The sequence below is a fragment of the Danio rerio genome, chromosome 1 (assembly GCF_052040795.2).
Source record: "Danio rerio strain M-AB ecotype USA chromosome 1, GRCz13ab, whole genome shotgun sequence".
NCBI lineage: Eukaryota > Metazoa > Chordata > Actinopteri > Cypriniformes > Danionidae > Danio > Danio rerio.
In genome coordinates, this window is record NC_141021.1 from 54,730,227 (window position 1) to 54,793,864 (window position 63,638).

Here is a 63,638-nt window from a genome sequence, read left to right on the forward strand (position 1 = left end):
TTAATTTATTCTGTTGGGTAGAGGAAGATCTCCACTTAAGTATCATTCCTAGAGGGAAAATGTGGTTTATGGATTATAAAGCTTGAAGCATTACTCGGTATCACCAATCGCCATGACAAGGAATCGGTACTCGGTATCAGCTGCAAAAATCCTGATTGGAGCATCCCTAGTTTGAGATAAAATAAGAAATAATATAGAAAGAAATCTGTACAAGTCTGTAAAATAACAGGAAATGTGCTGGCAGTTTATTACAAGGATTTTGTAGCATAATATACAACACCAAGTCAGACACTGTATCACTTTAAACCAAAAATGTTCACAAAAGTCACTTTTTTGAAGTTTTCTAGGTTAAAAGTTGTTGGAAGAAAGTTCAAGCTCCCATAAAGCAATTCAAAAGCATAAATAAACTGCATTAATAAGAAAAACTGCTAATTTACAGATATTTTTTACAGTGTAGTTTTAAAAAACAACCCAGACTCATTCTGAAAACGTAGACCCGCGGACGTTTCTGGAGACCGCAAATTATGTAGCCAGAGGTACGTATGGCTGCATTTTATTTTTTAAGCGAACGCTACGGGGCAGTATGACGCCGTTCCTTTTTGTGCTTACCAGCTGACCGCTTACCTCCCTGTGGGGGGCTTTCCCGCCGCAACCAGTTTGTCCAGTTAGCCCGTCAAGTATGCCACCGGACTTGAGACACAGAGAGGAGCTGACCACAGCGACGAGTCCAGGAAAGATCGGTTCCAGAATTCAGGTAAGACAAAAACAGAATCTAAAAATAAAGGGAACGATCAGATGAGGGCTTTACATTTTCTGGACGACTTTTGTAAATTGTTGGTTGGGTTTAGGGAAGTAAGCGAGTGGGTGGGTCAATCGGTAAAATTGGTTTCGTTCAGGGAAGAAGAAGGATGGGTCGGCCGATTGGCCGGTCGCCCAGTCAATCATTCAGCCAGTCGGACAGACGGTCATTCGACAGTGACCTCTGGTGAAAACAAAAACTGCAAAATTACCTACCTCCCAGGACATATTTAGCTGTCTCCAGAAACGTCCACAGGACAACGTTTTCAGAATGAGCCTGGGTTGTTTAAAAATGTACAGTTTTATACAAATGAAATCATGATTTTGTACAAAGTATATAAAATATCATTTCCTTATAGCAAACTAGCGGTTAGAGCGGGTATTAATAGTTGACATCAACAGAAGGACCACAACTCCAAACATGGAAGCAAATGGTCAGACTTTGATTGAAGATTATCAAAAAAACAAAAACAAAACAGTGCGTTAACTTGCAGGAATTATTATTCACATTAAGAAGAACAATGTGAGCTGGCAAAACAAACATTGTCAATTTTGATTCCAACAGACTTCAAGCCCAGAATCCCAGCAAACACTGATCATTCCCCTTATGTTTCCATATGGTTTCTGTTGGGTTCTCAACATGTTTAGAAATAGATATTTTTGGAACAACCTAAAAAGACCTGAAAGAGAACATTCCAGGAATGGTCCTAACCTGTTTACGTAGACAGTGTGCGTATGAAAGTGCAGGCCCGAGGTGAATGTGTGAATGTTGAGACAGTGAGTCCACTAGGTCACATTACAAATTTGTCAAACTCATCCATCCAACCTCATCCAACCCAGGCTCATTCTGATTACGTACCCCTATATACATTTCTGGAGAGAGCAAAATACATCCCAGGAGCTACGTTTTATTTCCCAGTTTTGGTTTTCGTGAATCCACCAGAGGCCGCTGTGTAAGCTTTTTGAGATCTCACATATCACTCGCGAGTGCCATTCATGCCTGCTGTTCTCACGCAAATCCACAAGAGGTGTTCCAGCCATGTCCCATAAGCTGGCCTTGGAACATCTAGGGATCCCCCCGGAGGAACTGGAGGAAGTGTCTGAGGAGAGGGACGTCTGGGGTTCTCTTCTAAGACTGCTGACCTCATGACCCGTCCAAGGAAAAGCGGGCAGAAAATGAATGAATAAATGAAAAAATGAATGAATAATTGGTCACACACACACACACACACACACACACACACACACACACACACACACACACACACACTATACAACAAATGCTTTTCTTACTTTAAAGGGCACCTATGGTAAAAAATTTACTTTTCAAGCTGTTTGGACAGATCTGTGTGTTGGTATAGTGTATAGACCGTCATACTGGGGTGATATGAACACACCCAGTCCTTTTTTTTTTTTCAATTTAACTACAAAAAAAAAAGGGTCGGCCAATTGGAGCTGTTTTCAAATCGATCGCACCATTACGTAGGTGTGCGATCCCCCCGCCCACCGAATTGATTGACAGCTGCGCGCATTAACATGTTCTGGTAGTCGCGTGTATATGTCAACAAGACCAGGCAGACATACGCAAAGCAACCGGGAATAAAAGGTCTGTTCTGTTCGCTAGGATCAGCAATCATCATCAAGTGTGATTCAGAGTAAGTTTCACATGTTTAAAGTGTTTTAAAACAGAGTATGTGTGTAATTAATTACAGCGTTTTACTTCAGCTTTACTTCATCAGCACAGCCGCGTGTCAGAACAATTATAAAAGAAGACGCTTCAATCCCGGTTTGTGGAAGTTAAACCAGGTTTATTTTGTACATTAGCATAACAGATATCCACACAGTACTTGAGGTTAGCCTTAACTAAGCTAAGCGCGCTCTGTCTGCCTGCCTGTGTGTGTGTGTCATTTGTGGTGTGTGTGTGTGTGTGTGTGTGTGTGTGTGTGTGTGTGTGTGCGTGCGTGTGTGCGTGTGTGCGTGCGCGCGTTAACGATATTGTGTGTGACTCATCAATGCAACTTCACAATACTGATTAGTAAAGCTTAGTTCTTACTGTAGTATCTCACAAACGCTATGTGAGACCTTCTTCCTTTAAGTCTGTCTGTTGTCTGACGCAGCTGAGGGAGGAGGCATGTAGTGGGCGGGAAAGAATCATCTTAAAGCCGCAGTACGACAAAACCACCCCCTGCTGGAAATCAGTATAAAACAGCATCTTGTAAAAGGTATAATGAAAAATCTGATGGGTATTTTAATCTGAAACTTTATATACACATTCTAGAGACGCAAAAGACTTATATTAAATCTGAAAAAAGGGGTAACCTAGGTGCCCTTTAAACTTTCGCCTTGTTTCTAGTCCAAAAATGTACAACTGAATGGGGTTATAAATGGGGTTAATAAAATAATCTTGTTTATTTGATTATTTGTTTATTATCCTAACATTATTTTCACTAAATTACCTTTTCTCACTTAGTCTTGGTTAAATAAGTTTTTTGCAGTGCGGGCACACACACACACACACACACACACACACACACACACACACACACACACACACACACACACACACACACACACACACACACACACTCACACACACAGCCTCCATCCCTCCAGACCTCACATAAAAGCCATCAATACATTTTCACCTGTTCTGCCGGTTCAATATTGATCTGATTCCTCCATCTCTTCTCATCTATTGCATCTCTTCCAGCCGTACCACATAAAATCCTGACAGCGGAGTTTCATTGATTTCTCTGCTGCTCGTTGAGTGTGTTCTTCTGGATATTAAGTGGCCGTTAGACACCGGACTATAAATGTGTGCGGCAGAATATATCGCATCATAACAGTTTATCTTCATGTATATGTATCCAGGTACTCGCATACAGATTTAATGGGACAGGTCTGATAGATGAACCGTCGTGTCGGTAATAAAAAAAGTGTATGCGATGACAGATGAGGCGGTTTTGACTGTAAAGTCTTGTTATTTGTAGCATGCATTAATTCAGGTTGGATCTTTTGTTGAAGGTTTGTGGTTTTTATTTCGGAGGCAAGTCTTTCAATGCGTCTAGTTCATTTAAAAGGATAGTTGAAAGAGGATGTTTTAAAGAATGTTGAAAACCTGTAACCATTGACTTCCAATGTCGGAAAACAAATACTATGTAAGCCAATGGAATGAAGTCAACATTCTTCAAAATATCTTCTTTTGTGTTTGATAGAAATTCATAAAGAATTAAAATGATTAAATAGACAAAAACATATTGTATTTAGTCGAAATGATTGACTTTATTTTATGCCAGAAATTATTTGATAATTGAATATGTATGATGTTTAAAATTCCACAAAGGCATTTTGTAAATTTTCCTATTGTAAATAAACCAAAACTCAAGTTTTATTAGTAATAATTATGGCTAAGAACTTAACTTGTTGAGAGGGAGAACATGCAAACTCCACACAGAAATGCCAACTGGCCCAGCCGGGACTTAAACCAGCAACCTTCTAGCTGTGACAGTGAGTCACCATGCCGCCCACTTGTCTAGCAGTGTATTTTGTATATATATATATATATATATGCACCATTAAAACAGTGTAAGAAAACCAAAGAAGCATGTTAAAAGTGACTCTTTTTACACGTCCTCAGGGAGCCAGTCTAAAATGTGACTATCCTATTACCTTTTCTTGATCAGAGCGAAACAGGTGGCTTTTCATTTGAGACACACACACACAACGACACAGAAACACACATTCATAAGGCCGAAGCCCACCATAAAACACCTGGTGGAGGAGGGAGAGCAGAGAATCCACAGCACCATCTATTAACTGAGGAGGAGAAACGACAAATGCTAATCAGCTTTTGTTTGAAGCGCAGCCGGAGTTTCTGAGCCAGTCCATTCATTGTGCTTCAAGCCAGAACTCACTGCTGTTACTCGTGTTTCCTCTGCATACTCATTATCTGCTCTGTCATGTTCACAAGGGATTAAAAAGCTCCTATTTAAAGTGGCTTTTAGGACACATTTGCACCTCGTCTTTATTCACAGTGCATGTAAAATGGGGTCTGCTTCTTAAAAAATACACTTTTTTTAGTCTGAAACACACTTTAAACTAGTAATCTTGGTATCTTGAAATAATATTTGTGCTGCTTTTTTAAACTAATCATTTAAAATGAGCTGAATCTACAGTTCTTTTTTGTTTAATCAACTTAAGTTAAATTAATTGATTTGTGTAGGCATGAGATGAAGGGTCTGTGTGGAACCCAGCTTTTGTTACAGTGTTTTGATATTTTTTGTTTACTGTAGTTGTTGTAACATAGGCTCAATCTGAAAACGTAGCCCTTATTCCGGCGATCGCAAATTATGTAGCCAGAGCTACGTATGGCTGCATTTTGTCTTTAAAACAAACACTATGGGGCAGTATGACAGCGTTCCTTTAAGCTCTTACCAGCTGACCGCTTACTTCCGTATGGACGGCTGTTCCCCTGTTTGTCCAGTAGCTTGCCATGTACTGTACGTCGGTAGACTTGTGATGTGGAGTGGAGTTGTCAGCGATGACGAGGTTTGAGTCTGGCGAAGATCGGTTACATAAAGCAGGTAAGACGAAAACAAAAGGCAAAAAATGAAAAGAACAAGTAAATAACAGGGTGAGATCGGTGCTTTTGAAAACACTGTTGGTTGGGTCTAAGGAAGTGGGTGGACGCTGGTCAATCTGTGCTTTTAAAAACACTGTCAGTTGGGTTTAGAGAAGTGGGTGGGCAATGGTCTATCGGTCCTTTTAAAAACACTGCCGGTTGGGCTGAGGGAAGTGGGTGGGCGCTGGTCAAGCGGTGCTTTTTTAAAACACTATCGGTTGGGTTTAAGGAAGTGGGTGGGCGCTGGTCAATTGGTGCTTTTTAAAACACTATCGGTTGGGTTTAAGGAAGTGTGTGGGCGCTGGTCAATCGGTCCTTTTGAAAACACTGCTGGTTGGATTGAAGGCAGTGGGTGGGAGCTGGTCAATTGGTGTTTTTGAAAACACAGTCAGTTGAGTTTAGGGAAGTGGGTGGGCGCCAGTCAATCCGTGCTTTTAAAAACACTGTCGGTTGGGTTTACGTAAGGGGTTGATCGGGTCAATCAGTGCTTTTGAAAACACTAACGGTTGGGTTAAGCGAAGTAGGTGATCAGGAATGGAACTTGTGAAAGAAATTTGAGATGTAAAAAAGCGTACATTTGCAAAAACTGCAAAAAAAAAGCTCCTGGGATGTATTTGGCGCTCTCCAGATATGTATATAGAGGTACATTCGGTAAGTAATAAGGGTGGGTAGACGGCAGGCCAGAGTTACTGTGGCAGGCCAGATTGACCGTCAGGCCACAGGGAAAAGTCCAGATGCTCCCTATAACCAGTTCGCCCCTGCATGGCTTTGCAATCAAAAAATGTCGTTATAATGCAAGTCAATGGGGCAAAAAGAGCCACCAACATAACAAATTTGCCCAGAGGGTATTGTTGAGTTTTTGAAAAATTCCAAAGCATTTTCCCAAAATATGTATCAAAATAAGATTTGAGACCAAAAATCATTCCATTTGCTAAAACAGAGAGATATTTGTGGCAAATATCACCCCAGACTGGATGAAAACATCCCCAACAGCATACAAGGGTTAATATTTATGACCATTCAAAATGTTTTATAAAATCATTTGAAAATTTGGATGTTTCAGACGACATAAAAATCCATGTTCACTGTAAACCCACTACTGTAAGCTGGGCAGATTCTGGGCGGCTGTCTCACACTATACTAATGACTCAAAAGCGAGTATGATGGCAAACATCTGAGAACAGGCACTGGAATGGAAAAAAAAGGACGGAAAAATCGTGACTCTGTTCACGTCCATCATGTCATTTCACTGAACTCATATGACGCACGAGACATTACTGTATTTAAACATTCATGCACGTGCTTCTGAGACGCTCACTTGTTTTTTCTATTCACAGGAAAAACCCAGCATAATTCACTCTGGGTGGACTAAAGGAGTGAAAATACATGAATCTGAAAACCAAATGACGTTTGAGCTTCTGATGGTGAGACGCTGTGTACCAATTGATGGATGTGCCTAAAAGCCCATCAGACAGTTGGAGACGCATATCCAAAAAGCTTCAGGTTTTCTTACTATTATTTCATTAATTTTTCCATCGGCTTAGTCCCTTATTTATTAAGAGTCGCCACAGCGGAATGAACCGCCAACTATTCCAGCATATGTTTTACAGAGTAGATGCCCTTCCAGCCACAACCAAGTACTGGGAAACACCCATACACTCCCACATTCACACACACACACATACTTTACACTACGGCTAATTTAGTTTATTCAATTCACCTATAGCACATGTCTTTGGACTGTGGGGGAAACCGGAGCATGCAAACTCCACACAGAAATGCCAACTGGCAGCCGAGACTCAAGCCAGCAACCTTCTTGCTGTGAGGCAACAGTGCTAACCACTGAGCCACCATTCTGTCCCATTCTTGTTATTATGTCTGTTGAAATGTTTTTGGTATCTCTGAAAGAAGTCTCTTCTGCTCATCAAGGCTATATTTATGTTCTCTAAAATACATTAAGTGGACATAAATGTAGATAAATGTTATGTTTAAAAAAATGTAAATGTGTAAAATAATATTTTCCTTATATCTGTTTTCAATTTTAAGATATTTTCAAATGCAATTTATTCTTGTAGTACAAAGCTGATCATTTTAGCATCATTACTCCAGTCTACAGTGCCACATGATCTTTTAAAAAGCATGCTAATTGGCTAATTTGTTGCTCATGAAACATTTATTATCATTATTCATAATTATAAAAACATCATAATTATTTTTATTATTATTATTGTTAATACACTCAAAAATAATGTTTGCTGCTTCTTTAAACCACTTAATTAAAATGAGCTGAATTCTTGAGTTTTTGTTGGGATAACTTAATTGTTTAATGTTCAATCCACTTAAATTTAAGTTAACTTAATTATTTGTGTTGAGACAATTTTTAGCATTTTTTAAAAAGTGTAGCAGTACAAAAATGCAGGGTTTTACACAATTCATTGAGGTTGTCCCAACACCAATAGATTAATGGTGCTTTTTCACCTGCCTTTGGTTGAATCGCACTAGAGTCCGTTTTCCCCTTTGGTGTGGTTCGATTGGACAGGTGTGAATGTAGCATAAGTCAACCTAACACATTTAAGTGGACTGAACAAAAAACAAAAAAACTGTTCCAAAAAAATCTTAGTAATTGTGGTATTTCATTCATTCATTCATTCATTCATTCATTCATTCATTCATTTTCTTTTCAGCTTAGTCCCTTTATTAATCCAGGGTTACCACAACGGAATGAACTGCCAACTTATCTGGCATATGTTTTACACAGCGGATGCCCTTCCAGCTGCAAACCATCCCTGGGAAACATCCATACACACTTATTCACACACATACACTACGGAGGGACCTGGAGGAAACACATGCTAACACAGGTAGAACATGCAAACTCCATACAGAAACGCCAACTGACCCAGTTGAGGTTCAAACCAGCAACCTACTTGCTGTGAGGTGAACGTTCTACCCACTGCGCCACTGTGTCACCCTGTGGTATTCCAGCTTATTTCAAATTAGTAGTTTGAACAAAATGCAAATTTCTTAATTTTGGAGTGTAGTAGTAATCGTAGGATTAGTGTTTGCATTATCAAGATTAAAAACAATCATTAATTTACTTTTGGCTTAGTCCTTTTATTCATCAGGGATCGCCACGTTGGAATGAACCGCCAACTTTAAAAAAATTTTTTAACTGAAATACTGAAATAGTGCTAGGACCGCTACTTATATACACAAGTGAAAATTGGCTGACCCACCTGACTTATCAAGCTCCTCCCGAACTTACGTTAGGAACTTCATAAAATAAAAACTTCTCGAGGAGGCTAATAATATTGACCTTAATATATGTATATATATATATACACATATATATATACATATATATATATATACATATATATATATATATATATATATATATATATATATATATATATATATATATATATATATATATATATATATATATATATGTATGTATGTATGTATGTATGTATGTATGTATGTATATATATATATATATATATATATATATATATACATATATATATATATGTGTGTGTGTGTGTGTGTGTGTGTGTGTGTGTGTGTGTGTGTGTGTGTGTGTGTGTGTGTGAAAAAAATACAAAATTAATAATACTTTCTCCAGAAGAAGAAAAAATAAATGTTCACAGTTTGGTAATATATAAAAAATAATAAAAAATGTCTATTTTTTTCTAACTGTTCTCACTATGGCTGATATTGCTCATGCAATGCCCATTTTGCACATAAAACATTTACATCTATCTATACATAAAACAACATAATTTTTATTGTTTATGTTATACTTATTTAAATGTCCTTTCAAGAGTTCACACTTAGATATGCTTGACGATATTATCATGTTGTTTCGCATGCTGTCCCGGGAGAGAACCCTGAGCTCAGAGATAAATGAGCCCAAGGCTCATGCCTGGTAAATAAGCATATAAGGGAAGTCCGAGATCAGGTAGGTCTCGAGAGCTTCCCCTAGTAAAGAAGGAAAAGGAGGAGATGGGGTGGAAGGGGGGATTCTTCCAAAATGAAGATAAAGCAGTAGGGTGAAATCGGTCTGTTTATTGAAAGCTTGGATCAATCTGATTGGATTATTACTGATTACGGATGGGAGACCAGGCGCGATCAATCATATCACATGCTCCTCTCAGAATCACTTTGTGTTCTTGTGTTGATATGTGTGTATGTGTACCCTGAGCTTCTGAAAGTTTGTGTAGTTTTGTAGTTTGTGTAGTAATGCTCAAGATGTGTGTGGTAAAAGAGGTTAACAGGCAGACAGATAAGATACAGACGGCCAGCGAGAAGTACTGCTCCTTAATTCAACACACACTCACACACACACACACACACACACACACACACACACACACACACACACACACACACACACACACACACACACTGACCACAGGGAACTGAGCGTCTTCGGGGAACTGAACTACTCACTCGTGACCGCAGAAAAACTGTCCTTCTGGCTTCTGAATGAGTCTGAATCTCTTGTTATCAGGCCCGCCACTGCTTCCAGGACAGAAAGAGCTTTTGATAAGGGGTCAGAGGTCAGAGGAGAGCAGACAGAAGCTGGTTTTGGGTCACTTCACATTAACAGAATCAGCGGATACAGCGTGTCTGGCTGGAGAATCTGTTGGCTTCAGTTTAATGTCTTTTCCGTCATAGCTGACTTGCTGAAGGAAACTCATTCTCATTGAGCTGGAGTATTAATCTTTATAAAGTCTTGTATACTTTTCTAGCTAGAATATACTTTTTTTTAATTCAAGTTTTTTTTTATTGTTTTCTTCTGGTTCATGACAAAATAATACAAACACATATTACAAGTGATCACTTGTGGCCTACTAAATGTAAAGCCAGAATGAATACAGTGGTTACTAGGACAGAGGTACAATATTATTAGGAAAACCTGGTGAATAGTTTTAAATTGTATTACAAGACTTTAGCCCCTTTCACATTGCCGGCAATTTTCCGGAAAGGTCTGTATGTGTGAACAGGTCATTTGTCATTTTTGAAAATACCGGTAAATTCGTTCCGGCTATTTTCCGGAAAGAGAAGTTGTAACATTACCGGTAATTTGCCGGAATGCTGCGCTGTGTGAATGCAGAAGGAAGATTCCCATAATAAGCGCGTGCACGTCTAGAACGTGCTGACGTGAGACGTCTGCTTTAGCCAATCACAACAGTCAGACGCATTTACGTCCGCGTGGTTTGTGAGGATAAAAGCCTTTGAATATTTTTCCAGACACGTTTAGCTGCTAGAAGTTAGTCAGATCACGTTTGTATGTTCTTCTTAATGCCAACTGTGTAAATAATCATCGATGAGATGCTTATGATAAGCCGTTGTTTGTTTACCTTCAAGCTTTGCGTGCGCCTATGAGCGCCTGCACACGCACATATTATGAACATCTCGACATGCGAAAGTGATCCTGCGAAAGTTGTTCACAATATTGATCATCCACAGAGTTTGTAATTTAGTCAAATGTTTACAAATACAAGCGCAGCCGTTTAAAGCTCATTTGTGGTGAATGATGTCAGAATTTACCGGTATTTTGGAATGGATGTGTGAATGCTCTTTTCCGGAAAATTTCCGTAACGTCCTCGCCTGTGTGCACAGCGCTTTTTTCAATATACCGGTAAAGTCTTTCCGGAAATTTTCCAGATATTTACCGGTATCACTGTGTGAATAAGACCAAAAGTCTTCCCATACTGGGATACATACAGGGACCCCTGCTTTGTCCTTATTATGTAATTCGTAAAGTAAATGTTCATACGAGGCTGTTTTAGTCATTATATTGGCCCATTCTTTTAACTCTGGAATTTTGGGAGTTTTCCAGTGTTTTAAGATGACTCTAGCTGTCACTGTGATCCCCACCATGATGACTGTGAACTCTCCTTTTGTAGTATTTGGCATCTGTTCCCTATCTCCCAGTAAGCATGACCTTGGTGACAGTGGTATTAATGTTCCAAGCCATTTACTCAAAATGTTTAGGGTTTGGCGCCAAAAAGGCTGAACTAGTGAACAGTCAATGAATAAATGTGCCTCTCTCTTTTTGACATTTCCAACAAATATTATTATTTGCCAAACCCATTCTTGCTAGAATATACTTTAAATGCATCTGTTAATTAACAGTTTCCGTATTTTGTTATTCACATGTTTTCCATTTAGTTACTGTCATTACTGTTAATTTACTTGCATTATGAGAGCTTGATCTCTTCTCTGTGGATTTTTGATTTAAAAAAAAGGTGAATCCTTAAAAGTCTCTTGAAGTGCTTTGAAAAGTGCATATTTATTTATATTTGCCGTAATCTCATCTGCAACATGTAAAGAACACATAGTGTAGCTCCTCCCCTTTTTATAAACAGCCAATAGTTTTTGGTTTTTCTCTCAGCTCTGCCAGTGAGAGGGGTTGAGCTCAATTGCATCAAATGAAAGGCAAATTAGAAGCCTCTTGAAGGGGCGGGGCTTGTCAGACACTAGAGAGTATTTGATTGGTCAGAAGGTTTGATGAGAAACTGAAGGCATTAGATGAGGTGAATAAAACCATTTAGGCATAAGTGACAAACTACAAGCTTTACATGTTTATTTCAGGTTTATAACGTAAATTTTGTCCCCTTTTTTGGAGCACACTAGCTTATAGATGTCTTAAAACTATTAATACTAAAACTATCATCTAAAAAAATTTTTTAATGGGACATTAAATCTATTTAACTGACTATATTTTAATTAAATTACATTATCAATGACGTACTAGGAACTTTAAATTATTAAATTCATAATAAATCACATCAACCTTTCACTGGAAGTTTATCAGTGGCTGAAAAATACTTGCCATATATATAGTGCACTGAAATGAAATATAATTTACCCACTTTTTTAAAGTATAGTGATTTAATCGCTTTATAAAACTCCTTTAATTGGCATTTGATCAATAGCATTGGCTTTGATCTTCCAAATTTTTGTTCATTCATCTACCTTCGACTTAGTCCCATATATATCAGGGGTACCCACAGCAGAATGAACCGCAAACTATTCCAGCATACATTTTACGCAGCGGATGCCCTTCCAGCTGCAACCCGGTACTGGGAAACACCCATACAATCTCATTCATTTACCATTCACCATTTTAGTTAATTTAATTCACCATAGCACATGTCTTTTGACTGTGGAGAGAAGCAGCTGGAGGAAACCCACGCTAACACAGGGAGAAAATGCAAGCTCCACACAGAAATGCCAATTGGCCTAGCCCGGACTCGAACCAGCAACCTTCTTGCTGTGAGGCGACAGTGCTAACCACTGAGCCACCATGCTGTCCCTTCCAATTTTTTTTACTTAAAAAAAAAATGTCTTTTGTAAGCTAGTTCTCTTCTTCACAAAGCTGTTAGTCAAGTTATTTACAAACCAACCAGACTGAGCTCACTTTTCACTGAAGCTCAGCAAAACCAACAAAAGTCAAGATCACCTAAATTGATAACCACTTGTGTATAAAGCTTTAATAGGGTCATGTAGAAAATTAGGGTGGGCAAAAATACTTGAGCTTCTGAGTTTTTGTTAAAACAATATAGGTGTTTAAGGAGATTTACTGTAACAAAGAATTAGTTACTTGAATCATTCCTAAACCCTTTGTAACTTGTTACCGTTGAATTGACTTTACTCAATTTTAATTATGCACATTATTAATTTATGTAGTCATTTTAGGTTTAAATTCTCTTTTTTTTAATTAAAGTAAACAAATTGCTTTTTACATAATTCTAAAGAAGCATCTTATAATGAAATTGGCCCACAGGTGGCGCTATAACTCCGATAATACTCAACAATGGTAAGAATGTTGTTTTTTATGAAAAATGACCTGAAACGGCTAAAAATATAGCGCTTTTCTTGCCTAATTTAGGTGCTTATAGGATTAGTTAATAATAGATATGTGTTTACCTACAGGCTTTAAAGCACTTTACAGCCTGTTAATTGCCACTTGCAGCGATATTGCAGTAAACAAATACAGTCTCGGTGAGCTTAAGAGATTTTACAAATCTTTCTCACAAGACTCTTCATTCGGTGTGATTTATGAGCCGTTTTCCTAATGGGAACCCTAAAATTAATTTCCCCATAGGTCAACATTGACTTTTTTTTTAAATGCAAGGAATATAACACACACTGCAAAAAAGCTGTTATTTATTATAGTGTGTGTTTTTTGTAGTTCAAATATCTGAAAAAATCTTAAATCGAGAAGCATTTTTAGATAAGCTAAAATTATTATTATTTTTTTTAAATAACATGCAAAAATGAAGTGAGTTTTTCTTTAAAACAATTTAAATATTCTGCCAATGCAGTAAGCAAAATATTCTTATGTTGAAATCAAAAACAAGATTATTTGCCTTCCCCCATTGGCAGATTATTTTGCCTATATTAAGCAAAAACTCACTTAATTTTGGCGTATTATTGCTTTAAACAAGACAATTTGTTTTGCTTGTAATTTAGACTACAAACGAGACTAAAAAACCAAATAAGAAAAGCCTTTTTTTGCAGTGTATGATGAAAATCAACCTTTGTAAGCTGTTTGGACAGAACTGATGTTAAAATAGACCCAAACCCCAGTGATTTTGAGGTTCACCGCAACGTGACGTGAAGTGCGGTTTTCCCCGCCCACTGAATTGATTGACAGGCAACATGCTTCTATAATAACATGTACACACATGTCCACACAACATTATTTTGCAAATAAACTGGGATTAAAATATTCGTTACAATTATTTTTAAAACAAAGCATGTTTGTAATAAAGATTATAAAATTGTAAGTAAAAAAAAAGTAAAAAGTAAAATTGCTAATTCTTAACAGCAATAATCACCACAGTTGCATGGTGTCAGTAAAGGCTAATACAGTATGTGTGTGTACGTCAAATGGCATTTGTTTCATGAGACTCATCATTTCAGAAAGGCTTGAATTAACTCTACCACAAATAGATCAAATAAACTTACTTGGTATTTTTGACTGAGCTGTATTTCAGCTTCATCCGAGTCTGTCTCTGTCACTAGCTATGTTTCGATCCAGCTATTTTTCCACACATTTTTAGATATTCGCATAAAAACGGTTCATGGAAACGCCATGATGCGCATACGTTTTGAAAATGGTCATAAAAATGTATTCGCATAACAGAGTAAGATAAACGATTTATTCGATAAGAAAAGATGCGCATAAACTACGATGGGAACACTTTAACCGAACAAATTCCAGTATGTGCATTAAAAAAGTAATGTGGTTTTGTTATAAGTGATCACGTGATGATAAAAATGTGTGTGAATAGACAAACCAAAGCCTTAACCATTTCAGTGTTAGTGTTATTATATAAATAATGACCTTCAGAATTAGGAGTGTCTGTGCCCTGCATTTTGTGCCTTCAAATGTCACCACACGCTTATTGCATGTCGGCATTTGTCTCCTGAGCCGCCAGTCATTTATTAAATAAGGAAAAGATTCACACAGCTTCTCAACCCCAGTAAATTCCATTTTATGTTTGATATTGGCAACAAAGTGGCACAGTAGGTAGTGCTGTCACCTCACAGCAACAAGGTCTCTGGTCCGAGCCTCAGCTGGGTCAGTTGGCGTTTCTGTGTAGAGTTTGAATGTTCTCCCTGTGTTCGCGTGGGTTTCCTCCACAGTCCAAAGACATGCGGTACAGGTGAATTGGGTTAGCTAAATTGTTCGTTGTGTATGTGTGTGAATGAGAGTATGGATGTTTCCCAGAGATGGGTTGCAGCTGGAAGGGCATCTGCTGCGTAAAACATATGCTAGATAAGTTGGTTGTTCATTCCGCTGTGGCGACCCCAGATTAATAAAGGGACTAAGCCGAAAAGAAAAATGAATGAATGAATGTTTGATATTTGGCGCCAGTTAATCAGGACGTGACGATTTTGTTTGCTTTGACTCTCACGGCAATTCTTAACTTTGATTTAGTGGCTAATTCGTATGAATTCGTACGATCTACGTCATACAATTTAGTACGATTTGTTTTACTTGATGACGTTTAGGTTTCGGGGTGGGGTTGGGTGCCACGCCTCCTTTTTAAAATCGTGCATTTTTGTACGACGGAACTACGATTTCGCACAAATTAGCCATTAAACTAACAAAACGTAAAATACTTACGTTTCCTCATGAAATCAGACTTGTTATTCCAGTTTTGTACATAAAGTTACAGTAATTAGCATCTTTGGATGGAAACATAGTTACAGACTGCTGTTTATCTGATCTAACGTCTGATGAGAATCAGGCATGCATGTGGGAACGGTGGGCGGGTAAAAGCAGGTCATTTGCATTTAAAGCCACAAGCTACAAAAACACCTACTATTCAGACACCAAAATCGGCAGATTCTGGAGGCAATAATAAATAATCCGATGGGTATTTTGAGCTGAAACTTTACAGACACACTCTGGAGACACCAAAGGCTTCTTACAGCTTGTAAAGGGGTAAAATAGGTGCCATTTAAAACAAGCAAAATATTCTGTCAAAACGAAAAACCTCATTGGTAGATTATTTTGCATGTTTAAAGGAAAAACTGGCACATTATTCCTTAAAACAAGACAATATTTTGTCTTGTCTAGAAAATGCATCTTGATTTAAAATTTTTTATTACATATTTGGACTAGTAAGGAAAGCATTTTTGCAGTGCACTCACACACAGACACACACACACACACACACACACACACACACACACACACACACACACACGCACACACACACACACACACACACACACACACACACACACACACTGGTAAAAGAGAAGTCATATAAACAAAAAATGAAAAAAACGTGGCCTTTTCTTTAACAGAAATGGATCTGCTGGGTTTAATTATGGTGCAGCGAGTGAATAAAACAAAACCATTGCGTTTTGTTGAATGTGGGCTCCAACACATGGCCCATATGAAAAGACGACATAAAACGCAGCCGGTTCTGGATCATCAAAAGTTCCCAATTCTATTCTCAGCCACAGTTTTGGTCACATTCTAGAGGGTTCTGCAGGGTTGATCATAATGGAGCTGGAAGCTTTATTGGGTGATGAGGGGGGGAAAAAAGAAAAGGGGGTGTTGTTCAGAGATCTTGGAAACACTTTGGTGCTTGTGTCAGAAACAGCTACTACATATCTGCTCTCCTGCCAGATCCACCAAGTGGCTAAAGCTAATGGGGTTTTATGGTTATTAGAGGTACACTGTAAAAATATCCATAAATTAGCAGTTTTTGTTTATTCTCCCCCCATTTACTTTTGCATTTGAGTTGCATGGTGAGCACTTGATCTTTCTTCCAACAACTTTCAACCTTGGAAAGTTTGAAAAAGTGACTATTATTAACGTTTTAATACTTTAAAGTGATTTATTGTCTGTGCTGGTGTTGTATATTAAGCTCCAATGACTTTGTAATAAACTGCCAGCACATTTCCTGTTACTTTACACCCTTACTTCTCTATATATTATTTCTTAGACATTGTATTATTTCAAACTACTAAAATGCTAATGAAAGTCACTTTGTTAAACTGTAGAGTTGAATTTTCAACATCAAAAGTCGACAGCAGAAATCAAGGTCCCATAATGCAATTCACCATTGTAATGAAATGGAAAGCACTTGTGAATACATCAAAATACATTCACTGTGTTAAAACATCAAAACAAGTCTTGCGCCGAGCTGAAACTACGCACCTTGCACCGCATTGCGCCGGGTGTATGTTATACTTGAGCTCAACTTCTCTCCCTGGAAGAGCTGTGATGAAGCAAAACGCTATTGGCTGTTATTATTTTTGTTTGTTTTAAAGGGGAAGAGCTATTCTGTATGTGTTTTGGTTGAGATTACGTCAAACATCGAATAAAAGTGCACATTAGAAAGCACTTCACCAAGCCTTTAAAACTTGTTTAAATCTAAAAACTGCAGGCAAATTACAAACTAACCATCCTAAACAGTCTGAACAATAATAATACAAGTACAATGTAATATTGTGTATATTATTATTATTAATAATAATGTGCTTTACAAAACAAATCATTTTTCCATCTTCTCTTGTGAAAAGTACATTTAAAAATTCATGGTCAACAAAAACGGCCTAATTGTTTATTAGTGTAAAATAGGTCACTTTGGGGACTTTTTTAATGCCAACTACCAGCATTCTTCAAAATAACTTCTTTTGTGTTGCTTGAGTGTTGATTTTGTGTTCGCACGAATGATGATTTTGAACACTGTACAAAATGCTGTTCTGCACAATTGATTTGTGTTGGGAGAACATGAAGGAAGAGAGTTAACCTTCAGTTGAAGTCAGAATTATTAGCCCACCTTTGATTTTTTTTTTTTTTTTTTTTCATTTTTAAATATTTCCCAAATGATGATAAACAGATTTAGGAAATGTTCACAGTATGTCTGATAATATTATTTCTTCTGGAGAAAGTCTTACTTGTTGTATTGGCTAGAATAAAAGCAGTTTTTAATTTTTTTACCATTATAAGGTCAAAATTATGTTGTTATATTTCCAATATTATGTTTAGAAATGTGTTGAAAAAATCTTCCCTCCGTTAATTCAATTCAATTCAATTCAGCTTTATTTGTACAGCGCTTTTACAATGTAGATTGTGTCAAAGCAGCTTCACATAAATGGTCATAGTAACTGGAACAGTGTGGTTCAGATTTTAGTGTTTAAGTTCAGTTCAGTTCAGTTTAGCTCAGTTCAGTGTGATTTAATCATTACTGAGAGTTCAAACACTGAAGAGCAAATTCATCGATGCGTAGCTCTACCAATCCTGAACCATGCGAGGCAGTGGCGACAGCGGAGAGGGAAAAAAAACTTCACCTGATGGGAGTGAAGAAAAAAAACCTTGAGAGAACCAGACTCAGTTGGGCACGACCATTTTAATTTCTCGGCTGGCCAAAAGTTTTGTGCAGAGCTTTATTCGCCTTGGTTGAGGCTGGAAGATGGCCTCAGCGAAGACTCGTCTGTCCCTGGAGCGTCGCTGGAATCAGACACATGTTCTCCACTCCCCACGACCATCAGCGCAGCAGCAGCTCAGGATATGGCCTGGTCCCGGATATGGAATACGTTATACGTTATTATACGTATATACGTATAATAACGTATATACGTATATACGTATACGTTAAACAGACATTGTGGAAAAATATAAACAGGGGGGCTAATAATTCAGGGGGGCTAATAATTCTGACTTCAACTGTATTAGTTTTTACAAATGAAACATAACAATTGTGTTGTTTAGGCTCATTTAAAGAAGTAGTTTAAACAAACATCAAACATCACTTTGTATTTAAGTGAACTTTCATTTTTAGGTGAACTGCCCCTTTAAATTGGTTTTGGAAATTCTTTTAAAAAAAGTGTGGCGCCCCTCTCAAACCTGCTGTCGTGTGGCCAACAGCATACAGCGTGTGTATTTGAGAAAGCAGCAGCTGATCTAATCTGACACCAGCTCAAGATGTGAGTGGAGGTGAGGAAAGGACGTTGACCTCTGATCCCGGAGGTCAGGTGTTGCTCTCAGACCCCCGTGAAGAGCTGCACTGGGTGGTGTCTTAATACTCGGTGCATGGCATATGCTTAAAGCAACAGCGCTGCCAGTATTTACTCTCCCTCATTCAGCCCGCATGCACATGTATGCTGGAGATCCTTTCTTGTAACATTCAACTTTTTATTTAACTTTCAAGATTCACAATCTGCGATGAGCTCATTTATAAAGCATGCGCAATGATTTACATTTAAGTTTATGTCAAGACAAATAATGTAAACAGTGTAAACCACTTTTAATGAAATATAAATACTCTTGCATCTTTATTCATTCATTCATTTTCTTTTTGGCTTAGTCCCTTTATTAATCGGGTCGCCACAGCGGAATGAACCGCTAACTTATCCAGATGCCCTTCCAGCTGCAACCCATCACTGGGAAACACCCATACACTCTCATTCACACACATACACTACAGACAATTTAGTTTGTTCAATTCACCTATAGTGCATGTGTTTAGACTTATGGGGGAAACCGGAGCACCTGGAGGAAACTCACGCCAACACGGGGAGAACATGCTGACTCCACACAGAAATGCCAACTGACCCAGCTGAGGCTCAAACCAGCGACCTTCTTGCTGTGAGGCAACAGTGCTTCCCTCGCATTTTTGCATTTTATATTTAATAAATGTTAAATGCACATTCGTTCATTTTCCTTCGACTTAGTCCCTTATTCATCGCCACAGCGGAATGAACCGCCAACTATTCCTTTGTTTTAGGCAGCGGATGCTCTTCCAACTGCAACCCAGTACTGGGAAACACCCATACACACTCATTCTCACACATACACACACATATTTCGGACTAGTAAATGATTAAAAAATCTACATTTTGAATTTAATATTTTAATAGTTTTTAATAGTTCTTTTAAGCATCATTAAGATATTATTATTAATTTTAGAGGTTAGTATTATAGTGTTACAATATTAGGTTTTATTATTAGCTTTTAGCTTAATTAAAGGTTATACATTTGTTCATTTTTGTTGTGATTTATTCCCCATTTATATCAGTTTTTGTTTTATTTTTATAAGTCTAAATCGTTTCTTAGCAATATTAATTCAGTTTAAGTTGTTTTAGATTGTGGTAAATCAACAAAAAATGAAAAAATAACAAGTTAAGAAAAAATAAAAGTAAATGAAATACTTCATTGGTAAATCATATTTTATGTTATGTATATTTATTTCAGTTTATCCATTCATTCGTTCATTTTCTTTTTGGCTTAGTCCCTTTATTAATCTGGGGTCGCCAGAGCGGACTGAACTGCCAACTTATCCAGCACATGTTTTACGCAGCGGATGCCCTTCCAGCTGCAGCCCATACACCCATACACACTCATTCACACACATACACTACGGACAATTTAGCCTAACCAATTCACCTGTATCGCATGTCTTTGGACTGTGGGGGAAACTGGAGAACTCAGAGAAAAACAACGCGAACATGGGGAGAACATGCAAACTCCACAAAGAAGTGCCAACTGACCCAGCCAAGGCTCGAAGCAGCGACCTTCTTGCTGTGAGGCGACAGCACTACCTACTGCGTCTACCTACTTTATATATATACTTTATTTAATGAGAGTGTATCCGAGAGAGGCATCCGCTGCGTGAAAACATATGCTGGAATAATTGGCTGGTTATTCCACTGTGATAAATACGGGACTAAGCTGAAAGAAAATGAATGAATGAACTATTTACAGCCAGTCTTTTCTTCATAACTATTCTTTAGATATTTAAAAATGATTGTTTTAATGTCAGTATTCTGAGACGAATGAATAATCTCCTGCAGATTTGTGTTGTTTGTCGACTGGAATATCATGATTTACATGGAGAAACATGAGAGCTACTTAAGAGACTCTCCAGCACTCGAATGCAGATTCTTGACCTTTAGTCTTGGGGTCGCTGCTTCCTTAGTGGTCGAGGAGTGAAGAGATTTAATCTGAGGGAGATTTTAACACTCGTCTAATCCCATCCTAATCCACAGCTCTGACAAAGAGGAAGACCTAAACACAAACACACAACATGGAAACACACACACGGAAACGTACAAACACACACAAAAACACAAATTCACACATATATACACACACACACACACACACACACACACATACAAAAAAAAAACCACTATACTTGCCAACACTCCTGATTTTCAGAGCTATCTCCCGCCACCCTCCCGTTTTGTTATTTCTCCTGGAAAACTCATGTAATTTCACCCAAGCCTGGTCCTCAGCTTTTTGGTACAGTCAGTATAATATTGGTATAGCAGCACAGTATGACCATCAGGCCAACGGGAAATGTCTCGGTGCTCCCTATGGCAAGTCTGCCCCTGGTACAGTTAAAACCCCTTTCTCAGCTGTGTTATTCAGACAAACACACATTGCCAAGTGTTGCTGAGTCTCTAAACAAATACATTTAATTCATTTTCCTTCGGCTTAGTCTCGATTTCAGAGGACTCCACAGCGGAATGAACTGCCAACTATTCTGGCATATGTTTTATGCAGGGAATGCCCTTCCAGCCCCCACCCCGTTCTGGGAAACGCCAATTTAGTTTATTTAATTCACCTATAGTGCATGTGTTTAGACTGTGGTGGAAACCGGAGCACCCGGAGGAAACCCACATGAACACAGGAAGAACATGCAAACTCCACACAGAAATGCCAACTGAACCAGTGACCTTCTTGCTGTGACTGTGCAAAACACCAAGCCACTGTGCTGCCCCTAATAAATACATATTGTTACGATTGACCGGGTGGATGGAGGCAAAAAGGTGTCACAGAAGCCGCTGGTGAAAGTGAAGAGTGATTTATTTACACAAAGTGAAAACAAAAATCCAGCAAAACAGGTGAAAGTGACAAAATAACAATAAAGAAAAATAAACTATTCAATATTTACAATGTATATACAGGCTTGTTCAGCTAAATCAAGTAAATGACCTGAACAAAAACTGCTACCTATACTGACAAAAACACAACCTTCTCCTACAACTACCCACCTCAAGTGAATGTTTGGGGCCATTTTATTGTATTGGCCCCGCCCATGGGTTAAACCATTTCACTAGTAGTGGGTTACCATGTAGACAAAAAAATACATAAAAAGACATTCAACAGAAATATAAATTAATGCAAGTAAATGAATATGCATACAAAACTCAAAATACAACACAACAAATAACCAATACAAATTTAAACAACAAAACTGTGATTTTTATTTACTGACCAGGGGGTTGTGACCCTGATGATGTTATGGAAAATGGCTGCTCCAAAGTGAAGGCGGGAAAAATCTGTATAAATGGCTTTGTTTGAAAGTTAAACAGGTTTGGTGCTGAGAATAGGAAACTGGTAAGTATATGTAAACTCTATATGTTTGGTTAATAAATGAAGTTTGAAAGAAAATGTGTCTGTGGTTATTTCAGTGTTCATATGGGCTATTGTTTGACATAAGTGAAATTTTTACATAAACACAATGCTAATCTGGACAGAAAAAAAACAACATATACACATTACACAAACACACACATGCACAATACAAATAACACAAAGGTCCATGTTTAAAAGTGAGTGCAATGTGATGTGTGTTTGTTAGTCACAGTGTCTTTTAGTTTTACACTGTGACACTTATTATTATCATTATTATTATTATTATTATTATTATTATTATCATCATTATATTATTATTATTATTATTATTACTATTATTACTAGTATTATTACTATTAAACATTACTGAAAAATAAATTCTAATAAAATATATAATTAATGAAATATAATTTATTAAGCTGGATTTTATAATATCTTCAGAAATCCTTCAGAAAACATTCTATTATGCTCAAGAAACATTTTGGATTACACAGCAAATTTAATCTTTCAGGATTTTTATGAACAATATTCATAACAGCATTTGCATAAGTATATGTATCTTTACTGCTATTTTTGTTCAATTTAATCCATACCTCAGTAAAAATCACTTACTTAAAAAAAAATGGATGAACCAACCCAGGCTCATCCTAAAAATGTACCCCTGTAAACATTTCTGGAGAGCGCCAAATACGTCCTAGGAGCTACATTTTTTCCAGTTTTTGTTTTCGAGAATCCACCAGAGTGCGCTGTGTATGCTTTTTGAGATCTTAAATTTTGAGAATTGTGCCATTCGCACCTGCTGTTCTCACATAAATCCACCAGTGGCCGCTGTCGACTGAATGACTGAACTAATCCCCCCCAGCCTCCACCGTCCCTTAACCAAACGGATAGTGTATTTACTTGTTTTTTTTTTTTTTGGATCGGGGGGGTTTGTCTTTTCCTCTTTCTAGAACCAATCTTTGCTGGACTCGAACCACGTTGTCGTGGTCAGTTTGTCTTAGCATCTCAAGTCCGCCAACATACATGGCGTGCCACTGGACAAACTGGTAACATTGAAAAAGTGGTCCACCGGGGCCGTGCAGAGACTTTTCAAAGTGCGTGTGCTGAAAAAACTGGGGAAAAGACCTTGGGTGGGGGGGATTGCACATAGAGCCCTACCTGTGTAGGTTCCTGCAGTCCACACAGAAGTAATCGGTCAGCTGATAAACGTGAAAAGTAACGTCCCCATACCGCCTCATAGCTTTCATTTTAAAGACAAAATGCAGCCATACGCACTTTGGCTACATAAATCGCGATCTCCAGAAACATATATAGGGCTACGTTTTCAGAATGAGCCTATAGAGCAACAAACAGATAAAATGTAAGAAACTGTGAAACCTTGTGTCTTTACAGTAGATTAAAAGCAGTCTACAGACTCTGCATCTTCATATAAAGCCACACAGGGCCACGTTAATCCATCAGGATTCGGAAAATGCTGTAAATCCTCCATTAAATAACATTTTATGGATGTTTGGAGGCGAGCGGCGCTGGATCTGGATTAAATCATGCTGACGGGAGACTAAATGGATGATGGCACACCGCAGTGGAACTATAAACTCCAACAGACGATTATTGATTTTGATATTTTGCGCAGGAATGAACCGGTAACATCAATGCGACGGCAGCACAGCTCTGGTGGTCAGTGTTTTAATATGACACGGCGTTGGGGGTCGGCCAGAGGTCAAAGGTCAAAGATTAGCAGCCGAAAGGTCTTGATGACCTTTGCAAATTGATTGCTTACACATCAGAAAGCCGCAGCGCTGAATGCTAACTTCACATTTAGCCTGCTTGACAGATACACTGAGGAAAAAATATTTGACTATTACTTCAGACTTTCTGACGTTTATTATTCCACTTATTATGAATTTTTAAGTTAAAATGTTCTTTTCAAGTAAGTGTTACACCAATTTATTCTCAAAAAGAGATTGATTCTGAAGGTTTTATAAAGCTTCTCCCCATTTAATCTCTGATAGATGCATCCGAGTGAAAGATCAAAGATAAAAAAAAAACATGCTAATGCTAATAACATAATAATGCTAATGTTTTTTGTTTTTTCCTGAAGAGGTAACACAATTCGGTTAGAATAACCCTAATTTACACTCACAACACATGCAAACATTGTGTAATTTGATTGTAAGTTTCTAAAAAATATCAATGAAACCAGAGATATATGTGTACACTTACCGGCCACTTTATTAGGTACACCTTGCTACCAAGTTGGACCCCCTTGCCTTTAGAACTGACTTAATCCATCATGGCATAGATTCAACAAGGTACTGGAAATATTCCTCAGAGATTTTGGTCCATATTGACATGATAGCATCACCCAAGTGCTGCAGATTAATCTGTGATGCGAATCTCCTGTTCCACCACATCCCAAAGGAGCTCTATTGGATTGAGACCTGGTGACCGTGGAGGCCGTTTGACTACAGTGAACTCATTGTCATGTTCAAGAAACGACATGACGTATTATCCTGCTGGAAGTAGCCATCAGAAGATGGGTACACTGTGGTCATAGAAAGATGGACATGGTCAGCAACAATACTCAGGTAGGCTGTGGCGTTGACACGATGCTCAGTTGGTACTAATGGGCCCAAAGTTTGCCAAGAAAATATCCCCCACACCATTACACCACCACCACCAGCCTGACCCGTTGATGAAAGGCAGGATGGATCCATGCTTTCATGTTGTTGACAGCCATAGATATATACACTAGATGTCGCCTGGCCTATTGTTGTCTATTGGACGGAATGCGTCAATAGCACCGCCATCTTGCTACAGGGTAGCGCTCCTTTGAAATGAATGCGGGACCAAGGTACAGTGGAGGACTGTGACCATGCAAAGCCAGAGATATACACATATATCTGTGATCAGGAGTTTTCCTGGATGTTAGTGTGTAATTTTATTTCTAATTACGAAAATTATAATTTTACATCACTTTTCTACATTGATGGATCAGTGATCGCAAGGGTATTCCTGACAAAAAGCTTGTGTTTGTGTGTACAGAAATGTACTATTCACCCTCCCTGTTAAATTTAATATAATCATGTCCTGAAACACAGCTCCTCTCCTGCTTTCACTTCTCATACTGACGGAGGGAGCGATTCATTTGTGAATGAATCCCCCGAACGACTCTTTCACTAACGTTAGGCGACAATAATACAAGTTTCTGGCAGCGCAGCATCTCGTTGTCATATTTCTTTTGTATTGTTTGCTGATTTTATTCAACAAAACAAGCATAAGCCGAGTGTTTAGTGCGAGTTGGAGCTGCTTTGCCATATGGTGAATGCAGTAAGTGACTGTCATCATCAATAACATTACCTGATTAGCACAAAAGTTCAGAACATACAAAAACAGAAAAAAACTTAATCTTACCTAAAAAAATGTTCTGCCTTTGTGCTTTGTTTTCTTTGTTTGCTCGTTACTACACTCGTAGACAGCGCTAAAGTCCCGCATCTTCACGTAATAACACTGTCTTGACTAGTGCGGTTGAATGACATTTGTCCTGGGAGCACTGTACCAATGTGGCGGCGCTATTGATGCATGCTCAGGGTCCCTATGCGATATCTAGTGTATATATCTATGGTTGACACCAAATTCTGACCCTACCTTCAGAATGTCACAGCAGAAATCGAGACTCATCAGACCAGGCAACGTTTTTCCAATCTTCTATTGTCCGATTTTGGCGAGCCTGTGCGAGCTGTAGCCTCAGTTTCCTGTTCTGAGCTGACAGGAGTGGCACCCGATGTGGTCGTCTGCTGCTGTAGCCCATCTGCCTCAAGGTTGGACGTGTTGTGCATTTAAAGATGCTCAACCAGTCTGGCCATTCTCCTCTGACCTCTGGCACCCCCAGAACTGCCGCTCACTGCATATTTTCTCTCTTTCAAACCATTTTCTGTAAACCCTAGAGATGGTTGTGCATGAAAATCCCAGTAGATCAGAAGTAGATCTATCTATCTATCTATCTATCTATCTATCTATCTATCTATCTATCTATCTATCTATCTATCTATCTATCTATCTATCTATCTATCTATCTATCTATCTATCTATCTATCTATCTATCTATCTATCTATCTATCTATCTATCTATCTATCTATCTATCTATCTATCAACACACACTGTAAAATCCATACATCTCAAGCAAACAATATAAACAAAGTTCCTCTCATATTGGTTTATTACAACATTGTGTAGAAAAAAAGCTGCTTGTTGATTTCATTATATATTTGGACACGGAGAGATTTAAAAACTTTTACATTCATAAATATAAATAACAGCAATTTACAGCAGAAGCAGAACTATTTCAGTCTTAATATTGCATAGTCCAGTATTCATCCCTGTGGAATTTTAAGGTTTTTTTTTTTTTTTTGGAGAAAATAAAACAAACTATTTAAAATAAGAGAAGGCTACATTACTCAATTTCAAGAGAAATTCATCAGTAATCATCTGTCATTAAACTGTATATAAAACAGAAATGCAGGGTTCAAAATTTAAACCAAAGAATCCACATAGTCAAAACCAAAGCACTGTGAAACATTATAAAGAAATAACGTTTGCTAAAGGATCTCTTGCAGGAAATTCCTTTAAATGAAAAATACACAATAATAAATTAAGTTTGTATACCACATTTCTATTGCTTCCCTCCCTGTCTCTCCCCGTTTTATACGTCTCATGTCTATTACATAACAGTGGTTGAAAGAGAACATCCACGGTTTTGCTCTTTTTGGCAGCGATAAATCATGAAGAACAAATGTGTTTTGAGCTGTATCATTATGGGCATCTGAAATAGAGGACCAGCAGCAACTTCAGCTTTTCAGATCATTTGTACATGAATCAGTCGCAAACTATATACAGTACGCTCAAAAATATACGGTGTAAAATGCATGGATTAAACAGATCGATGATAATCTTAAAAGGTTAAAGTAAAATGTTTTTATAGAGAACATTCAGAAATATCAGCAATTTAACAGCACTAACACTGTCGGATGAGAATAAATAAATAAATAAATATGCTCTAAAATGCTACTATTGCTTTCTGTAGAGCTGTATTTTTATAGATGAATCAGATTTGTTATGTAATTGATGAATTTGTAGCACCGACACTGAGATTGAACTAAACTTCTTTTAAATTTAGATGCACATTTTGCGATGCTGTGTAAAAAATGTGGGTTACAAATGCTAAGCTGTGTATAAAATCTTAAAATGTGCACATATATATATATATATATATATATATATATATATATATATATATATATATATATATATATATATATAGTTGATACCAGACGTTTACATACACTGTATAAAAAGGCACATAACAATTTTAAAAAGTCAGATGTTAATGTGACTAAACTGTTTCTCTTTTAGGTAAGTTAGGATTATCAAATGTGTTTCTGTTAACCTTATTAGCAGAATAATGAGACAAATATTTTCTAAGAAATTGTTATAACTTTTCTTGAAATTAATTTCAAGATTATTATTATTATTATGATTATTCTGCCTCTGAAAAAGCTCAGATGATGGTGACAAGGTTTAGGAAGTTTCTGATTGGCTAATTGACAACATTTGAGTTAATTGGAGGCACAAGTGTAGAAAAGTATAGTAATGAAAACCTCAAGCACGCTGCTTCCTTGTGTGACAAACGTGGGAAAATCATCAAGCCAGAATCAACAAAAAAGCCAGATAACAATTTGCTAAATAACACTTGGAAAAAAATGATTTTTGGAGACATGTCCTGTGGTCTGATGGAACTAAGATTGAACTGTTTGGCCATAATGACCAGTGTTACATTTGGAGGACAAAGTGGAAAGCTTACAAGCCTAGGAACACCATCTCAACTGTGAAGTATGGGGGCAGCAGCATCATGTTGTGGCGCTGTTTTGCTACAGGAGCAACTACTCCACTTCACAGCATAGATGGCATCATGAAGAAAGAACATTATGTAGAAATACTGAAGTAACATCTCAAGACATCAGCCAGGAAATTAAAACTTGGCCACAAATGGGTTTTCCAAACAGACCATGACCCTAAGCATACTGCCAAAATAGTTAAAATGTGCTTTCAGGACAACAGAGTGAATGTTTTGGAGTGGCCATCACAAAGCCCTGATATTAATCCTATATAAAATTTGTGGGCAGAGTTGAAAAAGCTTGTGAGAGCAAGACAGCCTACAAATCTGCTTCAGCTACACCAATTCTGTCAGGAGGAATGGGTCAAAACTCCTTCAAACTATCGCGAGAAGCTTGTGGAAGGATACCCAAAACATTTGACCAAAGTTGTACAGTTTAAAAGCAAAGCTAAAAAATACCAAGGAAATGTGTGTAAACTTGTGACCGTCTAGAAATTAATAAATATATATATGTATTTTTTTTAAATTCTCTCATTATTCTGACATTTAGCAAATGTAAATCATTTAGGTAATCCTACAGGACCTAAAACAGTAAACGTTTAGTATGATTTACCATCAGTAAATCAAGTAGTAAACTAAGTAGAAAACGTGACTGAACTAGAACAAAAACAAATATATTAAATAAATTACTTGATACATAGTAGCTTAATATTGCCTCGACAGATCATGTGATTGGATAACCGACTAATCAGATGAATCAGTTCAGTTACTCACAGAACTTCCTATGCTTGCAAACATCAGTAATCTGAACACAAGATCACAGATAGGAATAGGAATACTATGTAATACTATGTATAGTAAGTTTCCATAGCTTGAGCTTAAGAATCAAAGGGCTGTTGACTTCACGCTGTTAACTAAAAATTAAAATGTTTTATGAGCTTTGGCCTTTCATTTACAGGATTATGGCTTTTGGGATCGTGAATACTAAAAATGTTACATTGGTTTTAAAGTATAGTAACTAACTTTGTCAGGTTATTTTATTTAATTATTGGAGGCAGGAACCTGATGTTTGGGAAACATTCCAGCTAAAGTATACTAGTATAATAATACTTTCCATAGATGTTTGCAGAAATATGTATAATTGTGCAGAGTATCCAGAGGTGTGGGATGAAATTGATCTTCTGATCAGTCTAGTTATCCAGTCACATCATCTGCTGAGATCAAATTATTTCATATTGTGCATCGGATTCAGTGGCGTAGCGCAAAATGCGGGGGCAGAGCCAGAGATATACACATATACACATATATCTATGATCGGGAGTTTTCCAGTATGCAATTTTTTTTTAATTATGAAAATTATAATTTTACATCACTTTTCTACATTGATGGATCAGTGATCGCAAGAGTATTCCTGACAAAAAGCTTGTGTTTGTGTGTACAGAAATGTACTATTCACCCTCCCTGTTAAATTTGATCTAATCCGTGTCCTGAAACACAGCTCCTCTCCTGCTTTCACTTCTCATACTGACGGAGGGAGCGATTTATTTGTAAATGAATCTCCATTATGAACGACTCGTTCACTAGCCGACAATAATACAAGTTTTTGGCATCGCAGCATCTCGTTGTCACATTTCTTTTGCATTATTTGCTGATTTTACTCAACAAAACCAGCATAAGCCGAGTATTTAGTGCCAATTGGAGCTGCTTTGCCTTATGATGAATGCAGTAAGAGACTGTATTATCATCAATAACGCTACCTGTTTAGCACAAAAGTTCAGAACATACAAAAACAGAAAAAAACTTAATCTTACCTATGAAATGTTCTGCCTTTGTGCTTTGTTTTCTTTGTTTGCTCGTTACTACACCCGTAGACAGCGCTAAAGTCCCGCATCTTCACGTAATAACACTGTCTTGACTAGTGCGGTTGAATGCATTTGTCCTGGGAGCACTGTACCAATGTGGCGGCGCTATTGACGCATGCTCAGGGTCCCTATGCGATATCTAGTGTATATATCTATGTCACAAATTGAGGAGCGGGGAAAGTAGGCGGGGTGCAGCGACAACGTGGGGAATCCTTCACAAACTGAGGAGCGATCACAAACCGAAAGCGGCGAGAGCGTCAAAGTAGCCAGAAGTCATTCATTTTTTAACGAGAACCGGCGGCGAGAAACAGCGGCGCGTCTTCATTGGCTATGACGCGGTTCGGCGGCAAGCAATCAGAATGAAGTAGTCCACCGCTTGAGAGGTGTTCAGAGAACACAGACCTGTGAACTTTGGTTCCGACCACAGTTGTTCCCAAGAGTTTGATTATTGCGGTTTCTGGATTTTCAATTATTGAAAATCGCGACGACGTGGGGCCCCCTAATCACGCGGGGCCCCCCCGCGGTGCGTGCCCTGCGGGCCCATCCGCTACGCCACTGATCAGATTATAATGTAAATGAACACACACATTTTTATGCACATTTGTAGAATTGATGCACTTCTTGGCGTCCCCATTCTAAGCTTTTTTTAACAAAATATCCTGAAGCGTACATGGGTGGATGGAAAAATAGCTTACATCATACTGTGCCAGAGCACACAGTACACACCGTGATCTCCTACTGTACACGCCAAACCAAGATTGAAGATACTGAAAATCAATAGTCAATTTCATTTCTCCAAAGCGTTCATTTTTCTTCAGTCCCAGCCAAAGTCATGTCCGGTCATCTGATAGAACTTCATGTTGAACGGCCTGTAGAAATCCCTGAGTCTGTGCAGGACGTCCGGCGGGATCTGTGGATGCGCTCTGCCTTTTGATTTCCCCAGACAGCGCGGCCTGCTGCTTCCCTCCGGCTTCTTCAGGCATGGGAAGCCTTTAGTCTGATTAAAGTAGAAGTGCTTATTGCTCACCACCCGTTTGAGGCCTAGAAAGTCCTGCACGCGTCCCATTTCGCCTGCCGGGTCTGTTACCAGCCTCTCGCCGCTTACAAAGAGGAATTGAGCGAGGGGAAAATACCGAAGCCAGTTCTCCAGGTGTTTGGCGTAGATGCCGATCCGCACGGCGCTCCAGGATGTGTCGATCAGCCCCGTGCTGGAGTTCTTGAAGACCAGGCTCTGGAAGGACGGCAGGCCGGGGTTTTTGCTCAGGGTTTGGGTGTAGTCAGACACGGCCCGTGTTACAGGGTCTCGCACCACCACGATGAGCTTGGTGCCGCGGCTCATGGAAAAAACTCGTGCTGGGGCCTCATGGGTGATGAAGTAGCTGGGCGTTTTCTCCATGGTGATCTGGCCGTCTAATGAACGAGGCATTAGATTCCTGAAAGACAAGGTCACAGTTGGTCATGATGAAGTGTGGTCCGTGTTTCCTATGCATTGACATATTAAAATGTAAGTAATGCACAGAATTTTTGCCAATAATTGAATGCTTATTTACTTATGTAAATGTGTGTTTCATTCATTCATTCATTCATTTTCTTTTTGGCTTAGTCCCTTTATTAATCCGGGCTCGCCACAGCAGATTGAACCGTCAACTTATCCATCATATGTTTTACGCAGCGGACGCCTTTCCAGCTGCAACCCATCACCGAGAAACACCCATACATTCTCATTCACATACATACACTACGGTCAATTGGGCCTACTCAATTCACCTGTACCGCATGTGTTTGGACTGTGGGGGAAACCGGAGCACCCGGAGGAAACCCACGTGGACACTGGGAGAACATGCAAACTCCACACAGAAACTCCAACTAACCCAGCTGAGACTCGAACCAGTGACCTTCTTGCTGTGAGGCGATCATACACTGCAAAACTGCGCCGCCCAATATTAATTTCAAGAATCTTAATTATTAATCATAAACCAAAAAAAGGCGGGAAAGTTTATTAAAAGTGACCCTGGAGACCTGATAATCTCCAGTATCTCAGAGGATGACGCCATCCCATCAAGAAGCCAAGGCAAGAAGGTCACTAAAATTGTTAAATTTAATCTGGCCAACGTCAGGCATCTACAACCTTACTTGAAGGACGCCAGACTCCAGCTCGGGGTCAGTTTACCTGGCAAGCGAGCGTGCTGTGGCAGAGAAGTGAGAAATTTTTTTTTATTAAGTGGATACGTGTATACAGCGGTTACGTTTGATTGTTTTTTTTCTTTAATTATTTTTGCATGGTATATATTCGTCTTTATGTTTTATTTGTTGATTTGAAACTTTGTATTTTTGTATATATATATATATATATATATATATATATATATATATTTTTTTTTTTTTAATTTATTTATTTATTTATTTTTGGATTTTTGGGTCACTGTATATGTATATGTAAATATATATGCCAGTAAATAATATTTGACTAGATTTTTTTCAAGAAACTTATATACAGCTTAAAGTTACATTTAAAGGCTTAACTAGGTAAATTAGACAGGCAGGTTAGGGTAATTAGGCAAATTATTGTATAACGATGATTTGTTCTGTAGATTATTAAAAAAAAGTTAGTAATAACTTTTAAAGTTAGCTTTATTTTAACTAATAAAGTTAGCTAACAACTTTGTCCCAAAAATAGTTTTTAAAATATTAAAAACTGCTTTAATTCTAGACGAAATAAAACAAATAAGACTTTCTCCAGAGGAAAAAATATTAATAGACATACTGTCAAAATTTCCTTGCTCTGTTAAACATCATTTGGAAAATATTTAAAAGAGAAAAAAAATCAAAAGGGGGCTAATAATTCTGACTTCAACTGTATATATATATATATATATATATATATATATATATATATATATATATATATATATATATATATATATATATATATATATATATATATATATATATATATATAATTTTTTTATTTTTTGTCATGAATTTTATCTCTATTTCACCAGCCATTTTAATTATTGATGACAACACGTGCTTCAGTCTATCTCTATAAAATGAATAAAATGCTCTCTCTACCTCCTGTGTTTACCTCTACAGTTTTTTATTTTTTGGAGGAAACGACACACGTATTTGAGATTTCGGCCATCATTCTTCCTTTTAGGTCCCAGCGGAGACATCAACCCAGTGTCGCATACAGTCTTGGTTATGGTATGTTGCCTTTTTATTAAATACACTGTCCTTTCGCTAGGAACCTATATTGTAATAGTAGTACTAGTAATAGAAGCAATAGTAATACCAGAATGAAAAATAACATTTAATCAAAATAACCCAATGCATTGGTTTAAATCATAACCCTTAGTTGGGAAGGTGCTACAGTATAATAACCTATAGTTGCGTTGTATGTTGGGATATTTTTAACCCAACTATTTTAACTGAGTACTTGGATTTTTTGACTTGTGCCTGGTCTGGGCGGCACGATTGCTCAGTGGTTAGCACTGTTGCCTCACAGCAAGAAGGTCGCCGGTTCGAGTCCTGGCTGGGTCAGTTGGCATTTCTCTGAGAAGTTTTCCCCATGTTGGTGTGGGTTTCCTAGGAGCTCCAGTTTACCCTACAGTCCAAACACATGCGCTATAGGTGGAAATTAGCCATAGTGTATGAGCGTGTATGTGAATGAGTGTGTATGGGTGTATCCCAGTACTGGGTTGCGGCTGGAGCATCTGCTATGTAAAACATATGCCGGAATAGTTGGCAGTTCATTCCGCTGTGATGACCCCTGATAAACAAGGGAATAAGCGGAATTAAAATGAACGAGGTAAAGTAAGAAACTAAAACAGGTGTGGAACAAGTAACAGGTGAGTAAATAGTGAGTACTGTACATTTCATTTTTGGAGGAACTGTCCCTTTAAGGATGCTATCCTGATGCATCACATACACACAAACCTCTTAATTAGCCTCAACAATGTCACGGTTAATGTCAATGTTGTCATTCTCACCCTATGACTAAAGAGCAAGTGCTGTTTGGCTGTGTACACACGGCTAAGTGCATGTTTTATTCAGAGTAATCAAGCTAATGGAAGCTAATGGCATTGGCCGCATCTACTGACATCATGTTACTGACATCATGTTACATGTAAACATAGTTTTATATTCACACATTCAGACTTTCTCCTTAATAATATAGTTTCACAAAAATATTCCATATAGCTAACGGCTATCAAAGTACAGCATTGTTCACACTCAATTAAATAATGCTAATATTGTTTTGAAATCATACTAACATTTCAGACCCAATATTCAAAGTAGCATGGTAAATTATATAGGCACTGTGTCACAAACTGTCTAAAATAAACGAATGTGCCATTATTAAATCAACTTTACCTTATGTTTACACTGAAAACAGCAATTAGCTAAAAACAGCTAATCAGTGAATAGTTTTAGCGTTTCTCAGTTCTCGGCTCAGTGCTCATATTTGATCTCCAGATCCAAATCAACATGGAAAGATAAAGTGCAGGTTTGCGAAGGGCGTCTGATCTCCAGCCAGTATTTTTGTTGTTTATCGCAACAGCTGCTGTTACCTGTGCGGCTGTAAGCATGCGTGCTGTTTGTTTTGATCACACCTAGCGTAGCGGTAGTGGTTAGCATCTGGGGCTGGGAATGTGAGCCTGCAGTACCAAGGAGTTTATCAGCTCACAGCCTGGCAACAATTTATTTGTGTTTTTCACCAGCGCAGAAGGCAAAGCTGCGGGTGGCCCACTGCAAAAAAAAAGATGACCTCCAGAAATATCCACATGCTTAATAAGTGCGCCGTACAGTCCGTATTGGGTTAAACATGCTAAATGATTAGTTCACCCTAAATATGTCATCATTTAATCATCGTGTACACATTACTAACCTCAAAATCTCATTACTTTTTTATGTTCAAGATTATTCAGGGGAGGCACGGTGGCTCAGTGGTTAGCACTGTCATCTCACAGCAAGAAGGTCGCTGGTTTGAGTCCTGGCTGTGCCAGTTGGCGTTTCTGTGTGGAGTTTGCATGTTCTCCCTTTATTGGTGTGGGTTTTCTTCAGGTGCTCCAGGTGCTTGTTATAGGTAAATTGAAAAACTGAATTGGCCCTAGTGTATGAGTGTGTGTAAATGTGAGTGTGTATGGGTGTTTCTCAGTACTGGGTTGCAGCTGGCAGACCATCCATTTATTCATTCATTTTCCTTTGCCTAAGTCCCTTATTTATCAGGGGTCGCCACAGCGGAATGAACCGCCAGCTATTCCAGCATATGTTTTACGCAGTGGATGCCCTTCAAGCCGCAACCCAGTACTGGAAAACACCCGTACACTCTGACATTCACCCTCTAAAAAAGAAAAGATAAAGATTTGTTTGGTAGTCAAAACCAACCAAAATGTTCCTGAGAGAATGCTAGCAAAAGTGAATGTTTTGCCACCGGCCATCATCGCACAGATCTACTGACTGACTGAGCGCCACTGTTTGCTTTGGGTTTCTGCGGGTTCCTTTTACAAATATCCAAACGCACTTCTGATCCAAAAACATGTTGAACTAGGAAAGAGACACAATAAACACAGTGTGGAAAGTCATGGCTGATTACACACACAAACACGCGCGCACACACACACACACACACACACACACACACACACACACATTAACACACATGCACACATTAACACACATGCACACACAAAAAACAATCAGATATACACTCACCGGCCATTTTATTAGGAACACCTGTCCAACTGCTCATTAACACAAATTTCTAATCAGCCAGTCACATGACAGCAACTCAAAGCATTTAGGCATGTAGACATGGTCAAGACGATCTGCTGCAGTACAAACCAAGCATCGGAATGGGGAGGAAAGGTGATTTAAGTGACTTTGGTCATGGCATGGTTGTTGGTGCCAGCATGCTGGTCTGAGTATTTCAGAAACTTTCAGAAACTGCTGATGTACTGGGATTTTCACGCACAACCATCTCCAGGTCTATGCCAGGAATGATTAAGGTAGTTCTGAGGGCAAAAGAAGGTCCATTTACAAACATACACAGACATAAGCACACACACACACGTACGCACACACACAGGCCAATACACAAACACACACAATACAGATACACGTTCAAACACAAAATCACACACAAACACAAACGCAGGCAGACAAACAAACACACACAAAGACACACACACAAACACATATACATACACAATCAAACAAACACAGGCAAACATACAAATACAAACACACACACTTCCTCTGAGCTCGGTGCGTATATTACACACATCAGACTCCTATTGATTTGCAGCTCAGTATCTCCATGATCAGAGTTTGTGCTCCAAACTGAGTGTCAATGTATGTGTGTGTGTGAGTGTGTGTGTGTGTGTGTGTGAGTCAGGGCTGCAGTGACCCAGGATGTTCCTGCATGATCTCTGCCACATCTGGCATCAATGAGGCTCATCAGGATCCGCTTCCTATTAAGAGCTCAACACAGGCCTGAAACCAGCTCTTGAAGTGAGCTTCTGCTTACGTTAGCACACATCTAGCATCTTATTTTCATCCTCCAAGCACACAGCACAGTTCAAGGAAAACTAAATTGCCCTGCTCTGAATATTTTTTTTATTTTTCAAATATTTCCCAAGTCATCTTTAACAGAGCGAGGACATTTATTATATACTTTCTTCTGGAGGATTCTTTTAGTTTTTTAGTTTGGCTGGAAAATAAAGCTGTTTTTATTTTTTTTTTATTTGCCTAGTTAATTTAATTAGCCTAGTTAAGCTTTTAAAATAGCACTTTAGGCTGAATACTAGTACTGAAATCTCGGAAAATAACTGAAAAATAGTATGTACTGTCCTTAAGGCACAGACAAATCAGTTACTATAATCTATTATGTTGAAAAAAAAAACTTCTCCATTAAACAGCACTTGGAAAAATATACAAATAATAAAAAATTTGGGCAAAATGGTGGCTCAGTGGTTAGCACTGTCACCTCACAACAAAAAGGTCGCTGGTTCGAGTTCCAGCTGGGCCAGTTGGCATTTGTGTGTGGAGTTTGCATGTTCTCCCTGTGTTGGTGTGGGTTTCCTCCAGGTGCTCCGGTTTCCCCCACAGTCCAAATGTATGTGCTATAGATGAATTAAGTGAATGAGTGTGTATGGATGTTTCCCAGTACCGGGCTGCAGCTGGAAGGGCATCCGCTGTGTGAAACATATGCTGGATAAGTAGGCGGTTCATTCTGCTGTGGTGACCCCAGATTAATAAAAAGACTAAGCCATAGGAAAATGAAAAAAATGAATGAATAATAATTCAACTGTATTGTAGTTTTACATTACAGTGATTATATTATATTGTTTATTTATCATTGTTGCATTTTGAAAGCAAGTCATTTCTTCTCTATCATTTCCTGTGTTTGAAAAATAAATATAAAATATACAATACTAAAATGTACCCAGGCAACTGATTAATTATTCAAATATTTAATGATTTTAAACATTTTTAGCAGTTAATGTGTTTAGTTTTAGTTGGTAATATGAAGCGGAAAACTAAATATGCAGCCACAAACTCAATATTAAATTATTGTTTATGTAATAAAACATTCGGAAGAAAATTCTAAACATTTTCCAAACCTAAACTCTCACAGATACTCGTAAAAAAACGGTAAAGAACATTATTAAAGTCAAGTGCTATTTCGGGGTTGCCACCTACCCAAATTTAAAAGCTTCCCAAATCCACATGCAAAAGTGTAAAGGCAAAAGTTTGGTATCATTTTAAAGGAAACCCTTTGAAAATTCTTACAAAAAAAAAAACTGTTGAAATAATAGTATATGTTGTCAGTGTTAAAATAAACCCATCCAAAAAAGAGGCACTTTTTTTTGTAAGCTTAAATTTGAAAGTGTACTTTTTAGGTTTTGTGTGGTCTATTGTAGGTTGCTGTATTTAATTTGGTTGGTTCCTGCACATGTCAGTAATCATAGGAAAAAAGAAAAATGTCTCTACCATAATCTATGCAAAAGTTATTTTATTCCAACTGATGAGAGAACAGAACCACTTACGGAGAAAGCGGAAGTACATGACGTCACAGACCCGGTATACCGGGTATGCAGAGTTTTCAACAAAATCCACTTTCCCAGCTTTTATTCACTACAAAGTGGATAAAAAACAGTTTTAACACACCCTAATATGTTGTTTTTTTTTTCATTTTTTTTCTTTGTTGTTTTTAGTTTCTATTTCATAGGTCGCCACAGCGGAATGAACCGCCAACTATTCTGGCATATGTTTTAAGAATATAGAATACACAAGACACGTCACTTGTATACTTTTCAATGGGGAAAAGTGTAACTGTCAATATAGCGGATGAAGCCCCGCCTTCTAGTACAGGAGCCAATCAGCGATTGCTAAATGGTGAATAAAGCCCACCTTCTATCACAGGAGCCAATCAGTGATCGCAATAGAATGACAATTCTCCAGGGCAGGGGCTCGGACCAGACATGAGTTTCTGCAGATTTTATGTGATACGAACATTTAGAAATGAAACTAAATAGACAGATGCTGTTTAATTTTATTGGTCATTAGTAATATGAAATGTAATCGTAAGCTTGGCAATTAGTTTTGGAGAATTTGATGTTTCCCCATTCAAACAGAATGCCCTAGCGTACTGCCCCAGATGCGCTTCAAAGATGGCCGCCAAGTGAAATGACTTGCCTTTAAAGGGACTTTGGTTTTACGCAGCGCATGCCCTTCCAGCCACAAACCAGTACCGGGAAACACCCATACACTCTCACATTCATACACACTCATACACTACGGCCAATTTAGTTTCTTCAATTCCCCAATAGCGCATGTGTTCGGACTGTGGGTGAAACCAGAGCACCCAGAGGAAACACAGGGAGAACATGCAAACTCCACACAGAAACAAAAAAAGCCTCTATAGATTCTATAACAACTCTTCAAAGAACCACTGAAGCCGATGAAGAACTTTTATGTTTAAGAGCATTCATTTAAAAGAGCATTAATGTAAGAGCATTATGTTTAAGAGCAGAAGCCATTACACATGATATAAAACATTCCCTCAGACTTGAGCCTCAAGAAAGCCTTAAAATCATCTTACACACACACACACATACACACACACACACACACACACACACACACACACACACACACACACACACACGCACACACACACACACAGTGAGGACACAGGCTTGTCATTACACAGCAAATGGGAGCTTCTAGAAACTGTGGGAAGCAATTAAAGTCAGCTGGAAATAACAAGTGTAGCACCGTAAAACTGCTGAAACATGTCAGCAGACAGAAAACAAGAGACAGCACTACTTTAGGACAGAAAGACATCACATAGAAGAACATCTCAGTTGTTTCTCCTACATTTCAATTTAACTAAACAAAGATTTCCTCTCAGAGTCGTACAGAATTCTAGCAGAGATGACCAACCCGAGAAAGGTTTCTTATCATCTGATGATGGCTGCATGCATTATCCATGGACGTGTTTACTTTATATAGTCTATAGCTTACTGTAATAGAAGAGTTTTTGTTTTTTTACAAATACAGTTGGAGTCAGAATTATTAGCTATCTATTAGTTCTCTACCACATTTCTAATCCTAATAGTTTTAATAACTAATTTCTAATCACTAATTTATTTTATCTCTGGCATGATGACGGTAAATAATATTTGACTAGACATTTTTCAAGACACTTCTATGCAGCTTAAAGCAGGGGCGGACTGGCCATCTGGCAATTCTGGCAAATGCCAGAAGGGCCGGACCATTTTTTAAATGTGGGTCGGTATGCTATTTTTTTTTATTTTTATTTTTTTAAATGTATTGTTTTTACACGCAGGCAGCTTTTATCTCTTGCAAGATGCGAGTATGATGATGATGATGATAGTAATAATAGTAATAAATGTTAAGCATTGGCCCAATTGGCAATGGCCGTCTGGTTTCGAAAGGGACCGACCCAATCAGAGGTTACATGGACGTTATCAAAATCTGGCAAGAATGTCAAACAAACAGTAAGAGCAACACAAGCTAATTGTCAGAGATGGACCATAAAAAAGGAAAGGCGAAAAATTGAAAAAGAAAATTGCTCTAAAATCATATGCTGCCAAATGCATAAAATTAACTGAAATAGTCTCGAAAGGGGGCAACGCAGTGGGTAGCACTGTCATCTCACAGCAAGAAGGTCGATGATTCGTGTGTGGAGTTCGCATGTTCGCGTGGGTTTCTCCCTGTTTCCCTCACAAGTCCAAACACGTGCTATAGGTGAATTGGGTATCTGCTGCCTAAAACATACAGTATGCTGGAATAGTTGGCAGTTCATTCCACTGTGGTGATTCCAGATTAATAAAGGGACTAAGCCGAAAAGAAAATGAATGAATTAAATTACTGCATGTATAAATTTGTAATAAATGGGTTGTTTTTGTTCCACTCAAATACATTAAATGTTTAAATATCTATTACATATGGTACTGCTTATAATACTAATATAAGTAGTGAATGTGCGTGTCCGTGGATGGGGCTGTGTGGGTAAGGTAATGTGGGCTAGTGTGGCCACAGTGCCAGGGCTGATTTTTAGTCCCAGTCTGCCCCTGGCTTAAAGTGACATTTAAAGGCTTAACTAGGTTAATTAGGCAAGTTATTGTACTGTATAATGATGGTTTGTTCTGTAGACTATCGAAAAAAATAGCTTAAAGGGGCTAATAATTTTGACCTGAAAATGGTGTTTAAAAAATTAAAAACTGCTTTTATTCTAGCCGAAATAAAACAAACAAGACTTTCTCCAGAAGAAAAAATATTATCAGACATACTGTGAAAATTTTCTTGCTCTGTTAAACATCACTTGGGAAATATTAAAAAAAGGAAAAACTCAAAGGGGGCTAATAATTCTGATTTCAACTGTATACTCAAAAAAAAATGATTAGCACTTATTTAAAATGTCCCTTTAAAGTATTTTAAAATAAAGATTTTCATTATATGTCTCTTTCAAACTTAATATACTATGGAAGTCAATGGTTGTTTCTCCCCCCCAGCATTTTTCAGAATATCTTCCTTTGAGTTCAAAAGAAAGAAAGATGCCTCTGCCTAAACTATCCCTTTAAGCACTGAAAAAGGCAGATTTTAATTACAATTCCCATCCAAATGAGTCACAACCAAGCTCTCGGTTATAGGTTTTGAAAAAAAGCTACGATAATTGTAGAAATGTCATGCCTGAGCTCTACATGTGTGGCACAGCAGGGAAGCAGAGGTCAGAGAGAAACCCTCATTTAAATACACACATCCTCCACAGAGAGACGGAAGTCCCGCATTAACAGGAAACAGACAACGTTCAGGCATTACTGACCTGTGTGTGTGTGTGTGTGTGTGAGAGAGGGGAACTAATTGTCCCTCTCAGTATCATGTGGGAAAATCAGCAGTGCTGCAGTGTGTGTGTGTGTGTGTGTGTGTGTGTGTGTGTGTGTGTGTGTGTTTGCGTGGGTTTATCTGTGAAGCGGCAGCCGGATGAACACACCCAAAGATGAACACACAACAGCAGAGAAGCAGATAACTACACACACACTTAAAGCCAGACAGCAGCTTCCTCTTGATTTCTAATGGTTGTTGATTTAATCTTATCAGTCGGATAAAATCTGCAATGAGCAGACCAGATTAAAAGAATGAGCAGCAACACACACAAAAAAATAGGCAATTTGTTTTGTAACTACTTAAATAATTAAAGCACTTTTCTGGTTCTTTTCTTGAATTATTTGATTTAGCAGACAGTCTAAATAAATGTGTTATTAACCAATCAACAATTGGACGACAAAAATCGGATTAAATAATCGAATAAGTTTATTTGTTCATACAAAATATAAATCAAATTCAAAATGATTTGATTTAATTACTGTAATAATTTCTTGAAACTTGCATTTTTAATACATTATTTTCTAGTTAATATGTATATATTCAAATATTGTACAATTTAATTATTTACTATTTCAAATAATTCAAATATATTAGTATACATATTTTTTTTATTATATAATGTTTATATTTACAGTTGAAAAATTATTATCCCCCTGAATTATTCGCCCCGTTTATTTTTTACCCCAATTTCTGTTTAACGGAGAGCAGATTTTTCAGCACATTTCTAAGCATAATAGTTTTAATAACTCATCTCTAATAACTGAATTATTTTATCTTTGCCATGATGACAGTAAATAATATTTGACTAGATATTTTTCAAGACACTTCTATACAGCTTAAAGTGACATTTAAAGGCTTAACTAGGTTAGTTAGATTAACTTGGCAGGTTAGGGTAATTAGGCAAGTTATCGTATAACGATGGTTTGTAGACTATCAAAAATATATAGTTTAAAGGGGCTTAAATTATGACCTTAAAATGCTTTTTTTCTAGCCGAAATATATATATAGTTGAAGTCAGAATTACATAACAGCCAAACTTCAGGACTCAAATTTCTGTTGTCGCCATTTCTGGAAAGCCTCCAGTATCACGCTGTTACTAACTATCCACAAACGCCTGGCATAAACTCACAGCCTATATCTGGCAGGAGGACTCTGGGAAACAAGAAGAGCCCTGGCACAGCGTACAATCGATGCACCTCATGTTACAGTATCTGTGATGAACGAGCTGAAGCCAAAGAGCGGCATTCCGTTAATAACCCAAATGTAAATGTGACCAGATCGCGCCTACGGCTCCTATAGAACTGGCGATGCACATATAAAAGTAAAAACAGATCGCACAATGGAAATCGGCTCAAAAATGCACCGCACAGAATTTTAAGTGACTCAATATGGAGTGTGTAGCAGCATAATGAAGCTTTAAGAGGAAACCACATCCCTGGCTTGGTTAGCAGCCCACCGTATGTGCAGATTTAACAGGACTCCAGTCTCTTTGAGCTCGAGAACGACTGCAGCTGGAGGACTGGAGTATAATTAGTGTCTTCAAACACTTTTTGGGGGGCTCTGATTAATCATACTCTTCTTGCTGGAGGAGGAAATAGACTAGTAAATCTTTATTTCAGCAGTGAAAGTGTGTGCATTTCTCCTGAGAAGCCGCGCATCACTGTGTGCGCCACTGTGGGTTGGTGAACAACTCCAGACCAGCCAAAGACTCCTTACTCTTGGCCTTGACGGTAATTGAGCCACTGAATACCTCAGTTGTTTCTAAGGAAATTATTATCTTACAAACCACATCATAAAGGAGAAAGGGGGTCTGAAACAAAGCTGTTTTTTTACAAACCTACGGCAAAGTTGTGTTTATGAAAGGCACTGTCAACACAACAACTGCTAAATCCAATTATTACACGGCTCTCTGGAATACTTCATACTAATTGGTCAGTCACAACATTCATTTATTTTCTTTCAGGCTTAGTACCTTTATTAATCTGGGGTCGCCACAGCAGAATGAACCGCCATCTTATCCAGCATTTGTTTTACGCAGCAGATGCCCATCGAGCTGCAACCCAGCACTGGGAAACATCCATACACTCTCATTCACAGACATACACTACGGACAATTTAGCTCGCCTAATTCAGTGGTTCTCAAAGTGGGGGTCAGGACTAGAGATGCGCGGATGGGCTATTATTAATCCGAAACCGCATTACAAAACTCATCATCCGTCCGCCATCCATCCGCACTAACATTTTCGACCAAATTTTAAAACCGCACCCGCCCGCCATCTGCTGACTGAGCTCTTTATTTGAATGGCTTATTCCTTTTTATTATTAAATGAATGTTTCTTTATTGATTATTAGAAAATAGAGAATGACTTTAATGACATGCAGTTAATTCAAACGTGCAAGTCAATGCAGCATTAATTGACGCTTTGAAGTGACGATAAACAATACGAGGACGTGTCGTTTCACTTGATTCAATTCCTCGGTCCTTGAGTCTTTTTCTTGCGTCCTTCCCTCGCATCCTATAGGGGTGGAAAGACGAGGAAAGAAAGCAAGGAAAGGAAATGAGGATACACAAATAAGAAATGAGAAGCACCCCTATAAAGCTCTCAGAATATCAGTGAACTCCGTCTCCAATTGGCGCACAGGGACAAAAATAAATAAATAGCCTAAATTAAACGCACTGTACAATTTTTTTTACAATTATTGTAGCCTAATAGAAAACGCATTTTGACACATCATTTTAACATTCAGACGAGAGCGCCTGGCCTCAATGCGCCCTGCTGCACTGAAGGAGCGCTCGCTCGCAGCACTTGTTGCTGGAATGCATAGAATTCTCTTGGCAAGGAGCTGTAGTCGTGGGAATGACTGGCCTTGTTTCTCCTAAAAGGAAAGTAGATTTTCCTCTGCTGATCCGTCTATACGGAAGTTTGTAAAGGAATACTTCTGTACTTCATCCAGAATTAGTGTATCCGATTCCTCCTCTTATTCTGTAAAGTCAGTCCTAGGCTTTTTCGTTGGTGCGCCAGCTATGTGTACAAAAACAGTACAACCGCCCGCCACCCGCCCGAATTTAATTAAAATTTAATTTTTCATCACGTCATCCGCCCGATCCGCGGTTTATCCACGGATTCCGCGGCTGTAACCGCCATCCGCGCATCTCTAGTCGGGACCCCCTGGGGGGTCGCGGGACAATGACAAGGGGTCGCTTGGTGATATCCAAAACTCAAATAAATTTTATTAAACTATTAGAATTACCATATTTTATTCATAACCGACAGAATATAGTTAATAGTTGCATTAAAGAAAAAACAACATAAAAATAACAATCAGCCATCAGCTTTTAATTTTAAAAGCAAAATGTAATTAAATCCATAAATGACTTTAAAAAACATTATATGGCTAATAGACTGTTGCATTTTTGTGTTTTCAATAAGTTCATGTTTATATTTGCCTATAGTTGTGTCTGCAACGTTTACATATTTACAGTACAACCACCTTGAAAAATGGGGGTCGCGAGCCACTGATATGATTATTTTTGGGGTCGCGGGCTGAAAAGTTTGGGAACCCCTGGCCTAATTCACCTAAAGCGCATGTGTAAATATACTTTGTTTTGTGCCAAGACAACCAACACAATCTCACGTCAATTCGTAACTTTTTGATTTAGTGGCTAATTCGTACGAATTCGTACGATTTAATTCGTACAATTTAGTATGATTCGCTCATCCCCCCAATGATGGTTGGGTTTAGGGGTGGGGTTAGGTGCCACGCCTCTTTTTTTAAAATCGTACAATTTCGTATGACTGACGAATTTGTACAAATTAGCCAGTAAACTGGCAAAATGTAAAATACTTACGTTTTCTCGTGAGATCAGGCTGAGACAACCTGCAATGGTGAAATAGGATTGAGTAAAATGGTAGTGGGCAGGTTATAGAGGTCAAAACTATGATAGACATTTTATAACATATATTTTAAAGGATAAAGACTGTAGGATTTATTTCAGATAAACAAATATCTGCACACATATTATGGTATTGTTATGCTTTAGAGGAGCTCTAAACAAAGATCCTGCATTCAGCTCAACAAACTCATGATGATTATAAGCACTGTAATCTGTGTTTTCCTCGGGAATATAGATAACACATCTGTCTCTGCTCTGCGCCGCTGACGGTTTCTTCCACACCACTTCCCTCAGACCTGATCAATCAATGGCTAGTTTAATGTTAGAGACCCGGGTCATGTGGGAAATCAAGCACCCTGACTTCAGCAGATTTATGGCTTTCAAATCCACACTCAATGAGGAATGAAAAATGTAAATGTATTCATTAAAATCAGGAACAGGTTTGATGTAAAGAGGGGAAAAATAAGCCATTGAATGGAGTAAATTGAATGCATTTTTAACATAAAAAAATAAAAATAAATTAACAATTTTTGTGTGGAATATATAGTCTTAATGCATCTGTCTGTTTTTCTGCCTATCTATCTATAATTTTTAAGTAAATAAATATGCCAAATTAAGCCACACCTTTTTAATATATTGAGCACTAATGCATTTTAGTTGACTGTTTATTGTCATTTCAAATGATTAGTTCTGTAATAACTATTAAACAAAATAATAACCCACAAAGAGACAAATAAAATATTCAGTAAAAATGACATATTTAACTTCTTCTAAAAATAATATAAAATAAATATATAAGTATATAGAATAAACATAAATAATATTAACAATAAATAATAATATTAACAATAAATATAAATAATATAAACAATAAAAATAAATAATATAAGCAAAAATATAAATAATATAAGCAAAAATATAAATAATATAAGCAAAAATCTAAATAATATAAGCAAAAATATAAATAATATAAACAATAAATATAAATATAAATAATATAAACAATAAATATAAATATAATAATATAAACAATAGATATTCAGTAAAATTAAACACTTTCCTTGTTCTAAAAATAATATAAATAATAAAAATAAACAATAAATATAAATAATAGAAAAATAAATAAAAACAAAAAATAGTAACAATAAATATAAATAATAAAATAAATAATACTAACAATAAAAATAAATAATAAAAATAAATAATATAAGCAATAAATATAAGTAATATAAACAATCAATATTAATTACATAAACAATAAATATAAATAATATAAACAATAAATATAAATTACATAAACAATAAATATAAACAATACAAACAACAAATATAAATATAATAATATAAACAATAGATATTTAGTAAAAATTAAACACTTTACTTGTTCTTAAAATAATAAATATAAACAGTAAATATGAATAATAGAAAAATAAGTAAAAACAATAAATATTAACAATAAATATAAATAATAAAAATACATATAAACAATAAATATTAATTGTATAAATAATAAATAAGTACAAATGAAACACTTGTTCTAAAATAATATTAAAAAATTATAATATAATATAAATAATTTGTTTAAAATATATTTCTGTGTAAAAACATTAGTTCTGTGCTATTTAACTAAGGAAAATTTTGGATAAAAAAATAATTAATCTATATAAATAAAGAGTCAAGTAAATATATAAAGGTAAACAAAAAAATTATTATATCCTCTTTTCTGAAAGTCTACTGGATTTAAGGATCAAAATGAGTCTTTTAAAAATATCTAAAAATATTATAATAAACAAATTAATTATATAAACTTTCTCTGAAATTCTACAGTTGTTTTAGGGATCAAAATGAGTCATTTAAAAATATATAAACAAATAAATAAATTATTTACACGTTCTGTAATAATCTACTCTTACTTTAAAGATCAAAATCAAACATTTAATATATATATATATATATATATATATATATATATATATATATATATATATATATATATATATATATACAAATAAATTAATAACACTTTCTCAAAACAAATCTTTGAATCAGAATCAGTCATTTAAAAATCCACATTTCTAAGAGCCTTCTATGTTACACAACACTCCACAAGCCAACGAGGTGATAAACCCGTGACAAAAAGCAAGCATTATCTCAAAACGCAGGTCTTAAAAACATAAACCTTTATAGCCGAGCACCTCTGAGCATCATAAAGAACGTCAAGAGCTGAAAGAGGCAGCAGCACTTCGTCAACAAGATTGAATATGCACAGGTTAATTAACCGTCTCCATGCCTAAGTGCACTAAAGTTGGTTAAGGAGGAATCGATAAGCAGCACATCATTGATTGGGAGCTGACTTTTATTCCACAGGGTGATTTATGGAGTCGTGAAAAGGTGCTGCTAGAGTCAGGTAACCTGCAGGAGTGGGGGAGCTATACAATTAAACAACATGCACATCTTAATCACAGCGTGTTCATTCATCAACAAGTATTCATTCATTTTCCTTCCGCTTAGTCCCTTATTCATCAGAGTACGCCACAGCAGAATGAACCACCAACTATTCCAGCATATGTTTTACACAGCGTATGCCTTTCCAGCTGCAACCCAGTACTGGGAAACATCCATACACAACTAAAACCAATTTAGTTTATTCAGGTCATCTATAATGCATGTGTTTGGGATAACGGAGCACCCGAAGGAAACCCATGCCAACACAGGAAGAACATGCAAACTCCACACAGACATGCCAACTGACCCAGCCGGGACTTGAACCAACCTTACTGTAAGGCAACAGTGCTAACCACTGAGCCACCAAACATAGATTTTTCTGAGCTGCAGTTTATTAAAAATAAATAAATAATAACATTTTATAGATCTTGATTGCAGATTTTTGTATAAATGATGCATTTCAGAAATTAATTATTGTCCTGATTATCCTAAAATATATGATTATAGATTACAATACTATCTTGTATTAATTTGTAATGGTTTTAATTAGTTTTAAATAATATTACTATTGTTTAACACTGTTTAAGATTGTTTAATTTTAATATTAAGATTGTTTCAATTATGCAGCACGTGCTGAAATTAATTTTAATTTATCATTTTATTTTTGTTAGATTTTTTGTTTTCTTTATAAATAAAATTAAATATGTTTAGAAAAATTATGCTATAGATTATTAAAATAAATTAATTATACATATATATTAATAAAATAAAAACTAAATGACTATTTATTAATATTAATTAAAATAAATAATAATAATAATATTAATAAGATTATGCAATGCACCCTGAACTAAATTGTTGCAATAAATAATAATTAAATGATAAATAATTTGTATTTAATAAAAAAAGACTTTTTATAAAAACCTTTTAAATTGTTTGTGCTTAGAATAAAATACAATAAAATAAAATAAAAATACAATAAAATAAAAATACAATAAAATACAATAAAATAAAAACACAATAAAATACAATACAATAAAATAAAAATACAATAAAATACAATAAAATAAAAATACAATAAAAATAAAATAAAATAAAAATACAATAAAATACAATAAAATAAAAATGCTTGCTGTGGTACATTAAACTAGGATCTTATGTATATATATATTATATATACTATTATTGTGATGTAATGGGTTATTATTGTGATTATGGGTTATTAAAACCTCAAGGAGGACACAGAAAAAGAACTATCACTTTTTAAATTCAAACTCCTTTATTATTTTATGCAACACCTTTAAATTTAAAAAGGAAACCTAAAGGTTGTTCTGTAGACTATCAAAAATACATAGCTTAAAGGGGCTAATAATTTTGACCTTAAAATGCTTAAAAAAATTAAATTTTAGGATTTATTCTAGCCAAAATAAAACAATTAAGACTTTTTCCAAAACACAAAATATTATCAGACATACTGTGAATATTTCCTTGCTCTGTTAAACATCAGTTGGGAAATAATAAACAGGGGGGCTAATAATTGAGGGGGGCTAATAATTCTGACTTTAACTGTATATACAATGCATGTACAGGCTATAATGTATCAATCATAATGTACGATATTTGACAAACAGTAAAGTAAATGAGCACCTGGTCACTTGCAGAGCTTGTAAGTGCGCATGAGTGTATGTGTGTGTGTGTGTGCAGTGCTGATGTGACAGAGCGCTGAGTTTCCAGCTGGCATTATTATTCACAATAGCTCAGCTGTCATCACACATCTGCACACACAAGGCTGATATTGAATTATACTTCACAGAAAGCCGAACATGGCCAGTCTGTTTACACAAGCCTGTCAGCACACACACACCGAACAACTGAGCGAGGAGGAGAGAAATCATCACACTAACCTCAAATGGACGCGTCTATGATTATTAAAGGAATATTTCAGCCCATAATGAAAACTCTGTCATCATTTGAAACGTCACTCCAAAAACCAATACATCCCTTACACGCCTCGTGTGTTGAGTAAAAGTCACTGAACAGTCACTTAAATATGGAATATTCCTTTAATTATTAATATTCATTTAATTTCTCTATCCACCAGACGCTTTCTTACAATCATTAAATGTCTCTATTAAAAAATCCCTTGTGCATTTCCAACACAATCTCACGGCAATTCGTAACTTTTTCATTTAGTGGCTAATTCGTGTGAATTCGTCCGATCTAATTCGTACAATTTAGTACGATTTACTCATCCCCCAATGACGGTTGGGGTCAGGTGCCACGCCTCCTTTTTAAAATCGTACAATTTCGTACGACTGAATTCGTACGAATTCGTACGAATTAGCCACTAAACTGGCAAAACGTAAAATACTTACGTTTTCTCGTGAGATCAGGCTGGCATTTCAGAAGCGTGCCTCACACAGGTGAGTGGGCTTGACAAACCACCTGTAGAAAACACACTCTTTCATCTCTCTATGACACTTTCTTACACTTTTTATGTGATGTAATGATTATGTGTTATTAAAACCTCAAGGAGGACGCAGAAAAAGAACTATCACTTATTAAATTCAAACTCCTTTATTATTTCATGCAAAACCTTTAAATTTAAAAAGGAAACCTAAAGGTTATCTTAAGCAAAATAAAAAAGCCCTGTAACCTGTATAAGGTGTTTTATGGAATATCTTAAACTGACCAGTAGCTATGTTTTTTCTTTCCCTTATATTTGGTTTTTGGCGAATGTTGCCAACTAGTGCACGATCAGAAAACTAGTGTAATGGCGGCACACCATCTTTATCTCTACCCCTATGCCCCAGCTGGCTCGCTTTGGCCCAAGGTATTCAGCTGGCCAAAAAAAGTCAGCCGTTTGCCCAGAGGAAGCCCCGCTTTTGCCCGATCAGGCTGTGGAATTAATTGTGGACATGCGACTGGCCCTGGCTTGCTCGCTTTAGGCGCGACAGTGGAAACGCAGCTACTCACTACTAGGGATGTCCAGATCAGAAATTGGGTCCGATCACATGGTTTCAGACTTGATTAGAATCGGATGTTACCTCCCAATCAGGAATCAAATATATATATATATATATATATATATATATATATATATATATATATATATATATATATATATATATATATATATATATATGTACTTACATTATTTTTTAACACATCTAAAGTTATGCGGTGGCACAGAATTAAGGCTCGTACACACCGGGATGCTTTTCGTTTGCGTTTATCGTCAGTGTTTTACGAGACGATTTTCAGTGTTCAAACCCAAGTGATTTTCACTGGCGTCAAGCAGAAGAGTATGCAAAATCACTCCTTGACGTTAGATGGCGCTGCACAACTTTAAGCTTCTGACACCCGCTTATAACACAGAAGAAGAGGAGGAGGAAGTTCACGCGCTCGTTGTTAAAGTTACTGGTGACTTGAACAAGCATGGATGGTTCAAGCAGCAGCTCCAGCTCTAGCGATGAAGAAATGATTATTGTTCTCAAGAGCAATAAGCAGCTCCATGTTCATATCGCCTCTGGGCATCTTCTTCAATGTGCTCTCGCATTGACAGTTTTGCGCTTAAGCGCCTCCAAGTGCTGTTTACTGTAACTCCATGCACGTGAACAAAAGTGCCAACCTGATTGGTGGAGAAGGTTTAGACCCAGCCAGTCAAATAAAAATAATGAGCATGAGGTGTTTGTTTTTTAAATGACGCTTTTGCGCCTGGCGTTTTGCGCATTTGTGTGCATGATCACATTGATGCCCTTTATTTAGTCGCAAGGTGTTAAGCGTTGACGGAAAACGCGAGCAAAAACATCCCATTGATGCAGAGACGCTATTGGTTAAAGGTCGGCAAAGTAGAACATGGAAGCAGCTTGAAGCGTAAAGCACGAGTATGTCTGTGGTCTGGAGGTGTTATAAAGTTGATGACGACAACATTGCCATAGCAAACTGTGAGATATGCGAACTTGGAATTGCCGGCTGGGTATTTTAACTTGAGGTGCTCTTTGTTTTTTTATTAGATTAGTATTATATTTGCTGTTGCACTAAAGTCCAAAAGTGAAGAATTGATTATTGATAATATATTGTTATTTATTTCTTGGCTGTTCAAGCTAGCTCACAGAACTGCTCTGTTTGTTAACAGAGTTGTTGAATGTTAAAACTAAAACAAATAAATAAATAAACAAATAATAAAATAAATAAATAAATAAATAAAATCCTGGATCTGTTTCTTTTTATATATTAAGTATCGGATCGGGTTTCGGTATCGTTAGATACTTAAAATCAAATGACTCTGACGTGGAGTCGAGGGCAAAAAAACCTGATCGGGACATTACTACTCCCTACATACTGTATCTCCAGAATAAAACATTGTGCAGTTCTGAAGCGTGCCTCACACAGGTGAGTGGGATTGACAAACCAATTGATCTCTATGCACCAGACACTATTGTTCCATAGTTTTTGGACCGAGGAAAAGTTGTCTGTGATTCTTCCTATTGTAAAGTCGCAACTACTTTAAAAATCGTGCAGTCTGAACTCAGTACTTGTATAGTGTGTGTTCGGGTATTTGTATAGTGGACTATTTGTCTTATATGTATAGATAGATTACCAGTCAACCATGTTAGTTATGTATAGATTTTTAAAAAATTGCTCTTACGTCCAGTGTTGCGTTTATTTATATATGATTGTTTATTTAAGTCTTGTTCCACTTTATGTCCACACATGTATAGGAATGACAATAAAGCTTAACTTGACTCGACTTAAAGATTTCTTCGCCATGTAATTCCCATTTGTCTGATTTGTAATTGGAGGACATGGAGATGAGAGTCAATCGGCAGTGCTTTTATTGGCAGAGGCCTGAACGTCCTGCCGATGAGACACAGCTTTAAAGCGGGCAGAGTATTGACAGCTGATATTAATGAACCGGGTGGCTTTAAAAGGGAGGAGCAATCAATTTCAGATCATGCAGGAATATGCAAAACTGCTTCTGATCTCTTTTAAAGAGATAGCTCACCCAAGAAAATCTAATTCACTCGCTGTTTATTCACCCTCAAGTGGTTGCAAACCTTTATGACCTTCTTTCTTCATGTTGAACACAAAAGAAGATATTTTGAAGAATGCTGAAAACATGTAACCATTGTCTTCTATAATACAAATACCATGGAAGTCAATGGATGAATGTTCAAAACTTTTTCCAAAAATCTTCTTTTGTGTTTAGCAACATTTTTAAATCACTTTATGGTTTCAGAAACAAAAAATAAACCCAATACCAGTATTTGATAAATAAAGAAATGAATATTTGATGGAATAACCTTGAATTGCCAACCACGACCCTATTTTTCATTCATTTCCATTCTCTGTTTAAGAGTAGTAATTGACAACTTTATTTCTATGCTAATTACACCTTTAAACAAGCAAAAAACACATTATTATTATTAGCATATTACTCAAGTCTACATTATAAATCCGGAGAAACTGAGCATTTTCAAGCAGTCTCTTAATTTTTGTTTTCCATAGCTGTTTATCCATTTCAGGAGGTCTTGAGCTGCTGTATCATGTTGTAAATTACAACGTCTGTAATAAAATTGCTCTGCTGTGAGATAAAACATGTGGTGGCTGACTTAATTACCACTCTTATTTAAAGTGGCTAAGCTGGATTAAAGAAGATTGCAGTTTCCAAGAATCAGAATCACAGGGCTGATTATAGAGACAGACACTTTTGAAAAAAATACAACAATATTAAAACGTGAAAAACAAGAAGCACAACAGAAGAAAATATGAGAGATGAGTTGTTTGTAGGGAGTTGGTTGCTAAGGAGTGCTTGTAAGTAAACTGCTGTGCACTCACTATGAGTGTTTAAAAAAGTTCCAGTGATGCCATTTACAATCTCCACTGGCTTGCTTGGTTTGGGACTTTTGTGGTGCTGCACATCAATGGTGTTGCTCTTCAGTGTTTGGACTTTCAGCAGTGAAGATTAAACCACACTGAACTGAACTAAACCGAACGTCAACTCTGAAAACTGGACTGACAGTTTTAATTTACTAGAACCTCACTTTACTAGAACCATGATTCAACTGGAGGAACTAGTTCCTGCTTCCTCCTGATTACACACACAGCTGGAAGTTCATGATGGACTGATTACTAGGACTATAAAGACACCTCATTCACACAGACTCTTTGCTGAGTCTTGTTTTTCCCCTGTGAAGCATTACAAAGCATTTTTCCCTGCCATGTTTTGATCCTTGTCTTGTTTACCGTTATTGTTGTTTTGTCTTCTTTCTAATTCTGTATCTAATAAATGTTTTGTTAACATTTGTCTCTGCTTTATAATTATTATTATTTTTTAATTGATCCATGTTTGTATGAGCTGATAATGTATTATTATTTAGTATCAATTTCCAAAATAGTTTCTGTTCACTCAACTTCAGACATTTTAGGTCCATGCAGCTGATGTTTTCAAACGTAAACAAGAAAAAGTAAAAGAAAATAGGTATTGTGGGGCTTCAGGCATTCCAGTTTCTGCCGACAAAAAAATGTTCATTAGGCACAACTTGAAAAGTTTATTTACAGGGTAGATTACCTCACCAGAAAACTAATAATCTTATGTTAACCCAACTAAATGTTTTTGTATTATACACAAAGAATTTTAGGTCAGTGAAGTTGATGTTTCAAAAAACAAGAACAAGCAAAAGGAAATAAGGATTATGGTTTTTTTGTTGTTCTGGCTTAATTTTTTTACAGTGTGGTACAACAAAAATACTTATTTCTACATTTCAGAGGTGCTTTGAAACTTCCTTTAATGCACTGTTCATAAAAGTATTGAGAAGCAAAAGAAATTCAAGGGGTCTTTATTAGATACAGCACGTCATGAACTAAAAAGAACAATTCTTTGATGTTCTTAAATAATGTTTAACATAAATGGAAACCTTCAATTCCACAATAGGGATCTTTAATGTGTAGAAAAAGGTTCATTGGATCATTAATATGTTCTATATGCAATAACCAGTTCTTATAACTGTTGTTTAAAAGAGTGGTATAGGACCAAAAATGGCTCTATATTGCCATCACTGTGACAAAAATAACATTTTTAAAAAAATGTTTGTTTAAGGATCTGCAAAGAAGCTCACTTCTGCTGTTCCTCTTTAAATAAATGGCTGTATTCTGGAATAAGCGAAGTCATTCACAGTTTTTACAGGGCTTCTGCAGGTGTCAAGTCAAATTTTAAACTTTTAAGACACTTTTAAGACCATTGTAAATTAAATTATAGACTTATACAGGGCTAAACACTAATGATTATTTCTAATGGCCTGGTTGGCCCAATGGAAAAAAAAATCTAATGTAATTATTTACTAGCAGCATAATTTAATATGTCAAAACAAGAAAACTCAACGTGTACACACTTTTTTAACATATTTTTTCTTCTTTTTTTGACAAAAATGACAAGTTTAACATTGTTAAAAGAATACTTATTATATAGTATATTTTTGGTCTATATTGATTGACTATAACTTTTAATTTCATTTGCTGTTTCATAAAGACAGATTGCAGAAGATCGGATGGATGTTGGCCCAGTTGGGTAGCTTTACTTTGACAGAAAAAAATAAGACCTGTTTAAAATAGTTTAAGACACACAACACAATATTTCAGTGAATTTAAGCCTTTTTTTTAGGCTAAAAGTTTACCCTCTGGACACCTGTGTGTCTTAAAAACTCATATACAGGCAAAACTAAATTGATTCCCATGCTCTTGATGAAACATTGAGGTCTAATGAAGTGATGTGTCAGTGCAAGAAACCTCTAATTAACCTTTCAACAGCCCTGGCTGGTAGACTGCATTCGTGAACATTCCTGTTACATAATGTGAGCTGTTGGGGCTTTCTAGAAAAGGTCACACTTTATTTCAATGTACAATTCACGCTTTTGACAAACCATTAACTAAGATTTTTAGCTCAATAAACTCCTAATTAGCTGCTTATTAAAAGGTAGTAGTTGGGTTTTTGGGATTAGAGATTAAAAATAAAATATGATTATAAGTGCTAATAAACAGTTAATATCTTAGTAATAGGAAGTTAATAAACCAGTAATAAATGGTGTGAATTGTTACTTAAACTAAAGTGTTAGTGAAAGAAAAAGGATTGAGAAAAGATCAAAAGTTTTGTTTAAAATTTTGGAATGAACTATCCCTTTAAATGTTTATGCAACTAGTCATGTGATTAGAGCCGTACAGTCATTCTTAAAATGTTATCATGATGTCAGGTTTAGTCAATCTGATAATATTGCTAACAAAAATATGTTTAGCTCATGCTTCTATTCAACAGATAGTTCACCAAAAAGTTTCAATTATGCCATTATTAATTCTCCTTCATGTGGTTTTAGACCTTTAGGAGTTTCTTTCTTCTGTTGGACACTAAAGAAGATATTTTGAAGAATGCCGATTGCTGGCACCCATTGACTTCCATAGTCTGAAAAAATATAGAATGTAAGTCAATGGGTTCCAGCAACCAGCATCATTCAAAATATCTTTTGTATTCTACAGAGGAATGAAACTCAAACAGGTTTAGAAACAAGTGAGAGAGAGAGAGTAAATGATGACAGAATTGTCATGTTTTGGGTGAACTATCCCTTTTTCAAAAGCGTTATTTTTGAAAGTTAACCTTTTAAACAGTTTGTCTTTGTGTTTATTTTGTAACTTTAAGAGTTTCTTTCTGTAGGACACTTAAGAAGATGTTTTGAAGAATGCTGAAAACCTGTAAACATTGACTACCAAAGTGCAAATATTTAGAAAGTCAAAGGTTGCAGGTTTCAAACATTTTCTGTAAAATATCTGCAACATTTCGTGAATCACCGTAAGATAGAATTTTTTTAAAAATTAATTTCTAAGACAACACATTACCAATATTTGAAATTCATATTTGATAGAATAACCCTGAAATCTCAACCACCATTGTTAGGCTATATGTACTGTATATGACATGTTAATGTTTCCTAAACATCCTGAAACAAGTAGCAACATTCGACAGACAAACACAAAACCAGGCCAGTAGCAAGGGGGGTTTGGGTGGTTCAAAAGACCACCGGCAATCAGAATTTGACTGCTATAAAAGCTCATTGATCCAATTTTAGACAGTATGCCATCAAAAATGGTAAAAATAAACAATAGGAGGCGGCTTTCAGACAAATTTAATTTAATTTAATTATTCAAATGAACAAATTCTAATTGAGGAAATGAGCTGGCTAGTTTGTCATTTGCCTATATTCTAGTTTTCCATTTAAAACAAGTTTTAACACATTATGATTATTATTTTTTTAAAGATGGATGATAATGATGATGGATGATAATAAATTTGTATTTTAAAAACAAGCATATTTTTTATATTTCTTGGTTCAACATTTAAATTGAAAATGTAAGCTCTAAACATTATTTATAAAACTGTAATAACCAACAGTTTATAAATAAACACTTTATGGTGAAATATTAAGCACTTTGACAAACATATAGGGAATACTTTTGTTGCATCAAAAAAGTGTGGTTATTATAATCACCATCCAACAATCTAATCAAGCAGAAATTCATGTTTAAGGGACATTCTACTAGAAACATACATCATCTGTTCCTGAAATAAAAACTATAAATACAGTGAATAAAAAGTATTCCATCCCAAAAATGTCTAAAATGGATTGATGGTTGATTTCTGTGAGTAGTTCTATAAATGTAATTTATTTGGTTCTCAGATTTGTTTTCTTTAATTAAAAACACTTCAGACTGTACAAACTCTGTCCTCAGCCCAATTGAACCTACAATTTTAATAGTTTTGTTAGGCTAAAAACTGTTATTTAGAAAAAAAAACTTCATAAATAGCAAGTTTATGTTGTTATTATTCATATCAATTGATTAAAAACATGAAATTATAAATAAAGTCCAGTAAATATTACAAATATATAATACAAATACATTTGCAGTTGTCCCCATGTTTGGTCAGTCCTTTCACATTTCCATTAAATTGAACATAAAATGTGTGCAATACACCTTTAAGGCTATGACTCTGAAGTGACACCATTTGATGGAGTAGCTCACAGTGATCAAGGATGCGTTCTGTCATTGAATTCTATGATTTTATGCTTGTTTTGTATGATTTTTGAGGATGACAAGCTTAAATCAGGCCCTGTCACGTTTTTTATAAGTGAAAATGTACACTGAAAAAAGTGTTGCATGCAAAACTGTTGCAAACAATTTATTTGTGTTGAATTAAAACAAATTAATTAAGTTTAATAATCTTAAACTTAATTTGTTTGTTTAAATTCAACACAAATAAATAGTTTACAACCAGTTAATGTAAAAAAAAAAAAATTAGTAAATCTAAGGAATCATCTCTGAATATTTTTTTTCAGTGTACGTTTCTGGTAGAATGTCCCTTAAAATGTCACTAAATGCACCTCACAACTAACATTTGACTGACATTACTAGAGGAATATATGTCTATAACGTTGAGAGACGTTTAAGAACACTCTTCTATACAACACATACATTTTATACACTTTACTGAACACAATGACATCTCCTGCATACTATATAAGTGCATAACTATGATTAATATCTTACTAATTAAGTAGTAACTAATAGCTTTTATCAGGTAAAGTTATAAAGTCATGTGACAACCTTAACTTTCCTGATTGATTGTAATACAATAACAATAAGAATTGCAAAAAGCGTCATACTAATAAACGTGAACTGAATTTAATATAGCTAGAATAACACATAACTTAAAAAATTGTTAAAAGACGACCCACCTGTACCACTGCAGACCCTTGTCGTAGAACCTGTCGAAGAAGTGCGGCTCTGCTCCCACGGCTCTCACATCAGGATGCACGCGCAGGAACTCCAGAAGCGCGCGCGTGCCTCCCTTTTTCACGCCGATAATAATCGCCTGAGGAAACTCTTTGGTGCCAAAGTTGTTCGACACAGAAAGATTGTTGTAAATGTCATAACCCGAGCCTCTCAATCGCGTCTCCTCTTCCGCGTCCTGATCGGGAAACGAGCCGTTCACGCGCGCGTCCGCCTGGAGCTTCTTCCCTTCCTTAGGGAAAAGTTTGCTTCGGAAGCTCTGATGGACGTAAAGCGGACTCGGTATGGACTCGCAGCATCCAGTGAGGCAGTAGAATAAATAAGTGAACACAAGGATCATGGTAAAAAACACGGACACCTTGGAGTGCGCTTTCAGGTGTCCGAAGTCGAGACTCGTTGTCCAACATCCCATGAGTGTCCGAGAAATAACACGCTAAACGGAGGAACCATGCCGTTTTGGATGTTAAATAACAGGTTTGTTATACATTTAGAAAGACATTCCGTTTTAAGGATGAGAGTTCAGAGTCACTAAATTAAACGCACGCCATATTTGCGCATTATAAGTTGTCATGCACTTTTTTTCTCTCGTGCACCTCTTAAGCTGGTGTTCTCTCAGTCGTCCAGCTTCTTCGGGATTTCAGGGTTACCCATTCATCTCCCACCCGCTTTTGGTGTGTAGGCTAAATCCACGCCCTGCTTTTCCCGATCCCTCCCCTTTTTGCTCGAATTACTTTATGACTTTCCTACCTAAGCAGTTACAAATCCATTAACTACTGTTAAATCGACTTATATTTTGAGGCCGGGAAAGGAGCAGGTCAAGGTTCACAGCGCTTATACAGCATATGAGATAGTGAAATGATATCTTTGGTATTTTTATGGCAGACACTTTCCAACGTGGTTTGCTGTGCGAGGCAGTGCACTTTAACACACACAGATGAAGAGGTCAGTCAGTGAGCAACACCTGTCCCGAAGCCCACACACTCAGTGCAGACAGTGGGCTTCTTCATTTGCTCACTGTAGATTTAAAGGGCTGTTCACACCAGGAATGACTGCTATAAAGATAACTACGATGATTACTGTATTAGCATTAACAGTACAGTAAATCATTTCAGCATCGATATCGAATTGTGATCATTCACAATAGTCACATCGCAGGATATGAAATGTTGAGTTTAAAAGCATTCAGGTGTAAGAAATTGTAGCATTTGTGACATTAATTATGATTAATTTTATTGAATTAATTTTATCCATCAGTTACTTGAATACTGTTAGGCCCCGTTTACACGAGTGCGTTTTAGTTTTAAAACAGCGTTTGAGATCAAAAACGATCCGCGTCCACAGTAGCGTTTCTGAACATATCTCCGTCCACACTACTCCACCAAAAACGTATATCACGTGACCATTCGCGCACTCTGGGCATGCGCGTTCTCGTATAAACAGGAAGCATGTGTCTCGCTCGGTATTTAGTTATTGTTTGTCAACAAACGCCGGTTGAACAATGAACGCGATGGCAAAGAAAGCAAGAGAGGTATTTTTGTAGACAGACGACGAAGTCGAGTTGTTACTAAACGTAACAAGTGAATAACTGCACAATGGTGCCTAAAACAGACAATAGTGCAAACAACGCTCCCATTTCTGTGTCCGTGTTGTTGTTTACAGTCAAGGCTGGTCTGCCGTCTTCCGGTAGCGTTAAAGCCATGTGTTATAGTCATGTGATAGGGGCTTGATGAATAAGGGAAGGATACACAATGGCACAAAATCCCCAACCAGGTAGCGAATCTCAGCAGCCACGCCTACGTTTTCAGATGTCTCCGTTTTCCCCCATCCACACTGAGACGGTGCAGCAGCGTTTCTGAATGAAAACGGACTCTCAAGCGTTTCCAAAACGCTCCATTTTCGGCACTCGAAAACTCCGGCGTAGTGTGGACAGATGGCGTAATCGTAGCAAAACTTATAAGTTTTCAAACTAAAACGCACTAGTGTAAACGGGGCCTTAGACTCGGGAAATGGTAAACATTTTATTTTAATAGTATCTTTTTCTTGATTGTATTTATAGATTATTATGCATGAAAATACTCACAACACATGCAAATAGACAAATGCACTGCAAATAGCACAGACAACAGCGAAAATGTGTCTGAGGACACTAAAATGTTTCTAGATTGTTTATTAGATTTTATTAAGATGAAAATAGTAAACAAAAAATGAGGCCCCAAAAAATGAGGGCTCCATTATACACCCGGGGAAATAGACTGATTTCACACGATAGCCATTTTTAAAAGCGAAATCGAGGCTGCGGTGAAAAAGAAACCCGGAAGTATCATTGGGAGTTACATAGGAACTTTGTGTACCTGGCTGTATATCTTATCAGTGAAAATAAAGTGACACAAATTTATAATTTCACCGCCTTCCCAGTGACCCGAAGGTCCGTTCTGAATGAATGGTGAAAATAAAAAGGGATATCAGAGCTCATTTTCAGCTAAGTTAAGGAAAATGGCACTAGTTAGTTAAGGTTTTCTTACCCAAACACACGTTTTATGGCTCATTTGGTACAGTAAGGTACGGTTCGGGTCGGTACGGGTCACCTTTATCAGGCTTGCGTTTCCACTAGCAAGGGTAGCCTTTTGGTGGGCGTGGTGTATGACAAAGTTTTAGTCGACGTCATGCTCGCTCGAGAAAATGTCTACAATAAAGCTGCATATCATCAGAAAAGCACTTCTCACAAAACAGACGCTTTACACACATAAATACTTCTGTATAAATGTTTATTACTAACTTTTCTATAAACATGAGTTGATTATAACGGCAGATCAATGACAGTGCAAAATAGCCTACTGTAACATCTGTAATTATTTTAAATAAATAAATAAATGAACATATATGAACACATACAGACCCTTACAGTCTCTGATATGTTACCAACTACAAAAAAAGGACACACAGCAGACATTTCGTCCTTAATTAGGTTCAAAACAACACAAAGTATATCCTACAGTCAGGGAAAAACCTCTCATCTGTGTCTGTAATCTTCAGCAGTACATGTAGCCTCTGTTAGAGAGTCATTCCATCATTCCCAGTTCATATTAGTCCAAAAGGTGATGATACAAATTAAAACAAGGCAGTTTGTTCACGTTTGCTGAAGAAATAACGTGCTCCTTGGCTTTCCATTTTTTTTCCGCGCTCCACTCTCGCGTTTGTCCTTTTCTTTATGAATGTGTCATTCTCGGGTTTGTCAGCTTTTTATAGAATCGAGTTTCCAAAGCTTGTCAATAATCAAGCGCAGGTTATTATCATCAGCTCAAGAAGTTAGTTATTTCAGATATAGACGCGCGGCGAGCGCAAGTAATCTTACGCTTTGTATTTCAAACATATATTACATTCTGGCTTATTGCGTAAGCGAATGACGTATCTCTGTAAACTAATAGCGTTCAGCTGAGCGTCTAGCTCCGCCTTTTGGTACCCTTTCTTGTGTTTGGGACCCTTTCGAAAGGGTGCAGAAAAAGTGGTACGGTACGGTTTGGTTCGGTACGCCTTTTGACAGTGGAAACGGCCATAAAAGCGTACCAAACCGAACCGTACCGTACCACTTATTGGAAATGGGCCATTAGATGTCACTCATCAAACTCGAGTTATTAAACTGATTCTTTAACTATATTAGACTTGACACGATACTTATTAACAAAAAACGTCCATTTCCCGCTAACATTTGAGGCACTGTTGATGGTTTTTTAAAACAGCGCTGATTTGCCATTGTGTTCACGTGCTCGACAGAAACGCTTGTGATTGGCCGAGAAGGTCATCAGTTCACCCTCCTCTGTTTACCGAGCACAAACACAGACGAGCGATCTGCTTGATGACTCGACTGATCTTCATGGCTGCTCCGTGCTCCAGTCTCCGTGTATCTGTGTTTGCACGGGGTGAAGAGAGGAAAACTGAGTGCAAACACTGATACATGGAGACTGGAGCGCGAAGCAGCCGTGAAGATCAGTTGAGTCATTTGCGCTCAGCAGCGCTCCAATGTAAGTGGGAAATGGACGGTTTTAAAACTTCAGTACCGGGATAACAGGGTGTGCTACAGAGGACTGCAGTGTTTTATCACTCACCAGGTTACATAGACTGAAGCAGGAAAGCTTCCCCATGGTGTTTCACTAGTGCCATGAACTAAAGCCCAGGAGGACACTTAAGAGTATTACTCTTAAAGAGATTGTGATGTTGTTTGATGCTAAATTACTTTTAATTGTTTAAATTAAACTTACTGAATGATATTAAAGTGATTTTTACATCATATCTGCATTTTGAAATCTCTGCAATAGCTGGAGGTTTGAAGTGCACAGCATGTTACTGCAATGTTTACAGTGCTGGTCCTATACTTCCGGGTTTCTTCCCACCACAGTCTCGCTTTGGTTCTTTAAAACGGCGGCCGCGTGAAATAAGCGTATAAGACTCGAGACGTGTTTGGTGCAATTTGTTGATATTTTCAGACCAGTGCAACCCTAATTTTCAGATTTTGTGCCACGTTGTTTAAATAGCAAATCCATTTGCAACACTTTGTGGACTCAAGGGTGTGCTAAGGCACATTGTTGGCACAATGCTATTTTAAAGAACTGCAATAGATAGCATCATTGACCAACTTAAAGCTGGTCTAAAGTCCAGCACAAAGCATTTTAGTTATGCGCCTATGCGGGTCCAAAAAGCTTACACAATGCTCAATACACACATGTACAGCAATACACATATATAATGAGACCAGGGCCGGAGTGTTACTCCTTTTTAGCTCTGGAGTTTCAAGCCTTATGCTGTGTTCACACCAGACGCGGAACGCGCGGATAAATCGCGCTATTCGCGCGTAAATAGCCGCGTGAACATTTGAGTTTACTTGCTTCATACGCGCGTCAAACCCCGCTTCATTCGCGTGTCAAATTCACATCAGAAGAGACACGGATTCGCGTGATGGGCA

At 37.0% G+C, this 63,638-nt stretch overlaps 1 protein-coding gene and 1 long non-coding RNA gene across 2 annotated transcripts; both read right to left on the reverse strand.

The window, feature by feature from the left end:
* Positions 1 to 21,761: 21,761 nt before the first annotated feature.
* Positions 21,762 to 24,859, reverse strand: LOC147837531 (uncharacterized). The gene is made up of 2 exons (XR_015477039.1): positions 22,964 to 24,859; positions 21,762 to 22,588 (listed from the first exon to the last, which is right to left on the reverse strand). It is a non-coding gene; the product is annotated as an uncharacterized LOC147837531 (long non-coding RNA).
* A 3,905-nt stretch (positions 24,860 to 28,764) lies between these two features.
* Positions 28,765 to 59,330, reverse strand: si:dkey-121b10.7. The gene is made up of 2 exons (XM_087237767.1): positions 58,627 to 59,330; positions 28,765 to 31,520 (listed from the first exon to the last, which is right to left on the reverse strand). Exons 1-2 carry the CDS (start codon positions 59,091 to 59,093, stop codon positions 30,902 to 30,904), a joined length of 1,086 nt encoding a protein of 361 aa, XP_087093893.1. The 5' UTR covers positions 59,094 to 59,330; the 3' UTR covers positions 28,765 to 30,901.
* Positions 59,331 to 63,638: the final 4,308 nt, after the last annotated feature.

Coding starts and splice junctions, on each gene's coding strand:
- si:dkey-121b10.7 (XM_087237767.1), bottom strand. CDS start 59,093: ATGGGATGTTGGACAACGAGTCTCGACTTCGGACACCTGAAAGCGCAC. Junction 31,521..58,626: donor AAGGGTCTGCAGTGGTACAG/GTGGGTCGTCTT, acceptor CTTGTCTTTCAG/GAATCTAATGCCTCGTTCAT.